The sequence below is a fragment of the Mercenaria mercenaria genome, chromosome 10 (assembly GCF_021730395.1).
Source record: "Mercenaria mercenaria strain notata chromosome 10, MADL_Memer_1, whole genome shotgun sequence".
Classification (NCBI taxonomy): Eukaryota; Metazoa; Mollusca; class Bivalvia; order Venerida; family Veneridae; genus Mercenaria; species Mercenaria mercenaria.
In genome coordinates, this window is record NC_069370.1 from 67,949,554 (window position 1) to 68,021,642 (window position 72,089).

Here is a 72,089-nt window from a genome sequence, read left to right on the forward strand (position 1 = left end):
TGGCTCCCCGGATGACGTCTCGGGATTTTGACGGACATCTGATGGATGAGAATGAGTAAACCTAGCTGAAAAAAGGATCATAATTTACTTCCTCAGCAAATATTCAAAATTTGTTAATTCTTTTTGTTTGTTTCATTTCACATTTTCGAATCAATATTACGAATGTTACTAGTTAAAATGTTTGTATGTTACTACTATTTTGCTTTTTTTATCTGTTGTGTGTTTAAATGAGTCACATCGGGAGCGTAGTAGAAGTGTTAATTTTGATTTAAATTTTATCTATATTAAACTGAAGTACCTATTTGAAATTATAAAGTTCTTCTCAAAAACTATTTTCATTTGTATACATAAGCAACAAAAAAGAAAATTACAAATAAATATTTCTCTTATTTTTATGCGTTTGAAATTAATTTCACTACTGTGGTTACAGTGTCATAGCAGCCTTAAGCAAGTTCCATATTGAATATAAGGGAGACTAGTTTGTGGTTCGGACTACGATAACATTCATTATCAGACACCCAATGTAGCATTCGACACAGTTATTGATACTGTTTTTCAATTGTGAAAGCAATGTGTTATGTAGGGTTTCTGTTATTATATGACTCCTTTTATAAATCACCGATTCATACTTTTTAAACATTTATTTCTGAAATCTTGTAATAAATTATTTGATGACTGTATTGCCAGTGAATAGGTAAAAGTTGTGTACGTGGTAAGACTGGACTATTGGCCGTTGTCCAGGATAAGACTATTGACAAGCAATTAAAAAATATATATATTATAAGTTTAAGGAAAGTATATAATTATAATTTTTGTACGAGGAACCATCAACAATCAAATTTTCTACAGGTCTCATTCTGCAAATATAATGCCTTGCCGTGTAAAGATAAATAATGGTTTAAAAGAAACACTCCATAACATATAAAGTAATGCTCATATAAACATATGAATATGAACTGACAGCGGACTTCTCGCTTCAGTGGATTGATTGGTGCATATTTATTTCTGTTTTTGCTCCAATTCTCCCGCTTTCATAGTTTTGGGTATTTCATGGTATTACACGCTAGTGTATAATTGAAGGTTTCATGTGCACCGTCGTATGAAAACATATGCGGATGTATCTAGATAGTTTTTGTACTTTTAACATGATTGAGTAAATATTGAATTCTGCTCAACCCGGGGCTAGAGGGCGTGGACGGTAGCATGCAATTCCACTACCGTCCATGAAACACGCTCAGTCAAACCGAGCCTGCAACATTTTTGTTATTGTCGTGTTGAGCAACCTGTGGAGTTTCCACTTTTTCTATTTTAACGATCTGGACACCGCTGCAAGAACAACCAAATTATACACATATTATCAAACAATCAGACACTTGAAAACTTCAGGACACTTTTTTCATAGTGATATCCTATTAAAGTAGATCATGTGGACAACTTTTAACGATACTTGCAAAACTAGTTGAAAATTCGTCTCATTTAATGATACATTTGCAGTTCAATAAAACCAAATTATGGCACATTTATATATGACAGTACCTTCCGATAAGACATACAGCATTCGCTGAACACTAGTCAATGAGGTTAGAGTCGGCATTTTTTCACGAATTTACGTCTATTAACGATTTTCAGTTTGATTTATATTAAACGAAAACCAAGTTTCACTTCTTTTAAACTGTTTATGTACATTCCTATTTCCGAATGTGTAGCTTAATATGTTTTTTGACATGTCCCAAATAGTATAATCATCTATGAATTTGTTTAAAATTTTCCTGAAAAATCTTTCGCAAACTAAATTAAGTTCCTCATCTAAAATTGCTTTAAATTGTATTAGAATATTACAATCCTTATTCCAAATGTAGATGACTATAAGTAGAGAACATCATGTTTATAATTCAAACACTAGAATTTCGTGCTGAGCGTGATTCGTTTAACTTTACAGTTAAATGCCAGCGAAAGTAGATTTCATATGATTTCGGAGAACAATGTGTCTATATAAATTTGGTAAATTGTTGTCTGAAATGAGTACATTAAATTAGTCTGACACGCGAGTCTTCCGTGACAATTCCCAGAAGAGACTTCGTCAAAACTTGTTTGTTTTGAATCAGTACTGAAAATCTGCAAACGTCTCGAAAATCTAGCGTCATATGTCCTTACACGATTTTTGATTTCTTTGTTGAGATACTAGTATTTTGGAATAAATATTGTGGAGACATGTGAGCGAAGTTATTTGCTAAAGTAATTTCCTGTGAATAGATATATTATTACCTGAATGACTATTTCATCCTCATGGGTCAATATTTACTGACATGCCGTATGCGACATTCTTAGTTTTATTTCTTTATCTGTAAATGCATAATACAAATGAAAAAGATTTACCAGATCATCAAAACGATATAAACATCAATGGAATTTGATACTATTTTCAATTTTTAACCTTTACCCTGCTAAATTTCTAAAATGGACTGGTCAATCATTCAATGTGGGCAGTACAACTTATTATTCAAAGTGATGTTCACTGAAAATTTACTGACTGAATAGCGAACAGTGCTGATCAAGATCAGCCTGCACGGATGTACAGGCTGATATTGATCTGCACTGGTCGCAAAGACAGAATCACTTGCCGCCAGCAGGCTAAAGGTTAAGTAATTATGAATGATTTATCATCGATGTACTTTAGTCATTTTTGCTCCTGAGAATAATATGTTTTACTGGCAGAGTACTCTGCAATGGTGTATGTAGGTTTTGTTGCCCAATAAAGGCTTCACAAAAACAGCATATTATTTTGAGACGTGGCGCTCAAATAAATCATTTCAGCTGCATGAGGTTTCCATCTACAGATAAGCAGTCCATTATTTTTCCATTTCGTACTGTAATTGCTGCACTGAGGTTGTAGATGGATTTACAGTACCTATCATAGATTGTGTAGGATTTCCAGATATGTGGCACTTTGTCCGATGAACAATATATTTATTTCATTCCGCACAGTTTCGAATGTATGAAAAAAGTCATATAAAAGCATGCAGTTAGACAGATCGTGAAATCTGCGATTCTTGTTTGATAATTAATATAACGATTACAAATCTTTGATTTATCAACATTTTAGACATTACAGATTATAACAATTAATCTCCTGCCATAAATTTACAACTTTGCACATCCTGCCGAGGGCGTAATGTTAAATTGTTGTTTCATTTAATGCAGTACAAACGTTTTTGACTGGCTTCAATGCCTTTTTCAAAATTCATTACATTATTAAAACAAGATAATCAAAGGTTTAGTGGGAAACACTCAATTTCGATATTTATTACTTTCTGTTGGAAGTTACCTGTCTCAAAATGACCGTGTTGAGCAGCTTATTTCAAAATATTTTAGAGGGTATATTAATAAGTTAACGCTACTGTAATTACTAGCATATCTACCGCTATATATTAAAGTAGGAAAGACTTCTGATGCTTTGTGTAGTTGTGGCGTTCTAAGTACTTTATTTTTTGAGAGTGCACTTTAAAACCATTCTAAGCAAATTGTCAACAAAAGCTGACACTTGCACAAGCTTGGATAGTACTAGAACTAGTTAATAAAAGTAATTACTCTTTATGTGAGGAAACCATCAAGCTGGCTAATGGAAGGTCGGTTGTTTTATGTAATGAATAATGCACGGAGGGGCATCTGGGGTCTTCTTCCACCACCAAAGCTGAAAGATCGCCATACATATGATCTATAACTGTGTCGTTGCCACGTTAAACCCAAATAAAAAGTAATTGTTTCTGTTGTTTGTAATTAGGTTTTTTTTTTTTTTTTTGCATCATAATATGGTGCGGGCCAAGTAAGGGAAGCAATTATACTTAACGACTTTAAAATTGTAATTTGAATTTGGCTCATCAATATGGTAGAGGTAATGATATTTAATGGTACTTCAATGCACAATGACGCTTATTAGAAAATCTACGCTTCTTACAAAAACTGGTGTTAATAGTGGCGTGGTCTTAACGAGTTTTCTTTTACAGATGAAAAGATCATTTAAAGTGAATTTAAGGCTTCTGGCTAAATTAGTAAAGCAAATAAGCTGCTTTTTTTTTTAGATAGGTGGACATTTATTTAAAGCTTCTGATTTTTGTACAGAATAATTGGTTGTTGATGCAAGTGGAATGTTATTTATACATTATTTTTCTTTTATAGTACTGAAACAGCTATTGATAAAAAAATATCGAAAATCCTTTCTTACCTATTTTCTGTGAAACAAATTATGGAACAAAAACGATTGTTCAATATTTTATCCACTTCTGAGACATATTCTATTATATAACAACAAAAGTTATTCGCAGTGAAAAGACATTAAAAGGAGAATTAGTCGTTCCTAACACCTTTACATATATTCTCATTCGTCTTGTTGCTCTTATTGACGTAATAGATGATTGTTTCTTGTACTGGAGAAAATGCAAAGTGTATACAAGTGAAGAAGTACTTAGATATATTGCGTTCATCCCCTTCTAGAAAAAAATAATATTCCAAAACAGAATGATTAACTTATCAAACTGCATGATCGTATAATTTACTTGCTAGCATCGTTACATTGCGATGCTATTTCTGGGTATCGGGTGATGACCTTCTGCTCATATTAGCATTGTTGTAAACAGGTGTGGCTTTTTTAGCCTTCTTCATCTCCGCCATTGACGTCATGGATTCATTTCAATCGAAATAAACATGACTGATACAAGATATAGGTAGATTGAACATAGTTAATGAGTGTACATTACCGGCTTAAACATATCTGGTAAATACTTTTCTTCCTGTCAGCATTTTTATTATAGCTTATTATTTTGTTATCATTCTCGTCATTTACATCCGGATTCCTAGAACATATTGATCATAGTGTATACGACTTACAGTAAACTTGTTAATTGTACACTTATATCTAACTTCTTGCGTTGTCCTTATGTGAGGGATAAATTTGTTCCTGTGACAGCTGATATTAAGAAAACTATGTGTTTGGACACTTTGTTTAGGTTGTACTAAAGTTTTTTAATCGATTCTTGACTAATTAAACAGAACATGTTCTTATTTAAGTCACATTTACAATGACTTTCGTTTATTATAAACAATACCTTGGGCATAATTCCATTGAATATCTTTTATAGTTAGAATTCCAGTTTTGAGAGAATTAGGTTTCTATGGTAATTGTCAATAAAATCTAATATATCCTAGTAACATTATCGTATTACTATACAAAGTCGTAGTAAGTTTGCACAAGTGTCATGGGAAACACTTATAACAGACTTGAATCACACAGACCACATCTACATGTAGGATCATATTTCATAAAAGGAACAAATTGTTTTCCTTATGCAAGAGATACAGTATTTAAAGCATCTGACGATTATGTTTTACCAATAATGAATCGCTCTTATTTCACACTTTTCCATTTAAGGAAATGTAGCTGCATCAGCAGGAAAGTAAATATGGCTGCATCAGCAGAAAATTAATTTTGTGTCACGTTCTTTTCCGTTTGATTATTCTAGACGACATTCCAAATGCGTATATAAAGTAGCTTCCTGTCGCAAAAAAAGTTCTCTTTTGCTATATTTGTATATCTGTTCCAACTGTATAAAGATAATGACATTGTGTAGAGTTTTATGACAAATGATGATTCAAATAATACATGACGTTCTATTTTCTTTGCAAGTGTTAAGCAGTAGCTCAATTAAGGAAAACAGTCTTTCTCAATTTTCTTCAAACAGTTGATCTTAAAATGATATAAGCACAAACATATAACCGTACATAAAAACGAACTAAATTATTATCAAAGGATACATCAGTCTGACTTTACATGATTTTGTTTCTTCTAAAAGTAAGACGCACTAGATTCTGTATATTGTTGAACTAAAATAGGTGCCAATAAAAAAACATCCACAATCTGTCTTTTTTTTCAGATATCATGAATAAATCTAGCTGAGAACATTATTTGATTGGTTAATATACATGCAGTAAATATCATTAACATTTATATGAATAAAATCAAATGATCGTGGAATTTCAGATGCAGTTAGCATAGATTTACAGCAGATGTTTTCCCATTTAAAAACAAACAAAAAAAAAAACTGTTTGTATCAAAATATTCGACGTTGTAATATGATAATTTTACATAGTTACAAATTTATTTTCATATCATTCTTAACTCCATACCATTTTTTCGTCACCGTTTTACAGTTTCTACACTTATAAGACCACGGCAGTTTTTATCTCAAATACCAGAAAATCCGTAATGAACATCGCCGCAAAGAAGTATTTTACAATCAATTAAACTAAATTTATTAGTACTAGAATTATATAGTCTTCTTATATAAATGTTCAGTTCAGCTAGCTAAAGACAAACCTAGGAGAAAATTATACGAACACTTATTTATGATTTTATGTAATAAAGTTTACATATCAACAAACAAACAATTATGTGTCGCCTGTCCTTCGTACCTTTGGCAATAGTTTTGACTATTGACTAGCAAGTAACTCAGTAAGTGTATAATATAGTCAAATTCTAAAACACAGGTAGATCCTTGTCTACACATCCCGTTGACCTCATTCTTCTTGCAATGCGTACAAAGTGAATTGAAATGTTCAAATAGTGTATCATAAGTACGTGAAAATACCGGTAACTAAGAGACGAATTATTTATATAAGTATCGTGAAATATGAACAGCCTTTTTCCTAGGTGTGAAATATACTTTTGTTACTACTCGATTTCCTGGAATAGTCATATACCTAGAATTGGCGATAGATTTCAGTTTATTCACGATGTATACTGTAAACGTTACAAATACCTGGTAATGAAATACACAGGCCCGATTAAGAGCAGAGGCAACATAAAGTTAAGCAGATACAAAGTTACTGAACCTTAGAGTCTTGTTTAAACTTCAATACCGTGTAAAGTGTATCAGAATATTAGAATTTTGGTTTCAATATATACACCTCCAATTACCCATCAGTCAGATCTTTACTTCTTTTCCAAATACAGTATATTTTCAGCTGTTCTCTACATTGAATTAATTTGCGAGTTGTTTTTTTTTTTCAATCGGCTTTTCTATTAAAATTTTAAATAGGATTAGCATTTTATAGCTAAAATTATGCAGATTATTTCTCCAGAAGAAAAAGTTGGAAAAGGCACGCCACTATGTGAAAAACTGTCAAATCTACCTTTGTAAATACTCAGAAAACTACTTTCAATTCAGACCTCAACTGGACGAGTTGTAACAAAGAAAACAATAAAGATGGCCACATTAGGACATCCAATCACGGGCCTCAGGGGAATTAATTTTTTATTGTACCATTCAAAATAAGGAGCGCTGATAACAATAAAAAGTATGCTATTTGTCTCGTGTAATATAAAATTTCCGCTTCAATATTTATTTTAGAAATGTTCTTGTAAATATAAGGGCATTGGTACAGATCAGAAAATATCGAGGGAATATGCATTATGATTGCAAAAACATTTTGCTACCAGCACGTTTACAAAACTCTTGAGCACTTTAAATTAAAGCATCTATGTTTTCAATATATATCATCCAAGTATCAAACTTTTATTACCTTAAGCACATTGAGCGCATTTTACCTTAAAAAGGAACAAATGCCTTACAATTAGGAAGTCACCACTAACACTTTCATAACGCTGAAAGAAGTTTGAAAAACAGACCACCGTTTGAATTCTTGGAAATTGGCTGATCATTGGTGCAACCATTTTAATGTGTTGATGACGTCATTTACTCACTGCTTGATTATTTTTAGTCATGGCCAGCGAGATAGATTATTTTATGAAGTTTCTTTAGTTCAAGATTAAGACGTAAAGCATGATGATTTCTTTTCTTTTAGTTTGGAAAACAAGAGGAAATAGTTTATAGAATTAAAGAAAAAGGAAGTTCCAATAAATATATAATAGATAAATAAAATCCGCCACGTGTTGTTTCTTTATTTTTTGTCATTAAATGTCTTCCTAAATATCAAATATTGAAATGTTCATAACTTCCATTAAGCCAATTTAGAAAAGAATTTCACTTCCTAAATGAAATAAAAATAACTTTCACACAATAATAATATAAAATAAACGTTGCATTTCTCTGACTTGCAGTGGTATTATTTAAATTTCTCTAACTTGCAGTGGTATTCTTTTAAAGGACATATAGTACAACTCTCTTAACTTATTTATAGAATTAAGTGAATCATGCGACGTAACCACTTTAATGCTATGTATTTTCTTTGATAGTGTTATGGCTAAATCATTTTCCAATTATATATATTGCATCTATTTATAACTATATGCAGGTGATTGTACTGTATCCTATCATAGGAACTGGTAAAACCAGCTTTAAAATTGTTTATATACCCCATTGACAGGACCAGAATTTATTGAATTATGGTTAAGATACATAAACCTACTAATGTAATATTTATTCTAATTGTACAAATCGAGGATTGAGCGCGAAACTATTGTATCTTGTTCTTTATTTTCTTTATTTATATACAGTTACCATAGTTTCACGCTAAGCCCACGAAATATTCATAACGCGAAAGTGGAAAGAAACACCTTGGCAAATCAAGCTTTAACAATGTATACATATGTAACAGATTGCGATTCATTTCACTAATGGCTAAATTACATGTCTTGCACTTAGATTTGAATACGATAATAATAGCATAACAGTGTGGTCTGAAGAAGCTTACTGTATTACACAGTGTCATTTATTCTGATTTGTGTCTAAAGATTGAAGTCAAGTGTTGTAAATTCTGCAATAAACAACGACTGACGGATTGTACCGTAGAGAGATCACTATGACGTCACTGATTACGCCAAATTACAGCATGACGCCCGGTTCATTACAACTCGGATAAATGACATCCAGCATAATATTTATCATAGCATTAAATTGATAATGTTAGATTCAGGTACTTAGCTTCTTAGCTATTCAACAACTCTGGCTTGCGCCTTCGTGGTTTAATTTCTACGCATCTGAAATCTGACCCTTGGTAAAACATACCATACACTACATGAAGTCCTTGCTAATGCGATAATTCATTAATGGACTAACATTCTGTCCGCTGAATCAAGATTTCTTTGATGTAATGAATATAAAGGATTTTTAATGTCGGAAATTCTGTTGAGACGTTCTCTTTGAAATCAACATAAAAATTCTCCTATTAAAAAAAATCAAGATCATAAACCGGAAATAATTTTGCAAATGATTTTGATTTTTAGCTATAAAGTCCTTTTATGGGGAATGATAGATACCTAATGGAAAACTATAAGCGTTGCTTCCTCTTCACGCCGGCAATGACAGCGTTACTCTATATGATCCCCATGTGAAAACAAAACTGAACTTTCAGATAGTAGAGTTCTAGTTATAAAACTGCTCCTCCCTGCAAAAGAAAATTCGTTGGAACATATTTTGCTAGATTTTTGTAGCTTCTGTTTTTATAGATTCGCTTTGCTAACAAAATATCTTAATTAAACCTGGGTAAGAACAATTTGAATCAGTAAGAACAATTCTAAATGAAGAGAGAAACGAGGTATAAACGCTCTATATGACAAATATATTCATCACAGAATTCTTCGTAGTTGTAAAAAGCATAATTCTTTTATTTACTCAGTTTTTATGTTCATAAGAATTAGTGCCGGGAAAAATACACCGAAATATAAAGCGGGCTATGGGCTTCATGCATCATTATTATGTTCCTTAACAATCTGCCGCTCAAAAGTATATATTTTTTCTATACTTAATTCGTAAATAATAGTTCCATTCAAGTTTTCTTGATAACTTTTGCGTGGATATTCCAGTTTCCCTGGGCAACACGGAACAATAGATAGCGCTCCATCAGTTGGCCATATAGCTGTTCATTATTGGAGAAATCCGCATTTAATACAGGTGTTTTTTTTTACCGGAGAATAGCGTCAGTGATGGAACAGTATATAAATGCTTATTGATGTATTTCATCAAATCGTTGTGGTATAATGCACAAATCGGATTTTCTATTGACTCCTACAGCGCTAATACGAAATTGCATGACGAAGTTATGATGTATATACATTTGATCAGAAATTGATTTCTCTGCCTTTTATATTTTTCAGATATACAGCCTCCTCGAGAACAAAGGAGGACAGCAGAACTGTCACAATACCGGATAACTGCGGAGCAAGCATTGGAAGGCATCGCTGGGGCGCATTCCATTATAATTCTGATTGTAGCAATCGCGTTCTTTCTTCGAACTATCGCATTTGCCAAGGCATTTCACTTCAGTTGTGATTCGATTGTTGGAATAGTTTTGTTGTTATCTAAGTAATTGGAATACGGTTCGCAGTTTAAGTGAACCTTAATAACGTATATGAACATATACTTATTTGATGTAATATAAGGACTAACTGTTCTGTGACACTCAAAATGGCTTTCAATTATTGGTGTTCCTCTCGGAAAATTTACTTAAAAAGGTAAGTTACTTTTTTCTATGTGTGCGGTTACAAAAAAAAAATGTGTGAAAGAAAGTCATTCATTTCTTTATATCGATAAAACATAGAAAAACCATATTTATGTAATATAAAAAATGTACTAAGTATGGTACTGGAGATAAATAGTGTCTTTTAAACAGCTTGGAAAATATGCAGAGTTTACACTTGTTTTTAATGTCTTGACAGAAATTAACTCATTTGAAATAAAATAATGATAAAATCAATAATGATAATAATATCAATATAACATTGTAGTAATGATAATGTAAATAATAATGAGGATGATAATATTAAAACAAAACACAAACACTTTACTTGATGAAAGATTAAGACAACCAATTACAAGACGACAATTCGTAATCACGTCTTTATTTTTGGGAAAACTGCTTTAAAATAGATTGTAAATTAAGAATGCGAGTTAAAACGAAAATAATGTTTAAAAGTATAACATGACTCGTATTTCAGTTTCAAAAACCATTCAATCGTAATTTAAGAAAGTGTTTTAGATATTTCTTTTAAGAACACAAAACAGTTGATTTTTTTTTAAATATTCTATGTAGGTGAAAACTCCAAAATATTTAACATATTTTTCAATACATTTATTTTTAATAGAGTTATAAATTAAATGATATTTTGAAATTTAACGTGTGTACGAATCCTTTAAGAAACAAAAACAAAAGATGCTTTCGAAAGCTTGAAATTAAGTATTACATTACCACTTTATTGATTGAAGTTAGGCATCGTCCTTTTTTCATTTCTTAAATTTGATTTCTTTCTCTCTGTTGATATTGCAAATGAGAGAATTGCGTGGCACTTGATTCTATTTTGAAGTGTTAATTAATGATAAAGGTATAAAATCTTATCAGTTGCTCTAACAGTATTCATGGCTGTGTAAAGAAAATGACAAAATAGTATGGTCTCGGGTCAATTTTAGTAGCTGCGATATAACAAACGACCGGAATGTTATTTTGAAAGTGATAACCTAATCTGACGTGAATAAATTAAATAAAATCTATTTTGTTGCAATTAAGATATGCATACGAGTAAGTAATAACAGATTGCTCAGAACTTTTACATTAGGACGATTGGACATTTTACAAGGAAAGTTTAATGAATCATGTAGCCAAGTACAGTTTGATATAATTTTTCGAAGGTCTTATATCCATGTGTCATAAATATGGTAGCATATATTAACCACAATTTTTCTAAATACAGTTTTTTCAAGTAAAATGTTTATCGTTACTGTATGATATAAACTGCATGGAAATGACACAACATTAATATCAACAAAACTGCGTTAGATAACTCGGCTACTTTTATTAAACTGTTCCAAAGAATCTTTTTTACAGATTGTATTACATAAACTAAAAAACTAGAAACCAGAGCTTTGATAATAACAGAGACACGTGCAACTGGAAAGCTAAAGCAGACCCTTTAAATGAAATTAGATGTACTTATACGTCACTTTAAAGTATCGGCTTCAAATATGCAAAATAAATTTACTTATCTAACTGTAATATTCATCGATGGATTATTATATGTGGTAAACAACATATAAACAGTTTAATTTCAATATGACCTTGGCTTGCCGAAATCGAAATATAATTCTAGATTTTTGTGTGTGTTTTTTTTTTTCTTTCTTTTTTTGTAAATTAGAAATCTTACTGAAAAGATATTGAAAACAGGACTTTTTATGAAAATGTTTAAAATTTATCTATTCGATTAAAACAATTATAAAAATGTATATGACTTGTGTAAATTGTCTATAATATAAAGTCACCATAACATATTTAAATCGAATTCCGATTTCTTTATTTGCAAGCATTGTTAAATCCTTACCAATTACACTGTCGCTGTATTCGAAAATTATCTGAATACATCCAGTAATTATGTTATGCAAAAAAGCATGGCTATTCACTTCAGGTAGTTATGGAAACAATGGCGTAACGTCCTTTATTTGGATAACGTAGATAAAGCATGGACTCTGTATACGGAAATGAAAATCGCTTTATGAATTAGTGAAAACCTGGGAGTAAATTTATCAAAAACACCTGACTACCTTTCTAAAGGTAACATGTATACTAAAACGACACGATAAATTATCCCAAATAATGTCCTAAAATCGTGTAACGTGCGGATCTCATTAGTTAAAAAAAATAATTTATAGGAAAACCGATTTAAACACTATTTATACACGATGGGTTGTTATACGTCGGATGTAATAATTTAACGAGGGCGCAGCCTGAATGCAATTATTTCGTACGACGAATAACAGCCGGAGGGTATAGTGTTCAAACACGGTTTTGCTTAAAAAATTTTGATTTTAATATGTCTTTTATTGTATTTAGATCAAATACGAAAAGAACTGTTTTTAGTGCAGGTATGGCGCCAGATGATAGGTCGTCACGCTCCTTTGTTAGTACACGTCAGGACAGGAAATGATAACGTCTTTCGGAGTAATTCCTATAGGGCACACATAAAGGCGTATTATTATGCACAGCTAATAACTGACACCGTGTATGTGTGTATTAATCAAGCCCTTTTTACCGTGTAACATTTCATTTTAAACATGTTCGAAAGTAAAATATTTGATAAAATTCGAAAGCGCTATTTCTCGATGCGTACATGGCGCTAAATATCACGTAGACGTGTCGTCATCAAAATATCGTTGTGATTGTTTCAGGATTGCTGGTGTGTTACGGGCAAATTACAGATCTTTACATTTAATTTCACCATATTATAGGCCATACATTATTTACGACTGTGAGCAATTTAATTAAAAACTACATTGTAGAAAAAAATCTATGCGCGTTAATGTTATGAAAACGGATCCCATTATGAAACGTTGTGTGAGGTCAAAATTGTTCAAGTAAGTCTAGCAAAAGTAAACAATTAAGCACAGATTTCCCGAATGTTCTTAGTTTGCTCCGAATGTTTAAAAAATCATGGTTTAATAGATTCTAAAAATAGAAAAAATATTTATTTGATCCGAACGCGCAGAACTAATTTGCTGTAAAGTAAGACACAGTTTCTAACAATAAATGGGACACGTAACGAAGCCAAACTCGCTATAAATATTCGTACGAAGAATTTTTCTCACTGACAAAATTATCCCCCTTTTCTATTTTGAAAATGATCAATGATAAACATTTCATTTAGAATTTCAGAATTATGTCCATATATTTGACTGAAAGTTCCAACTAACTGTTAAGCTAATAATGTTACTTCATATTTCGAGTTAACTTACTAAATACTCCCTTTTATTTTAACAATATACTCCTTCTTTACTTATAAAGTGTAATATAATTGTTTTAAAACATTCTGATTGCATTAACTTTAAAACAAGTTATTAGAATGATAAGGAAAGTGCATATGTCAGATCCTATAATTCTGCCATTAATTCAAGTTTTTCTATGGCTGTGCTTGGGGTGCTCTTTGCTTCAGGGAAATCCACCCTTACCTTTTCTGTTTTTAAACTCTTAGAAAATTCCTAAAAGTGTCATTTCCTTCATCAAATGCATAGAATCTAATAGAAATGGCCACGTTAATATAAAACGTAGACTCACCGAAACAAAATTATATATCGGTGCATTGATGGAAATGTAAATAATTCAAAATTACACAATAAAAAGACAAACAAAGTTAGGAAAAAGATAGAAACGACAATACAAAATCTGCTTAGAGTTTTGTCCTACAGACAACAACATAATTCAAGGCACATACTGACCTTGACGAAATTACAAATTCTGCATTAAGTACTAAATACACATCAATTGGCCTTTTGCATAAGCTTCTACAAATTTAGACGGCAACAGCTATCTATGTTAAACAGCTGAATAAATGAAATAAATGTTTCAACTAATAACAATGTTATGTGTAATCAAGTTTTACATAACTCTTAAAGTGTACATTTGTATACAAATAAAACCGAGGTCTTTAACCAATAACTCTATTCAGTTACCTTAATACGCCAAAAGAAGAACGCAATTTTATTTCACCCTGGCTTAAATATATGTGATACCAGTAACCGACGAACAAGTATTTGTGACAAATTCCAGTAAGAGTTTTGTGGCTTTTCTTGGACAATGGAGGATATTCAGTGTGTAGTTGTATTTCGTTTAAGCCGATTCTAGGGTGCGTGAGAGTTGCTGCACCTTTCATTATCTCTAATGGACAGAGTCTGCTATCATTATGCTTGCTTGCTTGCTTGCTATGCTTCCACCGAATCCTTTCAATGATTTTGTTTTGAAACAGTGTAGAACTGAAACTTACTACCTTCGTACCCCATGTATTATAAATCATACAGTAATCTTCAAGATACAAAGGAGTGTTTGTGTTTTACGTCTTCAGTAACAAAGAGCCCGAAGTACTGTTAAGCTAAATAATATAAATATAAGGACTTCCATATTAAAGATCATTTTGTATTTGAAAGATGGAGTAATATCCTGAATTTAATCTTGACCGAATGAGATATTAGTGTAAATGATATGATTATTCGCGATTAGGGCATTAAAGAAGAATAATTGCACGTTTAACTAGTTAGTACTACAAACCAGACTAATTGGCTACATCCATCTCAATTCATTTAAGTCTGTAGAATGGTTCTACCAAGGTACGAACATATTCACATTTCTGACGCATAGAGAATAAGCAATTCTCACCGTAGAGTGCTCACCAATTTAATTATAGATTTGAAGATAAGACAAAATAACTACATACCGTTCAATCGGCTTCATGCATATCTCGGGGATTAGCAGCTATCAAAGCTATCTAGAAAATCAAAAAGAACAACACAGAGTTTTATTTATTGGTTAAAATGTTGGCTTCGCATTTAGTAAATAAGCGCTGTGTGAGGAATTAATACAACACTACAAGGAAGTAATAAAGCAATTTGCTGAAAAAAGTCCGACATGGTGGGCGGCACGTTTTTCTGAATTATCTGTTGTTTTACATGTTATTTATGTATATGTCTATGTCTATCTTTCTGTAAAAGACACTCATTAATTTTACATTTTACTCAGTATCTTAAAGATGATGCATTTAACGGTCTAAATATCTCGTTTGCTTGTAAAGATAAAATATATTGTGTGCTATCATTGTGTCTGTAAATATCTTGAATTGCAAAGGAAGATATGATTAGAATATATAATTCTGCCAACGATTTTTCAAACCCAACGAATATGATTGTGCTTAAATTCATATTCTAAAAAGTATATAGCACGAATTCATGTCAGAATAAGAAATAAAATCTTTACCCGAGCAGGTTAACATTCATACAATACATTTGGATATAAACAGTATTTCTCGAATAGTCCAAAGCATCTTCATAAATTTTCAAAGTACTTGTGTTTCCTATACAAGACACCTGCGATTGGTGTGCATAGACCTCGAGATTTAACCTGAAAAATTACAGACCAATATTTACTAAATGTAGTTTAAAATACGCCTTTTCTGTCCTCTCTGCGATCAATCTGCAGATGTAACAGTCATTTTACTGTGTATTGTTTCTCTTTTTCTTTACTTTTTAAGATAAAAGAAGGACTTCTATATATTCGTCCGCATGGTTCATTTTTAATTAAACATACGGAAACAGCTGCTTATAAAGGAGACATCACTGGTAAAGAACAAAACTCGCAATACAAAGTTTTCTGATAAAAATAATGACTTTGTTGATTGTCTTGGTATTAGTTTCACATGTACTTCATTTCATATCATATCTTTATGTCTTTTTCATGTCAATGTTTAAGCTTTTGAAGGTAGAGAGAAATACTTTTCAGGCATGAGTGCGTGCACCTTGGCAGAGCCTTAGTGGCTAGATTCTATACATGCCAACTCAACAACAACGCTTCCATCGAACAAAGTTTGATCAACACAAACATTATAAAGTTTGCTTAACAAAGATGATACCGACTGAGTTTGCAATATACCATAGACAGATTGAGGAGATTTCAACGGATAAATTGTTATACAGATCCAAAAATTCCTTTAGAAATCAAGTCTTGCAGACATTAATACTTCTATTTTAAATTGAAGGGTAAAATTGATGATCAAACACTGTTAGAATGATGATAATTTACATTTCAATGCTGCTTGCTTATCACTCACAAATATCAATACACAAAGTGAAAAATAACTTAAACCAAAATGACGCATGATTCAGAAGTGTGCTACGCCAAATCCCTATGTAATGTAATGTCACTGCACGTTCATGAGTTTTCAGTAAAACGCAGGATAGAAAGAAAATACGGTTATTGTTATTCAGAGCATATTTTTTTCGGTTCTTTTACACTATTAGGAAACTTGTATAACTATGGTGGCTGCTTTCTGCCATTTCGTGTGTTCGTGTTGGCGAGGCGAAATGTCGAAGTAACGAAAACACGAAAGGTCGAAATAATACTTATTTGTCGTGTGTTCGCCTTTCGAGTTTCGAGGCGAATACACAAAGTAACGAAACATTGATGGCGAAATAACGGAATTTCAGAGGCGAACACACGAACTTTTGTATTAATCACTTTTCGTATCGGCGGGTATTAAAGCTGAGCTGTTTTCGACCTTTCGTTACTTTGACCCGCCGACGCGAACACACGACAAATATTTCGTGTAGGGTTTGCCTTAATAGACTAGCTATAATAATGGCACAAAATAGGACGTATATCATAAATGAATTTAATGCCAGACCTGAAATACTTGAAGAGTGACATGTTTTATTGCATATGAAACATTTTCTATCATAAGTTGAGAAGATTTTTCGTACAAATGGTAAAACACATTATCTAGATAGCATTCAAAGTTCAGGTCGGCGTAATGATATGCCCCATAAGACTGACAGAAGCTTAATGTATGTACAAATTTTATACTAGTGATAAAATATCTACACAATGACATCTTTTATGGAATATAAATCATTGTCTTGTGTTTTAGGACAAATATTATTTTATAAGTGGTAAAAATCAATATTTAGATAACATATTCATTTCAGCAGCATATGTGTAATTGTTATGCGCATGCCTACCGGAAGGCGAATACACGAAAGGGCGAAATTGCACATTTTCGTGTGTTCGTGTCGGCGGGTCGAAGTAACGAAAGGTCGAAAGGGCGAAAACTGCTTATTTCTCGTGTGTTCGCCTTTCGACTTTGAAGGCAAATACACGAAGACACGACAAAAGAAGGGCGACAACACGAAGTTTTGATACCCGCCGATACGAAAAGTGATTAATTCAAGAGTCCGTGTGTTCGCCTCTGATATTTCGTTATTTCGCCTTCAATGTTTCGTTACTTCGTGCATTCGCCTCGAATGTCGAAAGGCGAACACACGACAAATAAACAGTTTTCGACCTTTCGTGTTTTCGTGTCTTCCACATTTCGACCCGCCGGCACAAACAAATATGCATTATTTCGACCTTTCGTGTTTTCGTTACTTCGACATTTCGCCTCGCCGACACGAACACACGAAATGGCAGAAATCAGCCACCATATATAACAGCGAGCGAAATAGGTAGCTGTTTTCCTGATCATTGTACTCCAAGATACAAAGTATATGGGACTGATGTCGAAGTCATGAATGGCAAACGTTCGACATGGGTATCCGCTCCATATCTTTTCTGGAAAGATTTTCATACAACTGGCATCAATTATTTACCCCATCTTGCACAACCCAAGTTAGTCGGTCCTAAGTCAAGGTCACATTTTACTTTGTGCCATCTTCACATCTTCTTAACCACTGGGAAGATTATCATAAATATCTTTGCATCGATTATAAACTAAATCAAGATGACGTGCGAAGTGCACGCTACAAACATCTATTGCAATTATACTTGTGTGAAGGTTTTTTTTGCATTTTTGAATTTTGGCCAATACATTTTGAGTCAATTTGCAAAATGATACACCAAGTAGTACCGAAATTTATGATGCTTTGGTATAATGACAAGTAACGTCTACCAATTATGCTCTTACTCGCGAACAGATCTGATCAGTTGTCATTTGTTAGGATAGAAAGGAACGAACTAAAGTAATTACTTATCGGTTTGATTGAGTCTGTCCTTTAGAGATAATGAAGTATGTTTCCTTTCTTATGTCACAAACATACTGTAATTGTGTTCAGACCACAACTTTGGGAACTAGGTTTTTACGTTCGCCAATGAAGAGTACTGAAATGCAGATCAATTATGTTAACTTAACAGCGCTTATCGAAATAATTGGCAACATCCTTGTCAACTCTTCAGTGAGATGAAATGTTCTGAAAGTCGGGAACATAAGACAGAAGATACAAATCTTTCCCCATGAAATGTTCATCTAATAATAACAGATATTACCATATTATAATAATGAAATCATTATACACTATCTTATTTGCTGTATACGGAAGTATTGGCGTTCGTCTCGAGTATTGGTGGATATCAACGTAATCGAGCAAATCTAACAAAACAACACGGGGTTGTTTTATCATTACAGATTTTGAAGTTATGAATATTTTTCCTATCTAGTAAATACGCAGTGTGTTAGGAAGTGCTATAACCACAAGGACGTATAAAGCAAGTTGAAGTTACGAGACAAATAAAATTTAAAAATGTTCTAAACTTTTGTACATATTTTGAATTTTCTTTTGTTCTGTATATTGTCTGCGTACACATGTATATCCATATTTTTGTGTTTCTTAATATGTATGTATAAAATAGTTAAATTAGTTAAAATAGATAATGTATGTTGCTTTCGTATTACAACAAATGCAGACAGTTGACGGGCATGGGTGGTGCACGGGCCCGTCAGATATGTGCGAGATGCAATAATAGGATCTATATACAACAAATGCATTACATAACCCTAATGGTCCCAAAAAGACCAGAAAATATAACAACATTTAGTGCAATTTTCATATAATGATGCGGATTAGCAAAGTGTTATTATCTAATTATCAAGGGCACAATGAACAGATAACAAAATATAGATAACGACTTTGATGTTTGGACAGGACACCTATATAGCAAAAGGCAAATATGAACGAGGTATTGAGTCTGAATTTGGCTATTACATTTTGGAAACATAATAGGATTATTTTTCAAAACATTTCACAGGTAATAATGTCTCCCACCACACAGTGGTATGGGAGACATATTGATTTACTCCAGTCTGTGTGTCTGTCTGTGTGTCTGTCTGTCTGTCACAAAGCTTGTCCGCACTCTAAGGCGAACATTTCTCATCCGATCTTCACCAAACTTCAACAAAATGTGTCTGCCAATAAGTGCTCGGCCAAGTTCGATAACTAGCCAGATCGGCTTAGGCACTTCGGAATAATGGCCCTTGAATTACCAAAAATGGATCCATTCATCTAGACCATTCAAAGAAACTAGTCATTTTTCGTTGGGCAGCACTGTCACAAAGCTTGTCCGCACTCTAAGTCGAACATTTCTCATCCGATCTTCACCAAACTTCAACAAAATGTGTCTGCCAATAAGTGCTTGGCCAAGTTCGATAACTAGCCAAATCGGCCTAGGCACTTCGGAATTATGGCCCTTGAATTACCAAAAATGGATCCATTCGTCTAGACCATCCAGAGAAACTAGTCATTTTTCATTGGGCAGCACTGCCACAAAGCTTGTCCGCATTCTAAGTCGAACATTTCTCATCGGATCTTCACCAAACTTGAACAAAATGTGTTTGACCATAAGACCTCGGCCAGGTTCGATAACTAGCCAAATCCGCTTAGGCACTTTTGAATTATGGCCCTTGAATTACTGATTGGATCCATTCGTCTTGACCATCCAGAGAAACTAGTCATTTTTCATTGGGAGACATGCGCTTTTCTCAAAAGCATCTCTAGTTTATATGTAAAGAGGAAGACGTATGCCACGAGAAAGCCGTGCTGCCGGTTAACCCAAAGTCGTTCATTTCGTATTGCATTTTTCCCTCTGACCCGGCTGATATCGTGTTAGTATGAATAGATATATGGCAGCATGCTTCTTTTTGAAAGATCTTGCTTACGTAATACTGAAACAAGATGCCAAAATCAAGAAACTTGTGTTGTATAATGAAAGCTGTTCACAGCTTCGGGAACATTAAAAAGTAACCTTTTGAAGAACATACCATAAACAGCTGTCATTTGATTAATAATCACAATGATCTGGCGTCATATAAGGTGGACAAGTTTAATAATATTGAACAGTTTATCATACTGAAATGAATTGATTTTCTTATTTCTGTTCACAAAACATTCTTGAGACAGATGAAGTAGCGCAATAATCTTACATGCAGTTCAGCAGCTGTAAACTGTTTGTAGTCAAGACTCGTTTGATATCAAATTATATATTTGACATTACGAAATCTGTAGGCGGGATATAATTAGATAGCTAAGTAACCGACAAACTTTATAGCGTCATCCAGATGTACTTCATATAACCTTCTTCCAAGCTATTCTTTAGCCTGATTAAGATTTGTACCGTGATATGAAATGATGTGTTGGTGGTCCTACCGCACGGTTTTCCACAATGGTTTATGCACTCACATTTGATTCCATTTACAAATCACAATTTTTAAAGCGATGTAACCGTTTTTTATATGTTATATGTTTCTTATGTGTTTCTGTTGGACGTTTAGAGCGAATGATATAATGTACATGTATTGTCATTCTTAAGTAAAACATTGTTGAAATATATCGAACAACGGCACCATTCTTTTTTCAGTTCTGGTAGTGGATGCTAATGCATAACCGCTTATGTGTATTAACACTTTTATGTATCAAGTACAGAAATTCTAGATCGTTGACAGAGTAACATTTAATGAAATACACGTGTATCTTTAATCAAATAAATATTATGTAACTGATAACAATTGTACAAAAAGTTGTGTTTTATTTATATTTAAATACTGGTCTTATTAAACTACATATCAGGTACAAAAGAAAACATAAAAAGCGGTAAATTCCGAAACCTATGACGTTCATCCAACGAAATGCAATTGAACTTATTAACGCCTATTTATATAGCACATAATGAGTAGCATGATATTTATCTAATGACATGATGATTCATACTTCACATTTACGCTCATTTGTGTAAATGTTTGTTAATCATGTAAGTAGATATATTTAGATGTTATTTGTAACTTCGAACATACTGTACCTTTAAAAAAGAATTTTGTGTTTAGAGGTATTGCACTTTGATACTACCAAATTCACATAGATCAGCACTGTGTAAATTTAGATGTGGAGTTGCTCCGCTCCGAATTGAGACAGGGAGATACGAAGGTTTACCTATAGAAAGAAGGATATGTCCGTTTTGTAATGTCAATAACGTTAGTGTAATTGAAAATGAGAGCCATTTTTGCTTGAGTGTAGTATGTACAATGATATCAGAGATACACTTTTTAGTAAGGCCATAGTTTCTGCACCAAATTTTATGGACAAGAGTAATGCTGATAAAATGAAAATTCTTTTTACTTCAGATGTTTTAACTAGAGTATTAGCCAAAACCTGCTTTTTAATATTACAAAGAAGACAGTTTTATCTGTGTAAATAATATCTATCTATTATAAGTGATTACCTTTTGATGGTATTGAGGGACAACTGCTAACAGAATCAGCCTCGACAACATTTTAAAGCAGAGTATTATAGTAATATTTTAAAAAGTAAAGTTGTGTCTGATTTGTTGTCTGAGGCATTTGTTGTTCAATTTTATCCATGGGTATGTACATAGTAGTGTGATATTTGTACAAAGTTCACTACTGTAAAAATAATCTTTTTATCAATTATTACTATTATTAACTTTTCTTACATATAGTGTTTCTATGACACGATATTGTTAGAACATAGACTTAAAAGGTTGGAGTCATTTTCAGAATAAGAATGTTTGCCTTATTCGAACATGAATGGATAACAAGGGGCTTTATTACTTGACAAGACAAAACAGTTGCTTTAATATAGACCACACTGGGTGTCTGTAATCAACAATAGTTTGTTTTCTTATGAAATCCACAATTAAACTGGTAGATTTTTGTAGTTATTGTAAATTTAAGTTCTGTCTAGAAATTTTTCATACAAGTGCATACATATTCCTCATTTTACTTAGTATGCTTAATAATTGTTAATGGATTGTGACTGACTGAATTAAATAACTTAGTCATATGTTCATTGAAATATGAATTTGACTTCCACTTAACATATCAGTACACTCTGAGGTAACTTTCCCTCACCAGTTTCAATCACACACACACACACACACACACACACACACACACACAAACCACACAGACAAATGCAGACACACATACATATACACATGTCTGTACTTTTCTAAGTAATCTGGTTACACACATACACACTGGTCAGTATGTTTTAAGTCAACTGGTAACACATACACACAGACACCTGCACACAGACACACACTGACTGAATTAAAAAAAAACTTAGTTACTTTCCCTCACCAGTTTCAATCACACACACACACACACACACACACACACACACACACAAACACACACACAAACCACACACACAAATGCAGACACACATACATACATACATACATACATATACACATATCTATACGTTTCTAAGTAATCTGGTTACACACATACACACACCAGTATGTTTTAAGTCAACTGGTAACACATACACACAGACACCTGCACACAGACACACACTCAAGCACTCATAACACACAAGCACACACTTGCTTATACACATAAATCTGTACTTGTTTAGTAATCTGGTTACTTTTAATGTATGTATCGTTATTTTTACTATTTTATACGGGTATGTCTCTTATAATTCTAAAATTGAATTGCCATTTACATGTGTTTTTAATGCTGTGATATTTATTTATTTGTATATATTTGATGTTTGTAAATGGAGGAGACTGAAATAAATAAATAAATAAATAAATGTAAGAAGTGTAAAATGGTTGTAGTAATAGGTAGAATGCACTTCTGCAATCACTTAAATAGGTAGACGACTTGTAAGAAATTGAGCAAGTGTACAACTGTTTGTTGCAAGATGTGAACGCTATAACTTCAGTTGCAAGTCACAGTGCGCATAGGCTAGATATTTAATTGCTATACATGCTCTTTCTTGAAAGTGAAATTTTAGGGGAAAATGGGGAAATTATTAACGAAAGCATGATATTTTGTACAACATGTCTTTTATCATAGTAACATCTATTGTTACATTTCATTTCTCATTTATTGATAAAATGGTACAACATGTGGCATAATTTTTTAGAAGAGTTTAAAGAAAACTACTGCTTTCTTTGTTCTTTATAAGTAAATAACATATATGTATTATGAATATGTTTTATTAAAATGTCCGTATTTCATTTCCTGTGAAGAGAAAGCACGATAATTGTGAAATTGTACTACTTTGATATATTAACGAATTACTGTTCGCTTTAATTTGTCGACGAAATTACACCGATATCGGTAAGAAAATAAATAACAAGTCACATGTTTTTTTTTCAGTGTTAAATATTTGACGCTGACCCATAGCATATATAAAAAGATATTTCTGTAGAATTCAGATATCTATAGAAATCAATTTATTCCGTGACCATTTAGTTATCGAGTTGTTGATATTTACATGACTTTGCTAATAAAAATAAACATTATATTCTTTTAGTGTCAAATGTTTGTGAAAACAAGCTGGCAAATATCAACGTCATGCTCGCCATTATTGTAAGTGTCGCAGCACATTTTTCCTTGACTTCATCACATTATCAATGCTTTTTTATATTATCGCCAGGAAGAAATGCTGAAAATATTATAATTTTTACTTTTTTGTTAAGGTACTCTCTATATATTCATTTATTATTAAGTGTTTTTTTGTGTTTTCGCTAAATAGAATGAAGTTGTACATTGTTTTGTAATAGAATTTACCTCCTGTATTAAATACACTATCAGCTGTATATTTTGGTACCGTGTCCGATACACCGCAAACTGTTAAAAACTGAAAACTCTTTCACTTAGATTATTACAGTTATCATTTTTAATTGTGAAATATTTTTATTAACAGTTTTTGTAGAAAAACAGGAAGTAAGATTATGAAAATATGGAATGATAAGATAGATTATGGTTACATATTTTATTTTGAGGTGATGTTGAACAAGACTAAAAAGCGTACCACATGCTATGTTGTATTAAAACTTGAATTAAATTCAAAACAGTCAGTACTAAAGGAGACAAACAAAGAAGAAAAAAGGGATCGATGAATTCCGAATATTTTATATGATAGTCTTAAGATGTTACATAAGTTTACATGAAAAGATCTTCTAAGATATCGTTCTAATAATAGTAAGACCGATTTTAAATATCTTTTAAGAATATACAAGTGTCAATCTATTCAACACTTTGAATTCGAGAGGCCCTGATTTCGGTCTTTAGACTTAAGCATTTAATATCATTGACTCTTTAACTAAAGAAAATGTGACTTAAAAAGCTGATCCCTATATTTGATCCAAGTGGGAAGTTGTCAATTTGTTTGCTTGCGACTGGCGCCGTTACATAACTGAAAAAAGATGAAATGATATGAAACACTGATCAAGCAATTACACAATGTAAATGGTAGAACCCCTTTCCGAAAATTGTAAGTGTCGTATAACCGTTTTTGGGTCGGAGTGTTAGTCCAATGAATCAGGTAGTGCTATATCTATCAAACTGAAATCAACGAAGAAAGTAAACATGTTTATGAGTATAGTTTTAACTTTGAGCTTAGATTTAAATCAGTGTCTATTTAAAACAAACTTTCATATGTTTCTATTATAGCATATATTTTTATTTAATTTCAGCATTCACATGTCCGTATGAAAAACGTCATTTTCAACATATTGCAGATCTTTCCTTCATTAAATTCTGCCAGCTAGTTTAACATTGCTTTCTTCATCTTCTTAACATTCGTTTTTACCATAATATTCCTCATTTAACTAACAAGTGCATTGCCTATGCTTTTGACCGGTTTATAGCTCATCACTACATTTGCTTTGCTAAAGTAAGGAAAACTATTTTCTTTCCGATAGTCATGCGGGAAAACACCTTTGAACGTCAATTTCAATTATCAAACGAACATGAATATAATAAGTCCTTAGTAAATGTACATCGTTATCGGTCTTTCCATAAAACGTATCTAACAAGCCTTGTGTCTTTGTTAGGAGCAAGTTGTATTATTATCTTTTCTAATTATTTGCATCACATATCCTTTTTATTATTTGCAAGTAAATCAATATTTCTCTGTTTGAGTTTCCCTTTGGCTGTAATACTGAAACCAGTAAATATGACGTGCCGCTGCACACACTAATTACATAGACGAAACATGTCTTTGAACTTGTTTATAGTAGACATTGACAAATAGACTGATATACATAATTAACCGATACGTATTTTTGTTTCTATTAACATTGGGATTTCAAAGGATTTCCCTCATCAAGGAAAGAATAAAGGAATGCGTAACATCTCTCCATACATTTTACTCGTTTGTTAATTAGTATTGTTCACTTTGAACATGTGGAAAAAAATGCACTGTAGAAAATTAATTGATCCATAATGACATTCGACAATTTACAATACTATTTTGGCATTTTCCAGTTGCCGCCATACTTCATATGAGCAACCAGCAAGGTAATGCCGTATCGCATATGGCAAACACGCAGTTTTAAGGAAATTTCCGTATCCACTAACCTAAACAAGAAACCGTAGGTTTTGGAGGGTATCAATTATTTTGCTTGCCTCAAAAAGAGTCTCTAAGATTTGTTTGACTATCCCACAACGGTTTTAAGTGGCGAGTGGTGACAGTAAAAAATCTCCTCGTACTTGGATTTAATTTTATATATTCACGGATCATGAAGTCTTGTTAGCTCATCTGTATTATAGAATTACGCGTAAGCCAATGCAAAGAGTTAAGAGATGTTGCATATGACATAAAGGGTAATGGACCGGTAATGACGCTCGAAAATTCCCGTGCGATTACGTAATCTTGAAATTCTACTTTGGTATTCTTCGGCAGTTACTGTAGCGGCCTTTCGTTACAACCGGGAAATGCCGATATCACATACGGTGAACAAGTAAACTAACGGAAAGTGTCGGTTACGATTACGGGTGTACTTAGACTGTATTCGATGTCGTAGTGCCGTTCAACGTCACTGGCACCAGAACAGAAAGAAAATGCATCTGTACATGTTATACCAAAACCCCTAGGTATTCTATAAGAACCATGGTCATGAAGGGGAAAATATACTAACCCGTTTCAATCGTGCATTTCTCAATTCAAGCGCGCAGTTCGGTGAATGGGTACCTAGTATAATGAACAAGCGATAATTTATCTTCCGTCGTGCACCAGTCACATTGTCTCAATATTCCATATTGCTGAGATTATCAACATATTTTATGCTTTCGTCACGTTACAGAAAAATCTTGCTTGACCTTCCCTAATGAACATCCGGTCTAGAGGTCACGGCAGTGTGCACATGTTTGGCGATATGTAAACAAACAAAATCAGAATTTTAAAAAATCACAATTTTACACTAAAACTCGAAATGATGAATGAAATTCATCTTGTATATGATTTTTAATTTGAAATCGTACATCGGTCTGCATCTGTTCTGTTTATTTAATTCATCTTACACATGCTGCATTTTCATAATATAGCAAACACGTGTAGTAAAATGACGATTGACATACATGTTCACAACACCCAGTCTTAATGGTTTTGTAATCTAGAACGGAACTTCACCAGGGAAGTAGTTCAAGCAAGTTTTTTTAGTGTAACGTTGAAATTACAATAAACTACGCGTTGTTTTTCTAAGATAAGATGTATTGAAGAAATGTGATCGGTACACAATGGAAGATAAATTACCACTTGTTTGATATCCATAGTACACATTTGCCGAACGGCGTGTTTTAGGTATGAAATGCGCGATAGAATACCTCGGGGTAAGGTATAACATGTACAGATGCATTTTCTTTCTTTTTCCTGTTCAACGGACTTAAAAAAAGTCTTTTATCATGACCTTTTTTATTTGCGATCTTTCTGGGTCTTTAAGTCCTTTAGGTTAAACAGTAGTAAATAAATTTGTTAGATGCTCTATATAAAGTAAACAATCTTTTTAGAGCTATAGCACATTGCAAGCCCCATTATAAAAAGGGTTTACCAGCCCTGTGTTCTTAAATGACATATAAACCACAAAACACCAAGAAAACAGGGGTCATGTATATTCTTAGAGAGATTATTATTGTCTGACAGATCAACACTAAATATCTTCCAAACTGACAACTAAAATCTGGTTATGAACACGTGTAATAAGGTTTGTTTACATTTCTATATATTAAAAAAACTCCTTATAAATGCTACCAAAATGTCAAGTATAGGTTAGACTTACACAGTCTGTTGAGATCAAACATTTGCAATTTTATTTTTTTTTTAATATATATCAACTTTTCTGTGGCTCCCTTTTACTGTGGCTTATCTGTTAGAGACAGAGGCTAGAGATATTGTAAATTTTATCAGAAAGTGGTATCAGAGAGGATTTTATTGCCAAGTGCTTTACATTTAATGACTCTAACGACTGATGCAAGTCTAAGTCTGCAATTAAATACAAGCAGGGACTGGCTTACATAAAAGATGAAAATGCATTAACTGAAAACTTGGGATTCTTTTTCTTTCCGCTGCTTGATAACCAATTTGTTACTATTATACTTACATAGCTTTCTGCTTAGCCAATACTTAGGATGCGCACATGGTGCGTCACATTTCATTAACTCAGTCAAATAAAGCTAGCTGCTATTACTTTGATGCGCTCAGTGTTTCCAACAGATCTTTTTAGATTTTATTTTACATAACTCGGGGGCGTTTTTTCCGTCTAAAACACCATCATTCTGTCGCACATAACGTCATGGAATAAATTCTCGTCTGATTCAGTACTTTATTCACGTAGAAATGTATATGTTTTTATCGTATAGCTATAAAATATATGGATATTGAATGTTTTCCCTAGAAGGATCATTGTACACTAACATTTTCTGACAATATGTTTTATGTTGAAAATATGTGACAAGTCTTGTAACAAAACAACACCGAATGACACTTGAATGGAGATTGATATCAATTTAAGCTGTGATATAATGTACCTGTTTATAACATGTGTCCGCGTTTTAAAATAACGACGTGCTTTACGCACTGTTCAACACTCAGCGATTGATTTACGATATATTTCTCAGTAAGCGAGCTACATTTTTCCTCCGTGAAGTATAGCGGTAATCGTAAAATGATATAAAATCTTATATATTAATTTCATGTTACCCACCTTGAAGATTATAACAACTGAGGGATGTATGATTAGTACCGGATAAGTACCTTGTAAAAACCTACCTATGTTAAGAATAGTGGTTGTTTATACTAGTATAAATACAAACTTTAAGCTGAAATGTTGACAAAATATGGGTAATTTCTCTCATCTTATCTCTTTCATAACTTGTAACGTGACGGTCGTTACCAGACATACATTGGTCAATTTAGTAAGATGTTCAAAATAATACCAGCAGGTCTTTCAAGCACGGGATAGTGTACGCCTTTAGCATGTTTATAAAAAGGACCTCATTTGTGACAGACTAGTAACTTCCTTAAACTCAAATGAAACATTTTTTACAACATTCATGGTGTTTATTTATCATCTGGGAAAGTTGAACTCTTATAAATAGTACATGTTTACCACATTCGTATTCAGATAGATAATGTAAGCGTTTATCTCTCCCGGTAAAGTGGGGTTGAATTAATCTGTATGCACGCCAGTCTCCAAACAAAAATACATTGACATTTTAATTAAAGTGCTGACGAAGTCTGTCAGACTAGAGAGACCAGTAAAGCCGCTGACTGCAGCTATGTGTCAGTTTTGTAATGGATGGATTAATAGACAAGGAATTTATACACATCGAATGTTTAAAGTACAGGAAAAAAATGACGCAGATACAGTTATATATTTATTTTGCTTCTCTGATGACCGTCTTAATTACGTTTTTATAATTGTAATGTCATCTATATATACTAACTCTCATACACTTTTGCAATCATCAAACTTTTCATATTGAGCCCAATAGTTTCTTACATGTTTTGTGGTTGGATGACGTCACCACTCTGTGTGATTTCCCATTTTTAGCTCGACTATTCATAGAATAGTGAGCTATTGCACTCGCCCATGCGTCGGCGTCGGCGTCGGCGTCGGCGTCTGCGTCCGCGTCCGCGTCCCGATTTTGGTTAAGGTTTTGTATGTAAGCTGGTATCTCAGTAACCACTTGTGGGAATGGATTGAAACTTCACACACTTATTCACTGTGACAAACTGACTTACATTGCACAGGTTCCATAACTCTATTTTGCTTTTTTACAAAATTATGCCCCTTTTTCGACTTAGAAATTTTTGGTTAAGGTTTTGTATGTAAGCTGGTAACTCAGTAACCACTTGTGGGAATGGATTGAAACTTCACACACTTATTCACTGTGATGAACTGATCTACATTGCACATGTTCCATAACTCTATTTTGCTTTTTTACAAAATTATGCCCCTTTTTCGACTTAGAAATTTTTGGTTAAGGTTTTGTATGTAAGCTGGTATCTCAGTACTTACTAATGGGAATGGATTGAAACTTCACATACTTGTTCACTATCATGATCTGACAGGCACTAAGCAAGTCCCATAACTCTACTCTCTTTTTTTTTCAAAATTATGCCCCTTTTTCGACTTAGCAGTTTTTGGTTAAATTTTTGTATGTAATCTGATATCTCAGTATCCACTGATTGGAATGGATTGAAACTTCACACACTTGTTCACTGTCATGATCTAACATGCACTGTGAAGGTCCCATAACTCTACTTGGCATTTTTACAAAATTATGCCCCTTTGACTTAGCAGTTTTTTGTTAAGTTTTTGTATGTAAGCTGGTATCTCAGTATCCACAAATTGGAAAGGATTGAAACTTCACACACTTGTTCACTGTCTTGATATGACATGCTGTACAGAGGTTCAATACCTCTACTTTGCATTTTACAAAATTATGCCCCCTTTTCAACTTTTGTATTCATTCAATTGACAAGGCTGTTGAATAGTCGAGCGTTGCTGTCCTCCGACAGCTCTTGTTTTCTTAGTTCTCTAATTTGTATTTTATTTCTATTATAAGAATGATTATACCCATGCAGTCATTTTATCAGTCTGCATATCAATTTACACACATAATAGTTTTGTACGTTCGCTTTTGGCGAATGTTTGTATTTGTAGATCTGTAGCGATTACAGTTTTCATCGGTTTCAATTGTACATAAAACATTTTATGCAAACAAGTGATATATCCCCGTTTTGTTTCTACCAGCAAGGCATTTTTGCAAGAAAATGATAATTCCGGTCAGAATCAAACCTTTCGACTGCTATTAAGTCAGATAAATACATCATTCTTTTGTATCAGACTGATTAAGGTACGTTAACAGGAATATCATTATGTCTCCCCCCAACTGAAAAATTGTTGAAAAAGACGTTTAACCCGAACACACACACACACGCACACACACACACACACACTCCCCAGCTGGGGGAGACATATTGTTTTGCTCCGCCCGTCCGTCACACTTCATTTCCGATTAATAACTGGAGAACCTTTGACCTAGAACCTTCAAACTTCAAATAGTGGTAGGTCTTATGGTGTAGACGACTCTATAGGTTTTGGGGTCACTCCATTAAAGGTCAAGGTCAAAGAGGTCTTAACATAGAAAACTATTTCCGATCAATAACTTGAGAACTAAGTGACCTTCATAGGAATTTCATTGGACATGCAGACTAGATTACCCTTACTGACTTTGGGGTCACTCTATTACAGGTCAAGGCCACAGGGACCTGAACATGGAAAACCATTTCCGATCAATATCTTAAGACCCACTTGACCTAGAACCTTCCAACTTCATAGAATGATTGGACATGCAGAATAGATGATTCCGATTGAATTTGGTGTCACTCTATCTAAGATCAAGGTCACAGGGACCAGAACATGGAAATCCGTTTCCGACCAGTAACTTAAGAATCGTTTGATCAAGAATCTTTAAACTTAATAGGTTTATGGGACTTACATAGTAAATAACCCTAAGTGTCTTTGGGGTAACTCCATCAAAGGTCAAGGTCACAGAAGCCATCTGTCTGTCATACTTTATTTCCAACCAATAACTGGAGAACCATTTGGCCTAGAACTTTGAAACTTCATTGGGTGATAGGGCTTACAAAGTAAATGACCCCTATCATTTTTGGGGGGTTACTAAATAAAATATCTAAGTCATAAGAGCCTGAACATGGAAAACCGTTTCTGATCAATAGCTTAAAAACCACTTCACTCAGACTGTAAAAACTTCCTTCATAGAATGATTGGAAATGTAGAGTGGATGACCCCTATTGATTTTTAAATAACTTGATCAAAGGTCAAGGTCACAGGGGCCAGAAATTTGAAAACTCTTTCCGACCAATAACTTGAGAACCACTTGGCCCAGAATGTTGAAACCTCGTAGGATGATTTGACATGCAGACTGGATGACCCTATTGATTTTGTGGTCACTCGATCAGGGGCCAGAACATGGAAAAGTGTTTCCAATCCATAACTTGAGAACCACTAGGCCCAGAATGTTGAAGCTTTTTTGGAAGACATGCCGAGTAGATGATCTCTTTTGCAGCCAACCAAAAGTATCTTCTGGTTATAAAGTGTTTAAATAGTGACGTTCATTGTACTTGAAATACCAATTTTATAATTCTTAGTAAAAAGTTTGCAGCGTTCCCTTACATGGCCTCATTTAACTGAAGAATATTATGTTATGTTCTTCGCACCCGAATCATAAAACATTTCGAATTTTCCTCCATGTCAGAGGACTCTCAGACTGTTAATGACAACTAGCGATTCATGCATTGATAATATATTGATCATGTAAAATACGAAACAAACCAGGTACCTTGAGAGTTTCTCTCCGTTCCTTATGCTATATTTCTCTATTCAAAATACGTTTTAGGAGAAAAACTCTATAAAACTTGTCTTTCGTTCTAATCCTTTCCATCAACTGTACTTGTTATGTTAGTATATAAATATCACTATGTATATTGTTGGGAATAAATATGTTTAAATCATAATACCCTTTTTCACGGTAAGAACATACCGATACGCTACAAACGATAAAACTAAAGTGGAACATTGTTATTGACGTCATGATGTCACTTCTGCTTACGGATGTTTATTTCCCGCACTTTGCGTACATACTCTAGTATAAGAAAGAGTGCTACAATTTGCTTTATTGATCTATTATTTGTAAAAAAAACGGTATGCAAGCAAAATAGTCTGTCAGAATAAAAATCATATATGCATACGATATGCAAGAAAAAATTCCGTCATATGTTTACGAATCGGATAGAAACATCCGTCCCTCGGCCATCTGCGCATGGGCGGTAACTCGGCAAGGCTCTTTACGGCCCAATGCGTAGGTACCCTCGGGACGGATATTTTTATCCAATTCGTGAACACATGGCAGATATTATTATTATGTAAATAATTTCGAAAACGAAAAGAAAATATTTCAACACTGAGTTCAAGTCCATGGAGGCCTTTTGCAGTCGAAGTTTAAGAGGAGAATAGTTCAACTTACTAAAAAAAAACCAATGTTTTCATTTGAATGTCGACCAACTTTGGACTGAATCCGAGGTACTTTAATCATTTACAAAAAACTATCATAGTATATAAAATAAAATGCAGCTGATTGTTTTCTGAAACTGTAACGTTAAAAATAAGGTACAACGAAAATTTGAGAGGACCTGATTCACATCAACATCAAGCGTTAGTTCACTACTTCCCTAATATACTGATACAGAAGTGGATAAAAGCCACATTGTAACAGAAGTAAATGATTACTGCGTTCAGAGATAATGCAGAAAAAAACAGCGTTAATGTTTTTTAATCTGTATAGATATCGTTGTAGCCAATTATTTGTATCCTTTAAACTATCAGAACTTTATACATCACGAAACTGATGCTTGATACATTTTTGTTTTAAACATACTATGAAATCGTTATTTCGAGGGCATAGAAATTCATTTTTGTACATTGGGACTAACATTCATAGATGTCAATGTTAATTTAGATTTCTACCTTCGTTGGGGATTTACATAGCCAAGGAATCCACGAATATTAGTCCTTCAAGAAAAAATACGAATTTACAGTGTTTTTTTTGTTTTTGTTTTTTTTTTGTTGTTTTCGTAAAGGCAAAATACGGAAATAGTTGATTGAAATTGACGCTAAACACAAACCTTTGCAGTCATAGAATAAGAACATCAAGCATCAGGGTCTTTTATAGGAGTATAATTACTTATAAACTTACTAATGCCATATAAAACACAGCGTCATTTACCATTTATGGAAAGGTATTTAAACACCGAAAGAAATAACTAAAACATGTTTTCCTGTTTTCGTTTAGGTAATTGATTGATCAAAAGCTGCAAAAAAAAAACGTGTGAGGACATCTACGTACTGGTATGGCAGGTGCAGATCACAATATTACATTCAACAACAGCTATACGTTATACAATAACATTTCCGGGTAATTATCTTCCGTTAGTGTTTCATGTGTTTTTTTTAAATATTCTTTATACTTAAACAAATTCGAATTGAACATGGGCAAAAGAATTATTAAATATATTTATAGATATGGCTACTTTATGTGAGTTTTTTTCTGTATATAATCATGATTTATGATTCAAGTACAAAACAATTTATCAAATACAGATTTATATATAAATTTCCCGTTGCGTTGTCTAGATTCATCTCCGGTGGCATAATACACAACGAACACATGCTACTAAAATTGATATGATTATAATGTACATTGATTATTTCAGGAGGCGCCATAATATGACAACAGATGGCGAACTATATGGAGATGAAATATACGAAGGACCAGTACCGTTACATTTCGCTAGGCTGTTTCCCCTCAAATACAGCGTTCCGATAAACGGTTATATTGCACCAGTATTGGTTCTTCTCACAGTTGTCACAAACACGCTGGTCATCGCAGTTCTCCTTAAAAAGCACATGCGGTCACCCACAAACGTCCTCCTTGCAGGAATGGCATTCAGTGATATGTTGACGGGTGTAATACCGTTACCTGTATTTATATATTTCTTTTCAATGGGTCATTACAATGATTTTGTCCCTTTAGGCTGGTGCTTACCGTATAAAATGCTGTATGAGAACATACCAACCATATTTCACACAGCATCCATCTGGTTGACAGTTGGACTAGCTGCGCAGAGGTACATTTATATCTGTCATTCACTGCAAGCGAGGACTTGGTGCACGATTCCGAACGTTTTGAGAGCTACAGTAATTGTGTATATAGTAGCATTTGTATCACAGCTCACAAGGTTTATCGACTTTTACACAGTCCCTTGGACCGTACCAAGTTACGTTAACCCTAACGAAACATACCAAGGATGTGTTTACCAAACTCGAAATTGGGCGATGAATCACATGGATATGTATCAAAATATATATTTCTGGTTCAGAATAATCTTTATCCATCTTGTGCCGTGCATATCGTTGGTGGTACTCAATGGATTGCTGATATCTGCCATGCGAAAGGCCCAGATAAGGCGCATGCAGCTTCTGAAACAAAATAAGAAAAGTGAGTCACGAAAATTAAAGGAAAGTAACTGCACTACCCTGATGCTTGTTGCAGTTGTCGGTCTCTTTTTGTTAGTTGAATTTCCGCTTGGTATAATCATGACATTATATGTCACTGATAACACTTTCGATCTGAAACTCTTTTCGGAAAATGTTTACAGCATAATGACGTCAATGTCCAACTTTTTCATTCTTTTAAGTTATCCATTAAACTTTTTTATCTACTGTGGAATGAGTCGTCAGTTCAGAGAAACATTTAAACGGTTGTTCAAAGGTGGTCCCATGCCAGTTGATAAAGAATGTTCGCAGTATATGACTCTGCCAACAGAAAACGGGAAAACCGTTTTTAGTGGACCAGAGACGGCCTTGTAAAGAAACGAAAAACCACTAATTGATTGCCGAAAAGAGATACACTCATGTATATAACATTCTGAAACTACACCTTTATCATCATATTATCATATAAGACGGTAGAAATGATTGACATGAATACAGGAGGCGTTTTTGGCAGTAACAATATGAAAATGTAATTTTTGAATACTTAGTAGTTCTCTTTTGTGACAGAAGAAAGGCAGAAAACAGCCGTTTTTAAAACTAGTAACGCGGCATGATTTCTTACTGCTGTTGAGTAACTGAATTACTTTATAAGAACGATTTTGAAAACTCGAAACAAAGATAAATCGTGTCATTTTATACGTGGTGTTTTAAAACGGGAATGGAAAATGCACGTTTCTACTCGTGCTTCAGGGTATGTGATCATGTCTTTATACGCAAATGTAGACATACCTTCGAAATACCTCTAAACATATTTAACATCTTTATTGGTAAACATCAAGTACAAATGAACACCTAAACAAAACCACGGAGTATTTTATTACATTTTGCTTAAGTAGTTTTTGAAATACCATAATTCCTAATGCCATATCGATGCAGTGTCAGATGGACAATGATAAAATATATGACACTATTTTAATTGGTTTTATACAAGTTTGCATATTATGAATAAATTTCAAGGCGACGGTCCATCTTTTATTCCTAAAAATATTCCGAGCTTGTGCTTCTGTCAGCATGAGATAATAGAAATGTTAGATCACCAAACATTTCCAAAACAATATTAGATAAGAAAAGTGCCGCGTGTTGATAATCAAAGTGATAGATCATTCGTTTGACATATCCGTATAACCAGTGTACTGCTTTAAGGTGGTATTGGACTGAAATTGTGATATTGTATTGTGTTTAGTTTCACTGAAGATTTGCATGTGTCTTGGACGATTGCTTTGATTGCCAGACACTTGTTTTATCTGATCTTTTCAACTTTGCTGCTTGTAGGAGGAGCAAAGTTTTAAATGTGTACATTGCAAGTTGTGACTTTTCGTTGCTAGAGTATGCCGGCTGGAGATACACAAACATGGAAACGAAATGTGTACATTGCACGCTGTGACTTTTCATTGCTAGAGTGTGCCGGCTGGAGAAACGCAAACATGGAACAGATCTTACGTTTTCAACTCTAAACAGCAAGCGGAATGTTTAAGCGCCATGACAAATATACAACCAATATTTTACACAGTTTTGTAGTACAAAAAGTCTCAAAACAAACATGGTATCATCAATCTTGGCCCCAGTTTTACGAAAAAACTAAAGATATTGCTTAGCTAAGTCATTTATTTCAACTGCTTGCTCTCTATTCGTCTATGTTTACTTTTTCATCTATATTAGAACCGCATATGATTATTTTATAGATCAAAATACAACAGTTCTGAATTTTACAGAAAACGAAGTATCAAAATAAGGAATATACTTAGGCAAATATTGAAGTTCTTTATGTCGTGCTTAAATAGAAATATCATATATGCGTGACTGAAATAAGTACTGCAAACAAATACTATTAACCAAAAATAATTTAGCTACGACCGCATTGTTATAATAGAAAAAATCAGTGTGATATACCAATAACTTAAGCAATAGCACGACTTTAAAATAACAGACTTAACTGATTAATTAAGTTTTTTTTCATGAAATGGGGCCCTGTATTGAAACATAATACGAATATATATTTCAGTTACGGAATTGATAACTAGTTTCGAATCTCGAATACAAATGCAGCTCTGAAAGACAGTTTGAAAGAAATCCATGGAATTTCTAGGTTATTTTATCGCGTAGGAGATGTGTATTTACAGTAAATTGTTACAGTTATTGTGCGATGTTTGTTTTGCCTTATATGTTATATAAATATATCTATAATTATATAGGTATCAATATTTTTTTACTTTGATGAGTGATCGTGTAATCCATAATTGTATATAATGTTTGAAATACAAGAAATTACATTTCTAGCTAAAAGTGCTAGTTATCAAGGTAGTTGTGTGCGTTAGAGCCACACTTTGGCTTCAGTGTAGTTTTTGATTGACATGGCTAATACTTTAAACGTCATTATAACTGAGAAAGTTTTAAAACCTATAACATGCGTTCTACGTAGACTGCCTGAAAGAGAGCATGATTTTGATTAAGTTTTATAAGTTAAATCTGTGCAGAGAAATAAACTTTTTGTAACATAATTATTAGCGTATTAGCGTACTGGTCGTGTAATTTCACTGTTAAATGCTTGATTTATATTTATATTTGATAATACCATTTTTTTCAGAACAATATTCATAGTTCTGGGTTAATGTATGTCAATTTTATTATATTAAGCGTGTTATAGGATGATTTGCACTTTTTACATATAGCCATATTAAAAATGTATTGGCCATACGATGTAACTTTTAAGAAGCACACATGTTTTCCTCTACTAACGGCCATGTTCAATAACCATATTCAATAGGTAGGGTTTTATATATAGATTTTAGCAGGTAATATGGATTTAAGGTAGTTCTGCACGTTCGGAACATTTTTCAACAATGTAGAATTTGTTTAACTGTGATTTTTCAAACCATCAGGTTATGCTTAGACAATATGATAGATAAAAAAGATCGATTCCTTACTTGCTTTGCTACATAAAGCTGACAAAATGGACTTCGAGCGAGTTCACATAACGTATATCATATATTTCATGACACTTGCGACAAGACATTTTTCCAAAATGTAGATTTTAATGAAACATTTTACGGTTATGCATCAAGATATTGGTTATAATATAGATACTGAAATGCATTTGTACATTTGCTGTTTTTACTATTCCGCCATGGTCTAAAAGATCCACAAAGTTGGCATAATTTGGAATCATTTCACATGTCAATATTTTTTATCATATTTATCTTTAGAAGGAAAGTTACAGTGTCGCCTTTATAAACGTGCACATTGGATTCCATACACACCAAATTATTTTACCTTCCATATTACGGTTACAGGTGTTATTCTATCTTATCTGTATAAATGCCGTTACATAGTGACTTCCATTTTCTCAGACATGCATAACTACATTAAATCAAAACATCCATGCTTGCATATCTATCTTAGGAAAGAAATGTTATGTATTGTTATGAATGACAGCTATGTATATATGTTTATTTTTTTGAACAATTCCTTTTTTTATGAACCAGTATGTGGTAAACCGATGCGAGAAGTTTTGTTTTCAATGAAATGACATGACAAATTAAGCAAGAATTCTAAAAATGAAGCAGAGTCTAAAGAAATCTGAATTAGTGAGAAATCAAAAGTTGTATTTAAACTCAATGCGGCAATATAGAAACCACGTTGTCCTATCTTACCCCGTCCTTTCAAATCTAATAATGTTGTAGTGATACCATTATATTTTAGGATTATGAAACAAGTTCATATACAAGGTCCCATAACTCAGGTCTTTATTTTGATAAAAAAAGATCCCTGTTTTGCTGGAAAAAGTTTCAAACACTTAATTTCTTTCAATATTTCTGAAATATTTCCATGCATTTATTGTATTTGAGAAAACAATACAAAATTTTCAGGTGCCACAACTATTTCGTTTAATTTGATAAAATTAATTTCTTCTTTTTACGAAAATGTGGTAAATCTTTAATTGAACACCTCTTAAACTAATGAAGATATTGCATTCGAACTTTATTACAAGTTGTCAGAGTGTAACGTTCTTATTACAGATCTAATATCTTCGACTTTGTTGTTTCAAGAAAATTATTTCCTTGTTTGCCGTTAACATTTTTTTTTCTAAAATAGAATTCCCTTCTATATTTATTACTCCTTCGAAACTACATAAATCGGGGAGCATAATGCAAAAATACGCACCATTTAAAGTGAAATGTATTATTTTGCCAAAATGTCCCCCCCCCCCCCCCTTTTGGACATATTATGTGGCAATTGAATTTACAGTATGTTCCAAAAATTATTGTTTTCATTAAATAGCTCCGAATAAAGTAAAGGTATTTCGTTGGAAATTTGTAAGAACATAAAGTATCATACACATAAGATGTCTTGTAAATCTGACACTAAAATATAGAGATATAAAAACAAAAAGGTTTCCCCTTCAAATAGTAATATATTGCTCATTTTTAATATTTAAGAGAGGCTAGGGGTGTGAGGAGTGTTGCACATTTCATTAATTGCACACTCATGAACAGACTTATTCAAACCAAATCTGCTATTGTTTTGCTTGATTTGGATCTTCTTACAGATTTTTTCAACTGTTTAAACACTGAAAGCCTGTTTTCCTAAAACAGTATTGTCTTATTTTTTTGTTTTTTTAGAAAAATAACAAAATGCAAGTTACTTAAAACAAACAAAATTATTATTGATTTCTGATTCACTTCTGCTGCATGTGTGATATGAAACGAAAACGATCCAGACATAAAATATATTTCATCACTAAATTCCTGCATTTTGTCTGCCATTTTGACAATTTTTACAAAATGTTGCAGCTGCACACTTGTATTATATATATTTGCTTCACTGATAATTTCTCATTTTTAGCTCATCTGATTTTTTGAAAAAAATTATGACTTATTGTCATCACTTGATCGGCGTCGGCGTCGGCGTTGCGTGGTTAAGTTTTATGTTTAGGTCAGCATTTCTCCTAAACTATCAAAGCTATTGCTTTAAAACTTGCAAAACTTGTTCATCATCATTAGTTGACTTTGTACAGCAAGACACATAACTCCATCCTGCTTTTTACAATAATTATGGCCCCTTTTGGCTTTAGAAAATATCAGATTTCTTGGTTAAGTTTCATGTTTAGGTCAACGCTCTACTAAAGTAATAAAGCTATTGTTTTGAAACTTTCAACACTTGTTCTTCATCAAAAGCTGACTCTGTACAGCAAAACACATAACTCCATCCTGCTTTTTACAAGAATTATGGCCCCTTTTGGATTTAGAAAATATCAGATTTCTTGGTTAAGTTTTATGTTTAGATCAACGTTCTCCTAAAGTAATAAAGCTATTGCTTTGAAACTTTCAACACTTGTTCACCATCAAAAGCTGACTCAGTACAGCAAGCAACATAACTCAATCCTGCTTTTTGCAATAATTATGGCCCCTTTTGGACTTAGAAAATCAGATTTCTTAGTTAATTTTTATGTTTTGGTCACTATTTCTCCTAAACTATCGAAGGTTTTGCTTTAAAACTTGCAACACTTGTTTACCATCATTAGTTGTCTCTGCACAGCAAGAAACATAGCTCCATCATGCTTTTTGCATGAATTATGGCCCATTTTGGACTTAGAAAATATCATATTTCTTGGTTAAGTTTTTTTGTTTAGGTCAACATTTCTCCTAAAGTATTAAAGCTATTGCTTTAAAACTTGCAACACTTGTTCACCATCAAAGGCTGACTCTATACAGCAAGAAATTAAACTCCATCCTGCTTTTTGCAAGAATTATGGCCTCTTTTGGACTTAGAAAATATCAGATTTCTTGGTTACGTTTTGCGTTTGGGTCAACTTTTCTCCTTTACAGTCAAAGCTATTTGCTTTAAAACTTGGAGCAATTATTCGCCATTATAAGCTGACACTGCACAGCAAGATCCGTAACTCTTCATTGCTTTTTGCAAGAATTATGACCCCTTTTTGGACTTTATGGGTAGATCAGTATTTCTATTATACAGATACAGAAAAAATAACAGATGAGCGTCTGCACCCGCAAGGCGGTGCTCTTGTTATGTCTCCCCCAGGAGACATATTGTTTTTGCCCTGTCCGTCCGTCCGTCTGTCCGTCCGTCCTTCCGTCCGTCCGTCCGTCCGTACGTCACACTTCATTTCCGGGCAATAACTGGAGAACCATTTGACCTAGAACCTTCAAACTTTATAGGGTTGTAGGGCTGCTGGAGTAGACGACCCCTATTGTTTTTGGGGTCACTCTGTCAAAGGTCAAGGTCACAGGGGCCTGAACATTGAAAACCATTTCCGATCAATAACTAGAGAACCACTTGACCCAGAATGTTGAAACTTCATAGGATGATTGATCATGAAGAGTAGATGACCGCTATTGATTTAGGGGTCACTCCGTCAAAGGTCAAGGTCACAGGGGCCTAAACATTGAAAACCATTTCCGATCAATAACTAGAGAACCACTTGACCCAGAATGATGAAACTTCATAGGATGATTGATCATGAAGAGTAGATGACCGCTATTGATTTTGGGGTCACTCTGTCAAAGGTCAAGGTCACAGGGGCCTGAACATTGAAAACCATTTCCGATCAATAACTAGAGAACCACTTGACCCAGAATGTTGAAACTTCACAGGATGATTGGTCATGAAGAGTAGATGACCCCTATTGATTTTGGGGTCACTCCGTCAAAGGTCAAGGTCACAGGGGCCTGAACATTGAAAACCATTTCCGATCAATAACTGGAGAACCACTTCACCCAGAATGTTGAAACTTCATAGGATGATTGTACATGCAAAATAGATGACCCCTATCGATTTTGGGATCACTCCATTAAAGGTCAAGGTCACAGGGACCTGCACATTGAAAACCATTTTCTGTCAGTAACTTGAGAACCACTTGACCCAGAATGTTGAAACTTAATAGGATGATTGGTCATGCAGAGTAGATGACCCCTAACGATTTTGGGGTCACTCTGTGAAAGGTCAAGGCCACAGGGGCCTGAACATTGAAAACCATTTCCGGTCAGTAACTTGAGAACCACTTGACCCAGAATGATGAAACTTCATAGGATGATTGGTCGCAGAGTAGATGACCCCTAACGATTTTGGGGTCACTCTGTTAAAGGTCAAGGCCACAGGGGCCTGAACATGGAAAACCATTTCCAATCAATAACTTGAGAACCTCTCGACCCAGAATTTTGAAACTTCATAGGATGATTGTTCATACAGAGTAAATGACCCTTATTGTTTTTGGGGTCACTCCGTTAAAGGTCAAGGTCACAGGGGCCTGAACATTGATAACCATTCCGATCAATAACTTGAGAACCACTTGACCCAGAATGTTGAAACTTCATGGGAAATGATTGAACATGCAGAGTAGATGACCCCTATTGATTTCGGAGTCAGTCAATTAAAGGTCAAGGTCACAGTGGCCTGTTCATGTAAAATCATTTTTTGGAAATAACTTGAGAACCACTTGACCTACAATGTTGAAACTTAATAGGATGATTGGACATGCAGAGTAGATGACCCCTATTTATTTTGAGGTCACTTGATCAAAGGTCAAGGTCACAGGAGCCTGAACAGTGACTTGTGAACCACTAGGCCAAGAGTGTTGAAATTTAGCGGGTTGACTGGACATGCCAAGTAGATGATCCCTATTGCAGCCAACCATCAGTGTCTCTTTGACTTTTGCTCCTGACCCCTATTGACTTCTTGCCTATAGGACTTTGCATTTGGGGAGACATGCGCTTTTTTACAAAAGCATTTTTTAGTTTTTATTTGTCTTCATTAATAACTTTTGTATGAAACACCACATTCCGGGAATAAATACAATTTTGTTTAGCATAATAGATTTGGGTGATGTGTATAGACCTTACTTGAATATATTGACAACTATCTGACAGAACAGCAAAAGATCTTTCAACAGAGGCAGTATAAAATCACATTCACAAAACATCAGTTCACTACAAGACATGGTCTGTGAATTTTTTGATAGGAGCATATAGTTCATACCACTGGTAAAAAAGTGCAAGGTCAAAAAAGATTTAACAATAAGGATTTCATATGAGTGTCTTTTCATATTGAATTAATACATAATATAATGATAGTCTGTGTTAATTTGATGAGTTTGATCATTTCAATGTGAACTGCCTCAAGTGTAAGATTATGATTTTCTGCTGAAACATCGAAATTCCTTGTTCCTTTACATATCATAGATTTAGGCAAATCGAACGGTCTCCGCTATATCTAAGACGACTTTAACGTTTAAATAGTATGGTACTAGGTTAAAGTCAAAAATATAACACGGTTAAAATTTGACGACGTCAATCATGTTGTAAGACTAAATAATTGTTTCTAAGAAAAATAGGATTCATCATATCCATACGCCCTTTAGTATTCTGTATTTGTGTATTTAACTTTTCCCCGAAAATCAATTTCGAATCTTTATTATAGCAAGAAACCATTTGGGACAGTGGTAACAGTTCACGTTAGGTACATTGTATATGTCATAGTTGTTACTTAGATTCTTAGAGAATTTGCAAATGAAAGATGTTCAAACAATTGTTCTTTGACTTTTATAATAACTTATATTATGTATATTAAAATGATGGTTGACTCTGTACTGTCCAAGTCCCGCTATAGCCCAATACAGGAAGTCTCGCTATAATTTTGTACAGGTAAAGATTGATATTTCACAAATTGTCTTTGAAGCTAAACCAATAAGCTTTGAAAAAAATATTAAGAATTGAATGACATCACAACGATCCGTATTTCTATATCTGCTAGAAAAACATGCACAGGTATTAAAATAAATGAAAGATCACACATTCACAAATACATACACTCTATTTTGTTGTGTTGTATGAAACAAAAAAGTTCCTCGAGGTCAGCATCTTAAAATATGTAAATAAGTCAACAATCGAGCAGGTAGAGTTTTTACCAAACTTTCGGTTTAATATTCTTGTACTGTCTTGCTTAAAATAGCACCAGACAACAAAAACAAAATATCATTCCATGATTGTTAATTAAAAAACAATAATATGTTGTACCCCCTGTTCAGAAGAATATCGTTATATTTCTAGCATCACATTAATTGTAGAGCCATCTGCACAATAATTTAGACGCCTTTTACAGTCAAGAATACTTTTCTTAATCATTAGGGATATAAAACAATAACAGTTTTGCGGTACACAGGTACTTTGTAAATACATGTGAAATCTTTAGACTAGTTATATAACGAGTTATAATACCTTTTGTGACCCATTGTCCTTTCCATGACACTTAACGTGGAATATTGTAACACTTAAATGTTATACAAACCTACTTCATTTTTACATTTGTTGGAGACATATAATCATGAATTAGATTTGTGTTTTATCCAAATCGTAGTACAATGTACACACAAAAACAACACTTTTAAATGCCTTTTCGTTGAATCTTAGGAATTCTTATAAACCAAATCACTCTAATATCACGACAGCATAGTATTAATATGGCGTTAGTTGCAATGCTACACTTCTATAAAAAAAATTACCAGCGGTATTTACATTTATGGCACTTAAAGTTCCATATGAATTTATGTTGTACAGCCCATACATGTCAGGTCTAACCTTAAAAGACCACAAATCTGACTCGGTGCTTTCAAATAAACTGTACGTTGTGCTTGTGTTTGATCGTTTTCTGTACATACATGTTTGTATCAGTATTCAAGAACGCTCTTATTTATATTTATGCCAAAGTATATTGATTAGGACTTTGTTATGCTTCCAAATTTGAGATAATAGCGGATTGTGCAAATTTGAATATAAATGAAATATTTATACCAAAAAAAACTTTATTTTTTTACTTCACGAGTGCAGATTGAAAGCGCTATTGAATACGAATACAAATTGATTGTAAATGCTTATGTAATTGTACAAAGCCTTTTTTGTATGAGAAAATTTCCCGAAAAAAATATATGTTTTTCTTTGTGATAATGTTTTTATTTGTGTTCAAGAGAAATTGTATTTGGGCTACACAATTTTGCCAGTTTGTCTCTGGATTCATTTGAAAATTTTATAATATTGTTTTTATCCCGAGGCAGCGAGTTATACTTTCTTTTTTTATGAAATAAAACGTTATCAAATGTTTTTAGATTAATAGATATGTAACAAATTTTTAGCACGATAAATTTACATTTTAACATTTTTTGACGTCTTTGCAAAATGTAAACATGTTTCAGACAGAATGGACAATCTCCATATTCTTTTGCAAAAAAACAACTCCTTGCCTGAACTGTACGTTAAGCATATAAACTGTACCCAAATGTTGTAATTTTGAAGTTTATTCATTAACCAATAGATGTTATTGGGACTGAGTTTATGTTAATTGATGGAGCAAAGTCCTGCTTGAATTCAGAGAGTTTCATTGTTAAAAAACATTATCTTTTGGCAAGTTATTTCTAAGGATATACAAGATTTATGGTTTTGGTTTTAGGTTTGTGTTCCGATATTGGCACTCCTGTCTTTATTTGCTAGTTATACTTCTCTTCAAATGATATTTTTGATAATGTAACACGTTGATAAGTTACTAGCCTTTTGAAATAAACTACAAATGCTTTCATATCAAGTTAATTAAAAACAAGCATTTTGAAATATCTATATTAATAAAGTCACAATACCAGATCTTTTAAAGTGGCGATAGTTTTGTATTAATTCCTTTCAAGTCGATCTTAATAATATCAATGGATTATGTATGGTCTGCAATATTGGATAACATTCAGAGAAAGGTTAGAAAATAATGGAAATTATAAATCAGACTGCGTAAAGATGTTACGCGAGGAAACGAACTATTAATCATTTAGAATCACCAGACCTTTTCGGTCTATGTGTCCGATATGTTTCCTTTGAATAACAGTTTGACTACATTAGTTATTATTAGTAAGCATGAAACAAATTTATTTTCTGCTTGCAGTCAACGTCAAGAGAGATACATCTAGAAGCTGCAATATTAACCCTTAGCATGCTGGACACGATTGATTCTGCCTATGCGACCAGTGTAGATCATGATCAGCCTACACGTCCGTGCAATCTGTTCAAGACCTGCACTGTTTGCTATTCTGTCAGTATCTTTTTGGTAAGCACCCCCTTCGACTGTAAATGGTACTATCCAAATTGAAGGATGGACAAGTTCATTATAGAAATTAAGCAGGGTAATGGTTAATTTTGCTGTAATACATAATGTTAAAACGGCATACAAATATGTCTTTGCTGGCACTGTATAGATACACTTTTCAGTATATACAAACGTAAAAATAATATATAGTTAATTTTCTTATTTGTTTTTATTTATGATTTGTTTTTTAGAGCTTGTGAGAAGTGCAAAAGTGTTCAAATTGAGTCAACATTCGTTTTTTTTTGTTTCGTGTTTTATTCAGTGGTGTATTAAAACGTAAAGGTTGGTTTTATTCTAGAACACAGCTGTTTAATATTTCACGGTTTGTTTTACATGTAAGATCGAAATATAATGCAAATTTTGCAATTATTAACATTAGATTTTACGTATTCCTTCGATTCAGTGAAAGATATTTCAATGTTACACTAAAGCAAACACATAACCTTTATATTGTGTAATTGAATTTCCATACATCATTGTACAATTTATTTTGATCAACTGGCATTTGTACATAGTATTTATGAATGTTATGGGTGGGATTATTTTAAACAAGCTACCCATTAAGAGCTTTATTATGTACGCAAATGTATTTGTAAACATTGTGCTTTTGAAATAATAAATTGTTTCGTGATTTTGTGTGTTGATTTATTTCGACATGACAAATTTATTAAGTATAGGAGTATTTATGGATAGATGTGAGAAAGACTCGGTTTAAAAATCGCCATGTTTTAGAGTTTAACCACGAATTACAATAGCAGTGTCTGAATTCCTATTTAACATATTTGTTGACATGTACTTTTACTATTTTTATACGCCCGTTTTGAAAAAAAAAATCGGTCTTATTATGTAATGGCGCGCGCGTCCTCCGTTCGTCTGTTATAATTCGTGTCGGAATCATAACTTTATTACTATTAAAGGTATTGACCTTAAATGCGCAGAGCACTTCAGCAGGCTCTGTAGGTCAAAGGTTAAGGCCACAAATTGAGCTCAAAGGTCAAATTTGTCCGTCATATTTTGTGTCCGGTCCATAACTTATTAACCATTACAGGTATTGACTTCAGACTTGAAATGTAGGTCGGTGGTGATGAGGGTGGTAGGTCAAGGTCAAAGTTACAGCAAAGAACATCTGCAGAATGCCAAGAGATTGGTTTATGCAAGAGCCCATAGGGCGAGGGCACCAATATAGCCCGTGGGATTCTGCAGAACTTGTTTAACGAAAGAAACGTGTGTTATCGCTATTCATGAATAAAACACAACAAAGTGCGGAAAATATAGAAAATACTATGACAATAAAGCAGACGTCGACCGTTTCACGATGTTATAGACACATGTTTCATTTATGCCTTTCCGGGGTCTACAATAACATTGTATATTTTAAACATGTCGAGCGTGACATTTACAAATCGCTAATATGTAGCATTTCTTGACGACGTGTTAATTTCTTTCCAAATTTACGGAACAAATTGATACTCCTGCTTTCTTCGATATAGTCGGCACATATTGAAAAGTTTAACTTTACTCAGCACCATGGCATCCTGTCTTTACTGTTTACACACGTACATGCCGAGGGATGCTGGCTGTCCACAATTTTGCTTGGTTCATTCAGTCCCTTGCGGTTTTTAAATGTTTACATTATCGTATATTAGAAATTGTTACACGCACTCTTCATAATTATATCCTATATGAAATTGCTATGCCTTTCTTACTTTTTAAATCAAGTTAGAAAATATGCACCCTGCCCCGTCTTGATCAAAGTTTGAAAAACACCAGAATTTCAATTTTCCAGTATCGATATTATCAACTCAGATTGGATTTATAAACCCAAACATGACTGGTGAGATCTTCAAATAAACTGAAAATTATCAAATAAATCAAATGTTCAATAACGACGGAACAATCTATCAGACTATGTTTAAACAAAAGTTTTATGCAAGAATCTACATTACAACTCCCTCCGACCCATTTACATTTTTTTCCCTTTAGTTTCTTGCCCTTTTGTATCCTGTCACTGCAGCAATCTACAATACCGCCGCCACCCCCCCCCCCCCCCCCCCCACCGCATCACCATACCACCTCCAAAGAACAATCATTTAGTTTCTTAACCTTTTAGTATCCTGTCACCACCACCGCACAGAAATACATACCCTGCTTCCCCCATCACCCCCTCGCCACTCCTCCCCAGCCCCGAAAAAAAAATTGTTTTCGTTTAGTTTCTTGCCCACCTCCACTGCATGCACACGCACACGCACACGCACACACACACTGCTCTCGCAACCAAGCCCTCTCAACAACGCACAAAAAAATATATAAAGGTTTCCTTTTTCTTCTGTCCTCTTCTGATATAACCATTCTGGCGTAACTTCAGTAAAATCAATTTCATAAGTAGAATTTTTAAACGTTATACCATGCGGATTTTTGACGAGGCTTCTAAAGTACTCATATTTTAAAAATAAATCCCATCAGGTAGGGCAAATATTGCTCAGTAACACCGTTCAAACTGTATTTTACACACACTATATTTCTGCCTGTTATAAGAACATATTGGAGAAACCAGGAAGTGCTCATCTGAATTCCTTGTCCACTCGGTTTGTGCCCCAGACTTTCTTACACAGCATATTTACAGGCAAAAGTGACAAAAATAGTGCTGTGTTTACATGTAATGCTATCAAGTTTAATTTCTTCGACAGTATTAAGAACTGCGTCGAGTAGTTTGTTCATAATAATAAACGGCTTTCAATAACGTATTGATTTTCTTAAAATACGCTGTATAATATAATGCTTACTCTTACATTATTAAGTTCTACTTCGATTTCTGTTGTACAACTTCCTGATAATCCTTGCAAAAGTGATTCCGAAGAAGAAAGCAGTAAGAATACAGTGCACGGTAATCGACCAAACATGTTGGTAAAATATTTGTAGAAAATAAAACATGGTGGTTAAATGGTTAAGACAAACTATGCTTAATAAATGCCAGCTAGTTTTATTTGATTGCTATGACGACCTCATGCTCATTGTGTAAAGGAAATCCTTCGAGCATTGAATGCGTAACTGACAAACAGATTAGCATCTTACTGAAGCTGTGCGTTTTAGTAATAATAACATATAATGTTCATTATAATGCTGCAAGAAAAACGTTCACTTTCAATAAAAGTCATCTTGGAATACATTTTGAGGAAACAGATTATGACATCTTGGAAAAGCAATTTGTTATGTGAATCTATATTCAGCGAGGTTTTAAACTTCCAAACTTTGGAATATCTAGTATTTGCGATTCAAAAAAAAAAAATCAAACTGTCTAGATTGTCGCTTACATTAGTCAAAAGTAAGAGAATATCATAGTTGCTGAAGCGCGATACTGCAAAAATTTGAAAGACAACAAGTCATTTTGGTCAGGCTGCGATCAATGATTCCGAGTGAGATAGATCAACGTCAAAGATTTAGTGACTTCGGCATTACCTACCTTATCATTCTGCAACAGGCAAGTATGACTGATATAACCTGACCAAATAACTCCTCCTTTAAAGGCGTTATGGTTCTTTGTTCATCCGAATACAACAAAAGTTGTATTGGCTATCATCACGATTAATGTAGCACCGGCTATATTATCTTCTTACTCTATTATCAATGTATGTTACATCTAAAGTTAGTCTTCGGAAACACATTCTTTGAGATCCAATCATATTAATAAGGCGTTGATTTTTTTTTCAATACAGTCACCTAAGTTTTGAAGGACGGTTATCACATTGAGCGACCATTCCCAGAGAGTGAAAAACTTAAAGGTCCAATACTAAGGAAAGTAAACATTTTAATTTCTTTTAAAAAGCACAGAAACTATTTCATTTTATTGGAAAATGAAAGTTGGTATGTAGAAATTCGAAATAAATCGCAGTATATGTACAATTATTTTTCTATGAAGTATGAAGAAAGTTAAAAAGACCTGGGGGGTCATTCTGTCGATTCATTGAAATTTCAACATAATACACATACATTTCTTTGGTTCCCAAAACCTTCTTAAAGTTATTGACCATCAATCATCATTATTTAGTGTCTTGCAAGTTCATAAGCACTGGTTTAAAAAAATTGCAACTCACTTTCCCTTAGTAATGGACCCTTTAAAGATATATAATGCGCAGCATCTTCCCTAAACAAATCATTTTCAAATGCTAACTGTAAATGTAAAAACATACTCAATAAATGAATTGAATTTGAATAAATTGTTAATGTTATGTTTACATAGACACTATCATGTAAGTTTTACATTGTACTTTGAGAGATGAATGTGGGTCAGATATATCTTTAAGAAGTACTGCTCCGTCCAAAGAACTATCACATATAAAAACATCTGATTCAGATAAACATTTTATTATATACCTATATAAATTCTGTAAAAAATCGTCTTGTATTTCACAATTAGATATGAAAAGGCAGAAAATAATTCCGTATTGTACATTTTAAACTCCGTATTGTATGCTGTTGGACTACTTTCATTAACATGCATGACCTGACACAATTCTATAAACAGCGCACATAAAAAGTTCATTTAGTTCCATTCTAATATCCATAAACATCAAAGGTTTCGTTCAAAAAAAAAAACAAACAAAAAGGTAGAGGTACATAATAAAAGGGTCATATAACAGTAGCTAGATCTTGGATTTTGTATTCGGCTTTCGTGGATTTTGCAAGGTCAGATCACACTCGGAGCTTGCGCGCCTCGTGAGAGCCGACCTGGCTAAAATACACTCGAGCCGAATACAGCATCCCAGATTGAGCAACTGTCATAATAGTCCTATAGCATTTTACACTCGTGTTGGATGTTGATTGTGTTCGTAATTCAAAGCTCTTGTATCGTCATACATTTATAATATAGAGGGTAAGTTCGAATTATAAACACGTCCACACCAATTTTGAATAACTGGAAATTACTTAGTTCTAAACAAAATATGTGTGAACTAGTTGCTGTAAGATCGTTAATGACGTATACTTAAACGCATGTTAAATCTAATATCATGTACCGAAATAATTAGCAATATCCGTATCAATTCATCAAAGATTGTTATAGGTATGTGTTTACTCCCATTTCTGACACAACGTTGGGAATAAAAGATGAAAATTACAGATTTTTATCGTAAAGCACAAACCTAATAATTATAGATTTAACGACAGGACAAAATAATTATACACCTTTCAGCTGGCTGCATGGGGAAGTCTCCCGGCTCATCACGAAGAAAAAATGTTTTCCGTTATTACAGACTAGACATTTTGTAAATAAGCGCTGTATGAGAAAGTATAACACCACAAGGAAGTAATAAAGCAATTTGATGTTATGGCTGAAGAATTACGTAAAAGGTCCTACAACGTGGGCGGCACATTTTACGGAATTAACTTTTGTTCTATTCCATGCTGGATTCATAGTTTTTGTAGATTGTTTATTCGTGTAACGAATTTTAGCCTGTATCTGAAAAGTGGTGATTTTCTGTTTTTTATAGATATAGAGTAGTTTTTCGTTTATTGTTGCTTCTGAATTTCGGGAAATTTTGTTGGTGCCCTTGTCCTTCAACGTTTTTGTGGAGACTTTAGCAGGGAACTAACATGCGCTAAGATATTCTGACACAGTTGTGTAAAAAGCTTTAAAAATGAATCGTTCAAGGTAAACGTCTCTAGTTTATACCCCAGTCACACATACGGCGCAGATAGCTACGTTTAGCCATGGTTAGAAACGTAGTAATCCGTATCGATCCGTACCTGAGCCGTACCTCAAAGTAGTAATCCGTATCAATCCATACCAACACTTGGTCAAAACGTATTCAAGACTTATCCCAAACTTGCAACATTTGAACATGCACAACAATTTTAGCGATCCGTAGCCATTTGAGCGTAGCTTTAGTCCAATTTGGTTGAAAGTTATTCATCCATAGTTAAACGTACTAAAACGTAGTTATCCGTACTGAAACGTACCTTGCTGTATTGGTCCGTAGCTAAACGTAGTTATCTGAGGCTGCCAGTACTTAAGCGTAGTTCAACGTATTTCACCGCAGACCCGTCCACGCGCTGGGCAAATTGCCAGGCACAGTAAAACGTAGTTTAACGTAGTACTTTTTCGCGTCCTGTATTTTTTTTGCTCCCCGTTTCTCACCTTTTTTCTCGTACTAAGACGTACTGCTCTGTACTTATCCGTGCCCGCCCCCAAAGGACCAATCCCATCCGCACCGTACCTCAACGCACGAACATATCCGTATGTGTGACTGTAGCTTTAGCGTGGTAGTTTTCGAAAGTCTCCGCTTTGCTGTATGGATCATTTCATTACAGTTCAGTCCACCGTTAGGTGTCAAATGTACAATCTCGTCATCTAGAAACAGTTCGTCATAAATGTCTAATTGTCCAATTGGGTTCAGATAAACGCCGTGCTTAAAACGGGAAAATCAGACATATACACATGGCTTTAATGTACTTTATCATAGTCCCCTATTGCACCATGCGGTGATATATCTGCAGATATAACAACCGTTTGTCTGTTTTAATTTTTTTTTGGAGGGGTGAAGTAGAGCCACAGCGACATAATTAATGCTATATACCATATGGCCTTTTTTCAGTGTTTGATAGTGGACGAAGACCCCATGTGTCCCTTCTGACATTGTTTTAGACATAGGCGGGCATGAAGGTAGAACTGCCAGACTTCTGTTAGCCAGCTAGATGGCTTCAAGACAAAACGATTTCTACTCAAAGCGAGATTTTGAACTTTCACCAATGACGTAGAAGTGATCCAGAGTCAGCGATTTTATCAAAATGGCCACAGTGGCCCCCATAAACCATTGTGTACGAATGCTGTTAAGCATATTAACCGTAACTAATTGATATACCTTTCTTGTGTCAGTTTTAAGTTACCATGCCCGTAAATAAGGTATGGACGGGATAAATAAAAGGCAAATTCAAACTCGTACTCAAATATGATAAGAAAGGACTGAAGCAAACTATTAATTAAATTTGGTGACAATATAAGTTTCACTTTATTTCTCAGAATAATTATGTAACTGACATAAATAATTATAAAATATTATTAAAATTAACCAAAATAATTTATCCGAAGATTAAAGCCTGGATTTGGAGTACGGAAATGAAAATCATTTTATAAATTAATGGTTATAAGTAAATTTATAACAATGGCAAGATTACTATCTTTCTAAAGTTAAAATATGATACTATAACATCATACACGTTTAATAGTTCAAACAGCTCGAAATGCGCAGATCTCTTTAATCATTTGCAAATATCTCGAAAACAAGCAAATGGACCTGTACATTTTATTTCACCAAATTATCTACCATGTGTTTATTTACAACTGCATGAAGTTTAATTAAAATTTACATCTTGCAAAATATTATATTTGCGGAAGTGTTATCAAAAGTGTGATTTTCCTATAGACTCCCGTTCTGAAAATGTGTGTGAGGTCCACACTTTTCAGATCAGTCTAGCAAAAAACAAGCAAACAACCCCATATTTTTATTAGCTTTTCAAAGAAGTTTTGAAAAATCAGAGTTTAGTGTAAGTTTACATTGTAGAAAAAGGACTGATCCGAACTTGCACTACATTGTACCTTCATTATAACATTTACATGAAAAAAATATTATAAAAGTTACTTAAAAGTGTTGTCTGTTAAAAACATGATAAAAATGTACAGCATTTGTTATATTTTACTACATCCGAAAAACGTTCTAAGAAATGAAAATTGAAATTGCCGATACTTTCTTTTTAACAAAAATAAATGTATATTTAACAGACCGGCCACACGGCAACAGGTTGCCCATTTACAATTGTCAGCAATGCCTTTAACTTATTTACATTGATTTTCAGCTTAAACACACATCACATCGAACTACATTACATCCAACGGGTTAAATGTCCCCGTTAATAGTTGTCAATATTTAACTCAGTAATAGCCTAAATCAATATCGCTTTCTTTTTGTTAGAAGCACTTCATATACAATGACCCAGGAGTCGATAATTGTATGTTTTTCAGCAATATTCTTGCAACGAAAGTCTGTCTGAAAATGAGATAATAATTTCATCATACAATTTAATACATTTCAAACTTGATATCTCGTACTCGCCTATGTCGAAGATATTTTCAATTCCTGTCCCGATAACAAGTACACCCAATATCAGCTAATTTAAAAATCGAATTCAAGTTATCTCAAAGAAAAAACTCGATTCCTTGGAGTTCAAGATACCAAGTTTCAACTGCTTCTGTCTTAACAAATTAAGCAATTATCAAATTGCATAATTTAGTTGTTCCTGTATTTGACCTTCGCCCTATTTTTAACATGCACAAACGTATTGTGATATATTCTCTTCACTGATAATGGTTTCATTTAACTAAAGGGCCAGTGTCCATAACGATTGGGTCGTAATATGCTGAGAAGTGTTAAGAAAAATAGTACACTCTAGACATTATGGCTGCATTGGCTAGCCAGAAGGACCATACCACAGTAGAGTTTAACTTCCCGAGGATTCTGTTTCAAAATATTTCATAAAATGAGCCGTTTTTTTTCCAATAAGCCTAAAAATGAATAGTTCAACATACTGCTGTCAGTTTTTTATTGATAAGATATGTGACTTGACAAATGTCATTTGTTAATATGAAAACAAATTTTGGACGAAAATGGCTCAGTCCGAAATGTCCTAAGGCCAAATTTAACAAGGGCTGATTCATTTTAGAAACGAATGGCTTGTATACCGTCAATTAAACATTAAAATACTTTCCTTCATCAGGAGAATGTGATAAATGATTAAAATCTAGAAGAAGATACGTTGTTCAGCCTTGTTCGTCATATGTATGGTATTTCTATGAATCAATCGCGATTGTTTAGTACTTAAACACACCCCCAAATAATTCCGTCCATGTTTATAAGAAGTTGTGAAACTCGCTTTCAAATTACATAAATATGTTGATTCTGATTCATTACATCAAACGTGGAAAATTGCATACACGTTTTAGTTTCATATAGGGAGATATGGAATGCAGTTATTTGAGCACAAAACAGACAGCTGGGAGTTGGTACAAATACTATTACCTGACGATATATGATATCGCGAACATATGTGACATGTCGCTCAACATAAGAAATCTGACTTGCGCAACATTGGAGACTGAAATGATTAAATCGATATTTGTTAGAGCACACCTGTACATAAAATTTATCATCTTTTCAAAATAATATAGCGATAATTCATTGGGTTTACGGATTTTTTGTATGCAATGTATAAACGTCTATGAATACTTACCTCAAGAAACAGTGTGTCGTCTCGTTTAACAGATAAAGCTAGTTATTACATTCATAGTGAGCTTTTATAATAAGATATTTAATTCATTGTGCGACAATTTCCTGACTGTGCCTTCCTTAAAATAGGAAACGCTTTTACTACATTCACCCGTATCTTTCTTGGACACATTCATATTCAAAATGTTGATATAAGCAGGTTACACATGTAATTTGGTATTAAACCAAGAGGGTTTAGATGAAGTTACTGTAAAATCATTTATGTTCATGGGTATAACATTTCGTGGTTTCGGCAATATCGGTGAGCTATTTCATGGGAACTTTTATTCGTGGATTTAGAATCAAGGGAAAATTTGCTTATTCGTCGGGATTTAATTCCGTGGATTAATATGTCAGCTCAGGGATTGTGTGGATTACGAGAAAAGGTCATTGTATGCTTCAACTGCGCTATGTACACAAAAAAATTCTTCTTACTAGACGTTTGCAAATTAAAACGCATAATGAGCCAGATCTTACTATCGATATAGACTTGTTTTTTTCCTATCGTATGTATTAACATACACTTGTTTTAAAATAAACAGTTACGTTAACAATTCTCAGTAATATGGCAAACTATATGGTCAACACATGCACAGACCCCGACATTTGAAAATTTACAGATTCCAATTGGCTGGCCTTCTTTGCAGCATATTGCTCTATGTTTGCTTTCCTCAGTGTTTCTAGGGAGTGTAAATGTTTGACATTGAAAACTTGTGTTTGTCCTTCTCTGTGTTTAACGTTCACAGCCATCACATAGAAAAACGTAATAATAGAGAATATCTATACTGGAGTTACATGTCAGACACAGCATTTACTTACAAAATATTAGTCAAGCATTTTTCTTCTATTTCTTATGTGTTATTTTCATTCTTTATATTCGTAACTCAGTCCGACAATCTCTTATCATGTACGAATTCCGTCGTCTTTGAAACTTGGCTTTTAGGCTGTAATGACTGCTCAGTGTGATTTATCACCACATATGTCTAGTTCTATCACTAAGTGCCGGTATTCTCCAAACAGTGACGAATGTCCTATGGGAATAGCCATGCTCCATAATCATCAAATACAAAATTTGTGGACTATACAGACTTTGTGAAGTAAACTTGAATCTTGATATGGCCGTATTAACAGTACAGGGCAACCATACGAAAAGTTTTAGGGAAATATATCTGCCCACTACATACTCTATGATGATTTAATTATAGCATTTGTAATTAGGTAACTGTTTTTAGTAATTATTATTATTAAAAACAGAAATCTCAATAAACTTCTTGCTGCTGTCTTTCGCCACTAACTATTTGATCTTTTTATTACATAGTATCGAGGACCAGATATCTTAAAATATAATGTAATACCGTAGATTTTTTGTCAAATATACACAAAATTTTCTGTTATGAATTAATATTTGATGAAGCACATCCTATAGACACAACGAAATATCATAAAAAATGCAAAGGGTATAAGTGTATATTCACACACCATCGACTTAAAGATATCCAATCGCCATCTTGCACTAAAATATTTTAAATTTAAATATTAAATATATAAATTAAGTTTGCATACAGAGCTACATTCATAATTAAATGCCATGTAGTAATAGCCGAGAGTTAAAAAGCCACCTTTTTAAGTGATAGTACACACATAATTATATTGTGTTTATCTATACATGTATAGGTTGTGTACTACTTTAAACTAATGCATAGTATTTGATACCAAACTGTTAATCCATGTTACTTAAACATATGAGTATTGTCTGCTTTAGTATGAAGTTTTGAATGTATATACTTTAAATGTTCAAAAAGGTTTTTTAATAATGGAACAAGGAAAGTTCATACTTAAGACTATATGGATATAGATTCGTTCAGTGTCATTCGAGTGACCCATTTCCAATATTTCATGATGGCGTAGCTACGAGAGAATGTAAATTGTGTTAACGAGTAAAATATGTTCATCTTAATGAAATCAATAATTTATTCTTTTCAGTTGATTTTTACGATTTACAAACGCAAGAGCATGCTGTCATGATACTATGTCGTGACATCAATTATCTATGTTGAAAATTCTTCTAAGGTTCTGAGAAGTTTCCAGACTTCTTTAGATTTATACATTGGAAAGTACATCTATAACTCTCGTTCGTGTAGGTTACATTCTCAATTACTGAATCATATTTGAAAGACTTCCGATGCTTATAATAAAACTTTTTCGCATTTAAGTGTAGTTCCGTACCAGTGAAAATAAAAATGATACTTTTATTGTTTGAAACAGAGAAAGTATCAATTTTATTTCACTGATATATTCTGGAACTTCAAGGAAAACTTTAAATAAGTTTCTGAATACAGTCAGATTTCATTGATATATTAGTAACCATGTACATATCCTTTTTATTATTCAATACATAACGTTTACCCCGAAAAATAAATAGTTCGCATCTTTGTAAACTCTCGTGGTGTTGATGTATGACCTTAAGTATCTAAATTATGTAAGTCTATATATACTTTGAAGCTGAAAGGCGTTCACCCAATAGAGGTGTGTAAACCATTGATACTGCATGATGTCCACAAACAAACTTGACGAATTCTGTCTCCTCCCCTACAATGAGGAAAAATGGACTTATTAAATGATAGACACATGGACTTGCTTTATAAGGCTGTAAAACAAATTTGTTCGTTAGTATAAATATAAATGTTTACAGACAAATATTCCTTGTAGATATTAACAATCAAGCAGATTTTAAAATTTGATCTTGATTTGCTCCCATTGTATAAACACATATTCAGAAAAAATATCCAGTAGTAAGAACACAAAATCATATTGACAAGGTTGATGACGCCAGTGATTTCCTCGCACAAATCATACAACCACATCTAATAAAATCCAAACTGTTATTAATAACACGATTCTTTTTATAGTTGATGAGTTAGTTTATTACACTAACTCGAAAACACACAAACCCTTGCTAGATAAATCTCATGCGTCTTTATACTCTTTCATCGTATTCAAAAATATAAATTGTTATAAAATCGAAAAACAAATATTGATAATTGTATCGGTCTTATTTTTTGTCGTTAAAAAGTTATTAATTGCATAAAAACAAAATAAATAATAAAACTGTAGCGGAACTTTTTTGTTGTGCGTCTTTGAAACGTACTTGCGTCATTTTTGTTTTAAATGCCATGCAAGATAAACAAATAATTTATAAATTGGTCTACCTAATATATCGTTTCCAACCATGTTCTTTTATTCAGAAGATTTTTATAGCTTTACTCTTCTAAATACATCAGGATGGCAAAGATGCAATAAATACAAATTTGCAAATTTAGTGAAGCGTACCTGCCAATTTCCTATCTTTTGATTGGAGGAATAGAAAAACTGGTAAATAAACTTGAAAGAATCACCTACATAAATGTTGTAGCATTAAAAAAACAAACCAATGTGTATACCGCTTTATTAATCAGACAAATGCGCCATTCAATCTACAGGCTATAAAACCTAAAACTGCAAGCAATTAACGGTAGTTATCAAAAACAAGACCAGTTTGCATGCAGATAACTGTATTGATGTGCTGTAACGCCTCGGCAAATGTATATCACCGCGAGCGTACTGTGATACACATTTACTTAGCAATCATTGACCGTTTTATCGTATATGCTTCCCAGTACCGACTGTTAATATATTTTATAGTACAAATATGGATACCTAAACTGAAAATATGGCTATATTAAACCAGGTATTCTGGAATTATTATGAAAGTCCGCAAACATAGTACCTGGTATCAATGTATTAACCTGAAGTCCAGGTGGCTCACTGTCTCTTAGTTATACAAAAAATATTTAGCGTCTTTTCCCTTTCTCTACCCATCAGACTGCTTGTACCTTGCATTAAGTCTAAATAGTTATCACCCTTGTTTTACCTTAAAAAGAATATAGGTGTACTTTAGCAGATATTTTTGCTCGAATCTACATCAGATAAGCCACACAGGTGTGTATAGGGTGGCTATTAGGGTAGTTACCTATAAGGTCTAAAGACCTAGGTTTTCATTATTTCAAAGGTATGATTTATTATATCAGTAATTCCAAAAGGTGGAGATTAATCTCCAAATATACATCAATATGCACCAGAGCTACATGCACAATTCTTTTTTTTTTTGGAGGCGCCTTCCCCCGAATTTATCCCTCAACATCCTTTTTGGCTTGCTATGATGCTTATGGCTCATTTATCTTTTAGGTATCAATGATATAGTTTGTATGTAAATAAATAGCAGATTTTTAACTATTGTGCTTATAGAACGAACTAAATGATTAGGCTTAAAAATATAATTTGAGACAAACTGCTTCTTATTTAAAAATGTAACCAAAGAGACTTGCATGTAGCTATAACATGTACGTAAATTACTACAGAACGCATTGCTTTATTCTGCTTATTAGTTTTTGAATAACAGAAATATTTTGAAAAAAAGTATACTTGGTTTACTCTGAAAGAAATATTTTGACCTTCAATTTCTGGGGAAAAAACTTACTTTCATAGAATGCGACAAAACTTTCTTGACTCCAAGTAAAATACCAGCCGCAATCTCCCGAGCCAGGCAGAAGGTCAAAAGCATAAACGTGATACGCGGAGTATTGAGTCACGTATTGCTACTTTTAGATATCAATAACATAACTGACAATAAAAGTCCCAAGTCTGGTTTTTATTTTTGATCTCCTCGAAAGAAGGCAAAGTTGAAATATTTGCAAAAGATTACGATCATCGATCAAAACAGTTACCATGATTTTGAAGTAATCAAACTCAGTACATTCTGAGTAACGATATCTTATAAATAAAATCAGATTCACTAATAAAATGGTAATTACAATATAGATATTGTTGTTTAACTTTAATTATAGCATAACGTATTAAACCAAGAATGTTTAGGTGTTATATATGCACGTGTCAGAAAGGTGCAATGACTTGATTCCCTGAACTGTATCAAAAAGAATCTGTTTCCGAAACAGTCAACCCGTCTTTTGACCTTCTTCCAAGAGTACTCCGAATTACTAATCATGTTATCATTCAAAGCAAGACAAAATATCAGAGAACTTTTGTTTTGGTAAACGAAGTGTTGTTTAAGCAAATTGTCCTGGGAACAGAGATCGCATTGTTCGTTAAAGCCGTTGTATCTGTCGTAGCTATTAGAGTCATCAAATCCATTGAGAATGTGCGAACAAAACACTACAGAAACACATGGTACTTTCTTTTCTGATTAAAGTTGCCTATAGAAATATGGGCACGATGTTTAAGTTGGTATAGCGCGTGTATTTTTAACAAAATAAGCAGTTATTTTTCTGCTTTCGAACATCACGGATCACTATTTTCAGTATCAAAACCAAAAGGTTTAGCCAGGTAAATTACATTATTTGCCTTAGCGACTTGGACCTAGTTGTTCGAAATTTTAACCGGCTGTTAAGCTAATCATCTGTTAAATTTTGATTCAAAATATTAGTCATGAAGGGAACAACTAGTATAATGTTTTAATTTTACTGTAAAGAGGTTTTAGTTTTCATAACTCTTAATTATACATATGTTTTTCTGTGTCTTCTAAAATGTCAAAATGTTACTCTAAAATAAAATCAATCATTAGCTTTATCCCCTGTCTTTCTAAATTGTTTAAATTTATGCTTGGTGACTGACCCCTTTACGATTTCCTATTTGTTGGTGGGATGAATAATAGTGTAAGACTTCGTGATGCATTGCACCTGAGTCCTACAATAACGGATGGGGGAGTGGAGTAGAATTTTGTTCGCAACTTGCTTAGTTGTGCCTTTAGATATTACACTCTTGCTGCTCTGACTTAACACAAGTTTTTGAGATCCTCAGATTGCGAATGCAAGGTTGGCATGCCCCAAACGAGTTTAAATCCCCCGTTTCCTTTATACAGGTTACTGACCGTTCCTAATCGGTACCCCTATTGTCAACTTGCTTTTTGTCTGTTTCATATTAAAGGTTTAGTATTCTGTTCTGCATGTTTTTGTTTAACCTTTCTTATAGCCCAACCCCCACATTTATGCCCCCTCATCCTTTCACTTTGAGTGATTTTAGGTATCTAACATATACCGTTTGAAGGTCGAAAATTTTGATTTTGCTGCTGGGGGTCCCTGAGAAGTGTCCAACTGTGTTTGTTCGTCTTCTCCTACTTGTATGTATGTTTTGCTTTGTCTAAGCGTGCGTGCGTGCGTGTGTGCTGGTCTTGAGCGTGTCTTTTCTTACACCGCTTTGCTGAAGGGAGTCTGTGTTTTTAGACTGTGTCATTCCCTATTTAATATTCATCCTTGCTCTTCCCCCCTCCTCAAAACATCCGTACCCTCATTTTCTATCCAATTCCAATTTTTGTATCTTTATTACTAGTGTATTGAAAATGACCTTATTTTTGAAGAAACATTTCTGCCACATCCTTCCACAAAAGCTATTTGTAACTGGTCTAATTTGCAATGTACGCTCTTTTGAAAATGTGCTGTCTAAAGTACAGCTGGTGCGTAAAAATGACAAGAACGTCTTGTGCTGGTAAGTGCCGCTTCAAGATGAACAGCAAAAAGGATGCAAAACGAAGAACATTTTCATGAAATGTCTTCAAAAATATTCTAATCGACAACAAATATGAAAGTTTATACATTTGAAAAAATTTACCTTGCAAGGCAACGGTTTATCCGGAATCGTCGCACTTTCTTAGCTAACCACGAATTTGTTTGATTTTTGTTACAAGAGAAAGGATCCACATCAACACTGCTGCTGTTGCTGCAAAAAAAGGTAACTTCTAAACCACAATATCTTACGTGTGCGAATTATGTTTTAAATAGGTAGAAATAACAAATTTGAGGAACTTGGACTGATCATTAACACAGTTAAACCTAATATTGGAAAGAAGTACGTCTGAGTTTGAATTTAACCGGCCACTATTAAATGCAGGAAATAGACTTCAAGAAGGGCAAAACAATTTTAAGTTTGAAACCGCGAAGCGATTGAGACCTATAATTACCGTATTCTGGAGCTTGCAAGAATATCATATTGACAGTTTTCACTGAAAGGCCGATTAATCCGCCGTGAGGTTTTTACCCGTTTTTCAGGCTAATCGACAGATATTTTTATTGATATAAACTGTTCTCTGAACATTGATCTACAGTCCATTGATATTTTCATACATATGTAAATACACAATAAAGTTAAAGATGTAAAATGTTTTTAGGTCTGTTGACCCGTCGATAATGGCTAATTTGAAAAGTGAAGGTTATTCCTTTAAAACATTTCAGAAAACCCCGAATGTGACAGAAGCGCATGAAAATATGCCGATAAAAATTGTTCGAAACGTATTTTAAGATTTCTCTAATTTAGCCTTAATATAACATATTGCATTCATCAGTACTGTAATAAAACAGCATTTGATCTGAATCATTTTTATACCTTTATATACCTGCGATTCTTCCTACTTCCCGACTCCTTCGCAGTTCTTTGAGTTTCAAGGGAGATCACTGCGTAGGAGTTTGCTATATAAGAAACTGTTTGATTTTGTCTAAAAATAGACTAGATTTTTGAATTACTTCCCTTTATTCTTAAATTTTCCTATTTTAGTACAACTTTGATAAAGACCGATTCATATTATTTATTTCCTATATTTAATTTTATCTTTTGATATTTCTTTTCACGATTGATGTAAAATTGAGTCAAAATATTTGTTTAAGTTTTACTACTTTTAGGTAAATTTAGTTTTAGTATATATTGCTACATTGCTCCAATGTGTCAATATAGGGGCCTCCGTGGCCGAGTGGTTAAGGTCGCTGACTTCAAATCACTTGCCCCTCTTCGATGTGGGTTCGGGTCACTCGGGGCGTTGAATTCTTCATGTGAGGAAGCCATCCAGCTGGCTTACGGAAGGTCGGTGGTTCTACCCAGGTGCCCGCTCGTGATGGAATAATACACGGAGGGGCACCTGGGGTCTTCCTCCACCATTAAAGCTGGAAAGTCGCCATATGACCTATCATGTGTCGGTGCGACGTTAAATCCAACAAAATGTGTCAATATAAATAACACGTTACATATGTAATGTTATGCATGCAATCGTGCTGCATCTGCACGGTCTTTATGTTACATGTTTGTTTCAATATGTAATATTAAATAGACTTATTTCATTATTTACAAGATAAATATTGGCATTCCCTGTAAATCGTAAATGTGTCCCGATGTTAGCGGGACTTGACGATGACATTAAACAACATTACGCCAGTTCCGGATTTGTATTACAATTGTTGTTGAACTGAAAGAACGCCTTGGTGTAGAAATTTACTCGAAATTTGTCATTTTGATAAAGGCCATAAGGCCGAAACGTTAATAAAACAGAGTCCTTAAAATTGATCGTTAAGCAAAATAGAATCAAAGAAGTACATAACGAGTGATTAGTTATGTAGAATATCACATGGGGACGTTTGCATGATGTGAAGTTTCTCGATGTTGGCCTACATATGTGTCCCCGATTAATGAAACTGTTTGATTTCATTTAAGCAAAATAGAATCAAAGCATCACAAGGGGGCGTTTGCTTCTTCTCTCGATATAACCCTACAATGGAAATTCCATTCATGTGCCCCGCCAGCGCTTCGCTTAGTGACTTGCAGCTATATAAGTTCAATATATATCTTCTGAAAAAAAAGAAAAGATCCGTATTCCTTAATTGTCAAAACATTCACAACACGATTTTCATGTGTACAGTTCCTTTTTTTATCTGAAAACTGTGCGGAAGTACCAACAGCAGGATTTTGGGGTAGATAGGTCCAGTTTCCCGTTTTGCGGATCCCACCGACTTCTACTGTTGTTTTAGCAGCGTCGTCGTTTGTAGAAACTTTTCTTAACAAGGTAGCGGAGTTTAAAGGCAACAGCCCATGAATTAAGGAAGTGGGACTGCAACGCTTTTGATGTATTGGTGTCATGATTACGTCGCGGCATCAATACATTGTATTTCTAGGGTCGGCTAAACTAGAAGTTGATTTCGCATTAATGTGTAGAATTATACAACCCGTGCTCCAAGAATTGTGAAAGTTGGTGTATTATGTGATATCGTGTTAATTAGATTTTTCTATTTTACTCGATACTTTCAGCCTAGCTACATGGAAATACTTTAAAAATCATGTCTTCTAGCTTATAGTTAAGAATAAGAGAAGGGACCCATGATCCTTATTTGTCAAAATATTATTCTATATATCTGAAAATTGTGTTTTTGTTTTGTGAAAGTCGACCAATGGTTATTTTTAATTAGTAGCCTTATTTATTTAATACATAACGTTTTGTCAAGAAAACATTTACTCAAATATTATATGTACAATAGACTGGTGAACATAGAAAGTAGCATTGATTACGTCAAAAATATATATATTATTTGTAATTGATGTAGTCCGCTGCCAACTGTAGATTTGTTCGTTATTTTTCGAAACGCTATAACATACAACTTGAAACCTGGCAAACATTGATAGTCTTGGGAGTTGGGCAAATTTATTATCTTGGAGATCTGATTACTTTGAGAATCATCTTGGAGTTGAACTTTTGAGGCGTTGAATTCTTGGAGTTGAACTTTTCTGGGTGTTGTGGCTGCAGTAAGTGCATTCTGGTACTGTACGATGTGCATTGTCTGTAGTCGTCTGATTCTACGATATTATTTTCATATCCTTCTAATTTACGCTTGATAATCCTTTTGATATACTAATTTATCACAATTTGATGATTTTTGGAAATATGCTTCAACTTACAACTATAAAAATCTTGACACATAACAAACATAAACTAGAAAATGCTTTTGTGAAAAAGCGCATGTCTCCCCCAATGCAAAGTCCTATAGGCAAGAAGTCAATAGGGGTCAGGAGCGAAAGTCAAAGAGACACTGATGGTTGGCTGCAATAGGGATCATCTACTTGGCATGTCCAGTCATCCCGCTAAATTTAAATACTCTTGGCCTAGTGGTTCTCAAGTCACTGTTCAGGCTCCTGTGACCTTGACCTTTGATCAAGTGACCTCAAAATAAATAGGGGTCATCTACTCTGCATGTCCAATCATCCTATTAAGTTTCAACATTGTAGGTCAAGTGGTTCTCAAGTTATTTCCAAAAAATGATTTTACATGAACAGGCCACTGTGACCTTGACCTTTAACAGACTGACCCCAAAATAAATAGGGGTCATCTACTCTGCATGTTCAATCATCCTATGAAGTTTCAACATTCTTGGTCAAGTGGTTCTCAAGTTATTGATCGGAACTGGTTATCAATGTTCAGGCCCCTGTGACCTTGACCTTTAACGGAGTGACCCTAAAGACAACAGAGGTCATTTACTCTGCATGAACAATCGTCCTATGAAGTTTCAACATTCTGGGTCGAGAGGTTCTCAAGTTATTGATTGGAAATGGTTTTCCATGTTCAGGCCTCTGTGGCCTTGACCTTTAACAAAGTGACCCTAAAATCATTAGGGGTCATCTACTCTGCATGACCAATCATCCTATGAAGTTTCATCATTCTGGGTCAAGTGGTTCTCAAGTTACTGACCGGAAACGGTTTTCAATGTCCGGGCCCGTGACCTTGACCTTTCACAGAGTGACCCCAAAATCGATAGGGGTCATCTACTATGCATGTACAATCATCCTATTAAGTTTCAACATTCTGGGTCAAGTGGTTCTCTAGTTATTGATCGGAAATGGTTTTCCATGTTCAGGCCCCTGTGACCTTGACCTTTGATGGAGTGACCCCAAAATCGATAAAGGTCATCTACTCTTTATGGCCAATCATCCTATGAAGTTTCAACATTCTGGATCAAGTAGTTCTCTAGTTATTGATCGGAAATGGTTTTCAATTTTCAGGCCCCTGCGACCTTGACCTTTGACGGAGTGACCCCAAAATCAATAGGATTCATGTACTCTTCATGACCAATCATCCTGTGAAGTTTCAACATTCTGGGTCAAGTGGTTCTCTAGTTATTGATCGGAAATGGTTTTCAATGTAAAGGCCCCTGTGACCTTGACCTTTGACGGAGTGACCCTAAAAACAATAGGGGTCGTCTACTCCAGCAGCCCTACAACCCTATGAAGTTTGAAGGTTCTAGGTAAAATGGTTCTCCAGTTATTGCTCGGAAATGAAGTGTGACGTACGGACGGACGGACGGACGGAAGGACGGACGGACGGACGGACGGACAGGGCAAAAACAATATGTCTCCTGGGGGAGACATAATAATATTGGAGCTGTACTGTTGGAGATCTGATTTCTTGGAGAATAGTCTGATAACCTTATGAGCAGTAAGACCACAATGACATTTTTTTATCTTTCTTAAATGATATGCGCAGTTTGGGAACACCGGGAGGGCATTTATGTACACAATGATTTTGTAGCCGTCACCAGTGCCTTTGTTTAGGCTGCGTTGACCTACTCTCCATTGTTCTTATTTGTTCAGGGTGCACAGACATTGACTTACCCTCTATTTTTCTCATTACATCGTCTACTCAGATTCTAGATCGATATCGGAGATATATTTTACTACTTTATTACATGTTAAACCTAGCTTTTTATGCAGAAAAAGATCTGGGGAGATGCACATGACTACTTATGGGAGTCTAACCATGGCCACGTGACTGATACACGTGATGGAAACGCTAATATTGTATAGGTAGACATCAGGAAATACATACTTTTACTTTCATTTTACCAAACAGCTTCGACTAACTTTCTGAAGCATATAACGTAAAAACATCAACACAATTCTTCTTTACAATCGAGCATCAATAAAACTGATATTTGACATGAAAATACCCTTTACTAGTCGAAAAATTGCACTATATATTAAGGTATTAGACCCCTAATAGTAATTTTTAAAAAAGTGGCATTTGCTTGGTATATTCTTAAAGCTGATCGTCTTTCGCACTGTGTTGCAATTTTTAAACAACTTTTACCGTGCCTTTTTTTTTATAATTTTGTGTAATTTATGGTACTTCCTCAAGCTCAAGTAGAGACAAATTTCAAACTGATGGCCTTTATCCAAAACGTTTGCAGAGAATTCATTATACCATTATTTTTATAAAAGAAACATCAAACTATTGGTAAACAATTTTAAAACTTATAATAAACTGTCAATATCATTTTTTTCTAGGGTGACTCAAGTAAACGGATTTAATAAAGACAGAATTCAAACTCCAACATTGAAAAATTAAGGGCAAATTCTGCGGGTCTATTTTGAATTTTGCACTCTTCATTCAAAAATAACCTTGGGGCAGAAGTAAAACCTCCCTACATTTCTTCCACAATATGTAATCTAAAGGATGAAGGCTAAATAGAAACCTTTTACCGCATGTAACTCAGTATTTTAAAGATGCCTAACTCTACCCTTGCTGTTTCAGAGGTAAATTTGCTTTGAACAGCAAGAAATCGCTTATCAAATGAATTTTTTTTCCACATTTGTACAATAAATCTATAATAAGTCTTGAAAGAAGTAAAAACTTACTAGAAAAAAAAAGAAAATAAGGGAAAAAGAATTTGGTCCCGGTGGGGCTTGAACCTACGCCCCCTTGAAAATTGCAGTCAAAGTAGGTTTATGGTAGGAATTGAATACTCTTCAAAAACGAGGTGCTCTATTATAGGCCTAATACCTTAATATGGACTACAATTGAGTAGACCACGGTGGCATATCCGGCGAATATGCAATACCTTCATTCCTTTAATAACAGTTCCTTTTAAAGTGAAGGCTACATACACACTTCTTCCCAGAACAACATGTATTTCTTCAGATTATAATTTGTTCACAGCGTATCGAAATGTTTCAACCTTTCTGTGCTTTCAGCGCTTTGATTAAAAATGTCAAAATAAATACCTTAGTATCCGCAAAATGGCAAACGATAGAGATGTAGAACTTTTAATGGCTCCAAATATATTCATAAATATAACCGAGTTTTTGGGGCTAAATTTATAATCAAAGGCCTGAATGGCCTGAGTCGGCTAATGATTGATGTACTGACAGTATAGTCTACCAGTTTCAGTTTGTTTTTAGTTTTTTTCTTAAAATTTCATAACACAGCTCGATATTTACCCAAAATGTTATATCCGGATACGATTACACTTTTTTCCAGTTTGAACAATATATTTTACAAATTGTGATGATACGAAGACATTTAGCAGCAATTGGCAGTATCTGACATTGAAGTTTACGGTTAAATTACCTCTTATTTAAATCTTTTCATAAAAAAGTTGTTTCGTTTCGTGAAAGCAGCCAAACATAGACGATCTACTTTCGATTTCAAAAACTACAAGAAAATATTATTTAATGTTTCGCCGATTTGTTTATTTCTCAAAAAATAAGAATTAAAATCATTTTCAATATCAGTAGTAACTAAACAAACCAATAAGAGCTTCTTCTTCCGATAATTTATCCGTTTACTGACTGCAAAATTCAACCCACGCAGAGTTTATAGAAATCATACGATGCGTGTTTACGTTCAATGTGGGAGAATTAAGGCTGATCGGCTATGTTACCTAACGCACAAAGACGATTCAGATTTTGTTTTTAAAAAAGCATTGTGTGCGTTTCTGTAATTTTATATACGTTTTTATACGCTTAGAAATTATTAGACATGCGTATTTGCATTATTTCTATACGTAATTTACGCTAATACGCATCTTATCTGGAGCTCTGTGGAACTATTTTTTGTCTTTCGCTGGATGTTACCCAAGCTTTGTAAGCCTGCGCAATTCTTAAAATGCACATTTATGCTTAATGAGTTACATTCGAGTATTGCACAATTACAAGTCATAAATATGACAGATTACATCGTATATTGGTCATAGCAAAGGGAATTGACACAACTTAACTTCATTCGTGCAGTGAACTGTTTGAAGTTTGAGAAATCTAATGGAACTACATCCCTTCACTGTGTTATTTGGTGCATTTAGAGAATCGCTGGATAGCAAGGACTCGTCAAAAGACTTTCAGCCTTTAGCCGACTCAAAAATAAAATAGAAATTGTTTTTCTTGAAACACTTATGTCTCACACCATTTACCATGCAGAAAATGTAAAATGTCACAAATTAAGGGCTGTACTCCAGGGAAAATCACCGAACTATAACATTCAAAGTTTATGAGTTTATGACAACTAGGTCTGGCGGTGGTAACTCCTGTAAAATTTATTGGGATTCCATTAGTGATATCGGAGAAGTAGCTCAAATCAAAGAATTTGACAAATTTTAAAATGGTTATGACTCCGCTGAAAATAATCTAATCAGTACATGACGATAACGTGCACAACTATGCTTTACATTAATTACTCGTGAGACTTTGTGAAATTCAGCATAATATATACAGCAATTAGTGTAAACGCTAAGAAAATGCGACAATTTAAGGACCATAACTCTGCTGAATATCACTGAACCGGAACATGAAATGATACGTATAATCAGCCTTGCCTCTGAATAACTCCTGTTAGGTGTGGTGGAAATCTGACAAATGGTGTAAGGGAAATTGTATAAATATTTAAGGTTTGAGGGAAATCTGCCTAACTATATAAGAGAAGTGGCCAAACATCATAAAATTCAATGAATCAAGGGATATAACTCCATTGAAAATCATCCATACAGAAAATGCCGACGATATGCATAATTATGCTTGCCACTCATTACTCTTGTGATGTTTAGTGTAGATCCGTCCAATGGTGTCCGAGGAGCTACACGGACAATCTTTGTGGCATACAGACTGGCAGACGGACGTACTAACCACTAAATCAATATATCTCCCTCACTACTACTTGGAATATAATAAGCCTGGAGACCAGTCTCAAGAATTTGGCATCTGATTGATTGTCTAACGACAGTTCTGAATTTGACAAATGGCAAGATTTCATTCTGAAACTGGTCTTCAAACTCAACAACAGTCTTTAAGTTCTGGTTGGACAACGTTGGAAGTCTCCTTGTACTTTTATTCAGTGTGTTACTTTTGGATCAAGGACTCTATACAATACCTGTGTAAAAGAGCTCCTTTTAAGCCCTTGCTTCGGGCCATGATGGGTGTTGCACTTGCCATTACCTGTCATGAACAGACTTAGTCAAACCGAGTCTGCCACTGCTCAGGTGCATGTTTTTCATTCTATGCTTCCAAATAATCTTCTTATAGATGTTATTTATAGTTATATTTTTATTAGGCATGGTTCAATCATGGCTGTTATATTTCGATCTTCTCAGATCGTTCAGCACGACTTTTATGTCGTGATTTTGGTACTGTTTAGTTTTTCAACATGACCATTTCGGCCTGGGTGGTTCCAATTCTCCCGCTTTCATAGCCTTGGGTATTGTATAATTACCCCTTGGATATAGTGCCTGCTTTTTAATTTTGTCTTTGGACAGTTCCTGTGATACGCAGGCTCCATAACCTCAGATCCCCTTCCTAATTTCCAGTTTGTTTAGTTCTGCCCATTGTTTTCTCGTTTGGGGCATACCCATTATTTTATCTGGGAACCAAACGCCGTACTTTTAGCATGTGTAAATGTTGAGTTCTGCTCAACCTGGGACTAGAGGGCGTGGACGGTAGCATGCATTTCAACTACCGTCCATGAACAGGCTCAATCACACCGAGCCTGCAACATTTTCGTTTTTGTCGTGTTGAGCGACCTGTGAGGTTTCCTTGCCTATATTTAAGCTTTTATTGAAGGTGCTTGTGAAACAATGCAACACCATATTTCCATAACTATTTAATTTCAGATACCTTAAGCATTTGTCTTAGAGACATAATTTCTGTTAAGTATCACTGATTCAGTCAGTACTTGACAGTTTTATTAAAAATCGTATGTAAACCGATTATTCCTCAGGTATTTGAGTCAAAGTATTATCACTAGTAATATTGGAGTATCAATTGAGTCTTGAGTGTTGAGCGACCTGTGAAGTGTCCACCTTTTTCTATTTTATTCTATTTCATCCTTCCTTTCATGTGTTTATATAAGAACCTTAAATGCAACATGCAGTTTGACTAGAATACGAAACAAAATACTGCCTAAATCGGGAATCGATCGTTCTTCAACTCGTCCGAATCAACATTGAAAATGCACGGTTATTAAGTATTTGTCTTCTAGAAGGTACGTAGCATGGTTATTAAAGATACTATTTGTATTATGATGCAATTTCTCCCCCAGTTTTATTCGTTACAGCGTGAATTTCCCTCTTTGATGGTACCTGCCACTATTGCCCAAGAACTAGATAAAACCAGAGTACTCGTGTGTCTGATTTCCAGACATATTGTAATAATACACTGCAGCCGAGAAATATGTTTTTCAAACTCTGGATGGTGTAAATCACGTTACATTCTTTATAGTGTTTTCCACTTTACTCCTTTGTTTTCGTTCAGTCTATGCGGTGCACCTTTTGATATCATTCAGCTAGCCGTTTATTTATGCATATTTAAAATGTAAAGCTAGAATTC

General features: G+C 33.9%; 1 protein-coding gene across 1 annotated transcript; it reads left to right on the top strand.

Moving 5' to 3' along the window:
• The first annotated feature begins 10,042 nt into the window (after positions 1–10,042).
• On the top strand, positions 10,043–37,680 carry LOC123561359 (sex peptide receptor-like). Its single transcript, XM_045353662.2, has 3 exons — positions 10,043–10,465; positions 33,935–34,057; positions 34,356–37,680. Exons 2-3 carry the CDS (start codon positions 33,993–33,995, stop codon positions 35,509–35,511), a joined length of 1,221 nt encoding a protein of 406 aa, XP_045209597.1. The 5' UTR covers positions 10,043–10,465; positions 33,935–33,992; the 3' UTR covers positions 35,512–37,680.
• Positions 37,681–72,089: the final 34,409 nt, after the last annotated feature.

What these genes read in the sequence shown, in the direction of transcription:
- LOC123561359 (XM_045353662.2), top strand. Translation starts at nt 33,993, where the DNA reads ATGGCAGGTGCAGATCACAATATTACATTCAACAACAGCTATACGTTA. An exon ending in TTATACAATAACATTTCCGG is followed by an intron (nt 34,058 to 34,355) that starts GTAATTATCTTC and finishes TGATTATTTCAG; the next exon opens with GAGGCGCCATAATATGACAA.